Source organism: Oncorhynchus nerka, linkage group LG2, assembly GCF_034236695.1.
Source record: "Oncorhynchus nerka isolate Pitt River linkage group LG2, Oner_Uvic_2.0, whole genome shotgun sequence".
Taxonomy (NCBI): domain Eukaryota; kingdom Metazoa; phylum Chordata; class Actinopteri; order Salmoniformes; family Salmonidae; genus Oncorhynchus; species Oncorhynchus nerka.
In genome coordinates, this window is record NC_088397.1 from 84,471,868 (window position 1) to 84,543,956 (window position 72,089).

General features: G+C 42.5%; 4 protein-coding genes and 2 long non-coding RNA genes across 8 annotated transcripts in view; 4 read left to right on the top strand and 2 right to left on the bottom strand.

Annotated features, from left to right (window-relative positions):
• The window catches only part of LOC115143837 (plexin-B1-like), a 170,072-nt gene extending 160,945 nt beyond the window's left edge, over positions 1-9,127 (bottom strand). For both annotated transcript variants that reach the window (XR_010459700.1, XM_065003961.1), the window contains exon 1: positions 8,672-9,127. The gene's annotated coding sequence lies outside the window, so the exon portion shown is untranslated. The remainder of the gene's footprint in view (positions 1-8,671) is intronic.
• Positions 9,128-22,138: 13,011 nt separating this feature from the next.
• Positions 22,139-28,481, top strand: LOC135561856 (uncharacterized). Its single transcript, XR_010459701.1, has 2 exons — positions 22,139-26,200; positions 26,329-28,481. It is a non-coding gene; the product is annotated as an uncharacterized LOC135561856 (long non-coding RNA).
• A 2,614-nt stretch (positions 28,482-31,095) lies between these two features.
• On the bottom strand, positions 31,096-33,439 carry LOC135561858 (uncharacterized). The gene is made up of 2 exons (XR_010459703.1): positions 33,355-33,439; positions 31,096-32,202 (listed from the first exon to the last, which is right to left on the bottom strand). It is a non-coding gene; the product is annotated as an uncharacterized LOC135561858 (long non-coding RNA).
• On the top strand, positions 33,422-41,005 carry LOC115143853 (ubiquitin-conjugating enzyme E2 variant 1-like). 2 transcript variants are annotated; one of them, XM_029684278.2, is made up of 4 exons: positions 33,422-33,528; positions 35,089-35,237; positions 37,874-37,999; positions 39,592-41,005. In XM_029684278.2, the coding sequence occupies exons 1-4, from the start codon at positions 33,507-33,509 to the stop codon at positions 39,736-39,738; spliced, it is 444 nt and encodes a 147-aa protein (XP_029540138.1). In that variant the 5' UTR covers positions 33,422-33,506; the 3' UTR covers positions 39,739-41,005. The 2 variants fall into 2 exon arrangements, with proteins under 2 accessions (XP_029540138.1, XP_029540145.1); XM_029684285.2 differs by lacking the exon at positions 33,422-33,528 and adding an exon at positions 33,581-33,680.
• A 15,699-nt stretch (positions 41,006-56,704) lies between these two features.
• LOC115146306 (transcriptional repressor scratch 1-like) lies at positions 56,705-61,119 on the top strand. The gene is made up of 2 exons (XM_029688320.2): positions 56,705-57,174; positions 59,335-61,119. The coding sequence occupies exons 1-2, from the start codon at positions 57,024-57,026 to the stop codon at positions 60,168-60,170; spliced, it is 987 nt and encodes a 328-aa protein (XP_029544180.2). The 5' UTR covers positions 56,705-57,023; the 3' UTR covers positions 60,171-61,119.
• Positions 61,120-67,128: 6,009 nt separating this feature from the next.
• Positions 67,129-68,746, top strand: LOC115146316 (transcription factor 15-like). The gene is made up of 2 exons (XM_029688331.2): positions 67,129-67,806; positions 68,422-68,746. The coding sequence occupies exons 1-2, from the start codon at positions 67,309-67,311 to the stop codon at positions 68,485-68,487; spliced, it is 564 nt and encodes a 187-aa protein (XP_029544191.1). The 5' UTR covers positions 67,129-67,308; the 3' UTR covers positions 68,488-68,746.
• Positions 68,747-72,089: the final 3,343 nt, after the last annotated feature.

The window sequence follows — 72,089 nt, forward strand, 5'->3', positions numbered from 1 at the left end:
CATGAGGAAAAAAACTGAGTATCGAAGAAGAACAGCTTTGCACCTTTAGCCTGCTGTGTCCTGAACCAAATTAATTAATCAAGATAGGAATTAAGATTGAGCCTAGATATTGCAGTGTCAGGGTTTTGGGCGTGTAAAGCATATCTAGGGGAGAATATTTATTATGCTCCAACTCAGGGGTCTCTACTAGCTACATGTGTATCTTCAAGGGACTCAAATGAAGTTTGACAAACCAAGGCATTGTAGAGGACATTGACGGTGCTCGGTATAAGCCATGTGAAGCTAAAAACAGAACTAAACTCAGCAAAAAAAGAAATGTCCTCTCACTATCAAATGTGTTTATTTTCAGCAAACTTAACATGTAATTTTTTTTTTTGTATGAACATAGATTCAAGAACTGAGACATAAACTGAACAAGTTCCACAGACATGTGACTAACATAAATGGAACAGTGTATCCCTGAACAAAGGGGGGTCAATATCAAAAGTAACAGTCAATGCAGCTGGTGGCCACACCAGATACGAAGTACTGCAGTGCATCTCCTCCTCATATACTGCAACAGATTTGCTAGTTCTTGTTGTGAGATGTTACCCCACTCTTCCACCAAGGCACCTGCAAGTTCCCGGACATTTCTGGGGGGAATGTTCCTAGCCCTCCGATCCAACAGGTCCTAGACGTGCTCAATGGGATTGAGATCCGGGCTCGTCGCTGGCCATGGCACAACACTGACATTCCTGTCTTGCAGGAAATCACACACAGAACGAGCAGTATAGCTGGTGGCATTGTTTTGCTGGAGGGTCATGTCAGAATGAGCCTGCAGGAAGGGTACCACATGAGGGAGGAGGATGTCTTCCCTGTAACGCACAGCTTTGAGATTGCCTGCAATGACAACAAGCTCAGTCCGATGATGCTGTGACACACCGCCCCAGACCATGACGGACCCTCCACCTCGAAATCGATCCCGCTTCAGAGTACAAGCTCCGGTGTAACGCTCATTCCTTCGACGATAAACGTGAATTCGCCCATCACCCCTGGTGAGACAAAACCGCAACGTCAATGAAGAGCACTTTCTGTCAGTCCTGTCTGGTCCAGCGACGGTGGGTTTGTGTCCATACCCAACGTTATTGCCGGTGATGTCTGGTAAGGACCTGCCTTATAACTGGCCTACAAGTCCTCAGTTCAGCCTCTCTCAGCCTATTGCGGACAGTGTGAGCACTGATGGAGGGATTGTGCGTTCCTGGTGTAACTCGGGCAGTTGTTGTTGCCATCCTGTACCTGTCCCGCAGGTGTGATGTTCAGATGTACAGATCCTGTGCAGGTGTTGTTACACGTGGTCTACCACTGCGAGGACGATCAGCTGTCCGTCCTGTCTCCCTCTAGCTCTGTCTTAGGCGTCTCATAGTATGAACATTGCAATTTATTGCCCTGGCCACATCTTTCTTTTGGTGTTTTTCAAAGTCAGAAAGGTCTCTTTAGTGTCCTAAGTTTTCATAATGGTGACCTTAATTGCCTACCGTCTAAGCTGTTAGGTGTCTTAATGACCGTTCCATGGGTGCATGTTCATTAATTGTTTATGGTTCACCGAACAAGCACAGGAAACAGTGTTTAAACCCTTTACAATTAAGATTTGTGAAGTTATTTGGATTTTTACAAATGATCTTTGAAATACAGGGTCCTGAAAAGGGGACATTTCTTATTGCTGAGTTTATAAAGCTGTAGACTGATATAAGGCTGAATTAACCTGTTAGCACTGGAACTACAACTGGATTTATTTATTTTCCCTATGATTTAGTACAGTAGAAGGCCCGTTGTCTCTCTGTCATTCCCAGAAAAGTATTTGTTACCAGAAAAATAGATGCCATGTAGCAAGGTACAAAGATCTCAAATGGTTGAAATGGAGTAGAGGCTGGCACTGTGTAATCTGATTCTGAAACCCACCCCACCCCCTCTTTTAGGGGGATTTTGCTTTGTGCAACCAGCATATTGTCCTTAATCTTGTTGTATTCGTTGGCTTGCAAAGACCTGACCATTCTGATAAGGTTAATGAGTTAATGCCCACTGACATAATTAAATAGAGTATTTTATCTGCACATGGACGTGGAGGGGCAAGACCACTTTAAAGCAAAAACAACCGTCACGTATATTGCAAGGCCGGCTGTCCTTTTCAAGTTGTATTTCCATCTACATTGGATAGATTTGCGCCAGTCTAATGGATAAAAATTTACCAAAAATCAGTCAGTGAAAGGCTGTCAGCTGTAGGTGGTTTCAACATTTAGAATCGGGAAAGAATCTGTTGGAATAAAATAAAAATCTTATTTAAGTGTTTTTAGTATGACACCTTCAGACTTTCAATGGTGGTTAAAAGCCATAGGATTACCTTGGGTAGAATCAGCAGGTTGTTGTGAACTCAGTTTGTTGATTAGCAAAAAACTAAGGCCCTATTAAATCACCCTTTAAACAAGTTTTTCCAGGATTTAGTCAAAAACACCATTCACTTTTTGACAGCAAGCCATCCCCAAAATGTTTAGATTGAGTAACATAAAACCTCAAAAAGGCACACTCCTTCAAACATACTTTGTCTTTGCAGGGAAAAACAATGATCAACATTGGTCTATTCCAGTAACTCAAAGCCCTTTCGGCTGTTCAGGTCTGTGAGTTTGTGCCTCTATCATCACACGATATGGCACTTTGTGATGACAGCTCTGTCCTGACCGAGTGCACTCTGCCGCAAGACACCGTTTAATCAACGCCGTTACTGATGATCTACTGCCATCTCCACCCGGTCGCAGTTTATCAAATCTCTCTGACGCAGCCCGTCCTTGACATCTCCCCACCTATTAATTACCAGACCGGCAGCATAAACGGCACGACGATTGCTAAACAAGACAAATCACGAACGCGTCTATCCCCTCGTCAGACAGCGTCTGCCCGCCTACTCGCCCTTGCTGTGGACGACCTGACAGACGGAAGGACATATTGACTTTAGGACTGACTGAAATACTTGCTGAAGGACTGACTAAACGAGGGGCTGACTAAACGAGGGGCTGACTGACAGACTGAAGGACTGAGAATCTGAAGGACAGATTGAAGGATGTCTGACAGACTGAAGGCTACTTTGAGGACATTTGGTGGCAGTAGGACTGATGAAAAGGTGTTGACAGGACACATTCGTTCTAGCCCGTACAGCTGCCAGCCATGGAGAACAAGTGGCCGACACCCATCCCCCTTCAGTCTTTGACCCCTTAACAGTCACAGGGTGTCTGCGATGACACTAGCACCATTTACTGGCAGATTGTTGTGATCTGGTCCTCATTACTGGTATCCTCTTTCAAACTTTTGTAGAAGTCTTAAGCATTGATTCCCATTTAAAGATGTTATCCAATGATTTTGTAACTGTACCTGTAGAAAAACGATATCCCAAGTCTAAAACCAATACAGTACACCCACAAAAAATTTTTTTTTTTTTTTTAGCAAAGTAATGTTTTTTAGACAAGTGCAAACCTCAAGGATTAGGAGTTCGTCTGATTGGAATGCGTGACGTCATCAGCCCCCCACCAGGTTTGAGGAACTATAGAACAAGAGGAAATCCCCCCCCCCACTAGTGTCATACCTGCACCACCTGAGAACATATTTTATTTGTCATATGCGCCAAATACAACAGGTGTAGGTAGACCTTACAGTGAAATGCTTACTTACAAGCCCTTAACCAACAATGCAGTTTTAAGAAAATACCTTAAAAATGTTATTGCCTTTTGTAATGTAAATCTGGTGAAAAGGAGTCTGGGAGGGCTTTAACTCAACTGGAGGCAATTAGTGTTGTCGGTCATGCATATTGCACCTCTGTGGTTTAAGCTCATGAAATAATCCATCACCACCCATATTGAAGCTACACTGTGATCAAAACATTAGGAACACCTGCTCTTTCCATGACATACTGACCAGGTGAATGCTATGATCCCTTAATAAATGTCACCACCTGTTAAATCCATTTAAAATCTGTGTAGATTAAAGGGGAGGAGACAGAATAAAGGCTTTTTAAACCTCGAGACAGTTGAAACATGTATTGTGTGCGTTTGCCATTCAGAGGGTGAATGGGCAAGACAAAAGATTTGAGTGCCCTTGAACGGGGTATGGGAGTAGGTGCCAGGCGCACCAGTTTTGAGTGAGTCAAGAATTGCAATGCTGCCGGGTTTTTAATTTTACCTTTATTTAACTAGGCATGTCAGTTAAGAATAAATTGATTTAAAATGAGGGCCTACCGGAGAACAGTGGGTTAACTGCCTTGTTCAGGGGTAGAATGACAGATTTTTACCTTGTCACCTCGGTTATTCGATCCAACAACCTTTCGGTTCCTGGCCCAATGCTCTAACCACTAGGCTACCTGCCAACCACACGCTTGACAGTTGCAAACCTGCAAAATCGGCAATGTATCAAATACTTGTTCTCCCCACTGTATATGATGAACAGAGTAGCAGTAGTGTAAAAGAGGGGTTGGTGGGTGGTGGGTGGGACACAATGCAGATAGCCCGGTTAACCAATGTGCAGGTGCACTGGTTGGTCGGCCCAATTGAGGTAGTAATGTATAGTTAAAGTGACTATGCATATATGATAAACAGAGAGTAGCTGCAGCGTAAAGAGAGGGGTTGGGGGGAGGCACACAATGCAAATAGTCCAGCTAGCCATTTGATTACCTGTTTAGGAGTCTTATGGCTTGGGGGTAAAAACCTTTTTGTCCTAGACTTGGCACTCCAGTACCCCTTACCATGCGGTAGTAGAGAGAACAGTCTATGACTGGGGTGGCTGGGGTCTTTGACAATGTTTAGGGCCTTCCTCTGACCACCTGGTGTAGAGGTCCTGGATGGCAGGCAGCTTAGTACCAGTGATGTACTGGGCCGTACGCACTACCCTCTGTAGTGCCTTGCGGTCAGAGGCCGAGCAATTGCCGTACCAGGCAGTGATGCAACTAGTCAGGATGCTATCGATGATGCAGCTGTAGAACCTTTTGAGGATCTCAGGACCCGTGCCAAATCCTTTTAGTTTCCTAAGGGGGAATAGACTTTGTCGTGCCCTCTTCACAACTGTCTTGGTGTGTTTGGACCATTGTAGTTTGTTGTTGATGTGGACCCCAAGGAACTTGAAGCTCTCAACCTGCTCCACTACAGCACCGTCGATGAGAATGAGGGTGTGCTCAGTCCTCCTTTTCCTGTAGTCCACAATCATCTCCTTAGTCTTGGTTACGTTGAGGGAAAGGTTGTTATTCTGGCACCACCCGGCAGGTCTCCGACTTCCTCCCTATAGGCTGTCTCATCATTGTCGGTGATCAGGCCTACCACTGTTGGGTCTTCTGCAAACTTAATGATGGTGTTGGAGTCGTGCCTGGCCATGCAGTCGTGAGGATCAGCATGGCAGATGTGTTGCTACCTACCCTCACTACCTGGGGGCGGCCCGTCAGGAAGTCCAGGATCCAGTTGCAGAGGGAGGTGTTTAGTCCCAGGATCCTTAGCTTAGTGATGAGCAGACTAAACTAAAATCAAGAAAATAACTAGTTCCTTTAAGTTGTGATAGAGTTGCATTTGTAAAAGAATCTAGTTATTACAGTGCATTTGGAAAGTATTCAGACCCCTTGATTTTTTTCCACATTTAGTTACATTACAGCCTTATTCTAAAATGTATTCAATTGTCCCCCTCATCTACACACAATAGCTCATAATTACAAAGAAGAAAAAAAACTGTTTTAGACATTTTAGCAAATCTATAAAAATTAAATAAACAGAACTTTTTTTTACAAAAGTATTCAGAACCTTTGCCATGAGACTCAGAATTGAGCTCAGGTGCATCCTGTTTCCATTGATCATCCCACACAGCACACCTGTCTATATAAAAGGTCCCACAGTTGACAGTGCATATCAGAGCAAAAACCAAGCCCTGGGGTCAAAGGAATTGTCAGTAGGGCTCCGAGACAGGGTTGTGTTAAGTCACAGATCTGGGGAAGGACACCAAGAAATGTCTGCAGCATTGAAGGTTCCCCAAGAAAACAGTTGCCTCAATCATTCTTAAAATGGAAGAAGTTTGGAACCACCAAGACTCTTCCTACAGCTGGCCGCCCGGCCAGACTGCGCAATCAGGGGAGAAGGGCATTGGTCAGGGAGCCCAATGGTAACTCTGACAGAGCTCCAGAGTTCCTCTGTAGAGATGGGAGAAGAAGGACAACCATCTCTGCAGCACTCCATCAATCAGGCCTTTATGGTAGAGTGGCCAGGCGGAAGCCACTCCTCAGTAAAGACACAGGACAGCCCGTTTTGAGTTTGCCAAGAGGCACCTAAAGGACTCTCAGACCATGAGAAACAAGATTCTCTGGTCTGATGACCAGAGCCTGAATGCCAAGCATCACAATCTGGAAGAAACCTGGCACCCTCCCTCCCATGAAGCATGCTGGTGGCAGCATCATGCTGTTGGGGTGTTTTTCAGCGGCCGGGACTGGCAGACTAGTCAGGATCGAAGGAAAGATGAATGAAGCAAAGTACAGAAAGATCCTTGATGAAAATCTGCTCCAGAGCGCTCAGGACCTCAGACTGGGATGAAGGTTCACCTTCCAACAGGACAACGACCCTAAGCACACAGCCAAGACAACTCAGAAGTGGCTGTGGGACAAGTCTCTGAATGTCCTTGAGTGGCCCAACCACTCTCTGGAGAGACCTGAAAATAGATGTGCAGAGACGCTCCCCATCCAACCTGACAGAGCTTGAGAGGATCTGCAGAGAAGAATGTGAGAAACTCCCCAAATACAGGTGTGCCAAGCTTGTAGCATCGTACCAAAGAAGACTCAAGGCTGTAATCGCTGCCAAATGTGCATCAACAAAGTACTGAGTAAAGGGTCTGAATACGTATGTAAATGTGATTTCAGTTTATACATTTACAGTTTTTGCTTTGTCCATTATGGACTATTGTGTGTAGATTGCTGAGGGGGGGGGGGGGGGGAAGAACCACTTTAGAATAAGTCGAACGTAACAAATGTGAAAATATTCAAGGGGTCTGAATACTTTCCGAATGCACTGTCCATGCCGGGTCGACCAAGAAGTTCAATGGGCAATCAATATCAAGATAGGACATTCCATGTGGTTTATGGGTTTATGGCGCTGTCATAACTTAATCTGTCACTTCAGTTATGAGGGCAGCTATGAGCTTAAAAGAACAGATGGCCATCATTTGAGGAATGGTACCTGAGGGATGCAAGAGATCAGGCATTCACTCACGGACTGCTCTTCGGTCTACATTTGCCATGGATGTTGTTGGATAAATGAATATCAAAACACACACACATTTAGAAAGAAAAATGAAGTGGTAGAAAACATCATGGCCTGGACTTGAACCTTCTAATAACTGTCCCAGCCTAATTCTATACACAACACTTAAAATAATCACTGCTTACATTTAGACTAAATACCAAGGTCGAGCCTTTCACATGCCTTTCTCCTTGTCATTTTGTGACACTTATTACTTAACAAGCATCGCTATCCCACCTAAAGTACCGTCTAACAGGTTAAATACTTAGCCTTAACAAGACAGCCAATAGTAGTAAATCTACTGAATTCCATCAAAGCATGTTATTTATCCCGCATTTGTTTGAGTGGATTGCCTGTGTGTGGAGGGAGGGGGTGCGTGACTGTAGCTGTGACATCTTCCATAGAATTGCTTCTGTCAAGCCACATGCTGGGACACAAACGGTGTAACAGATCAAACACCTGTGAACATGTTTACTTAGGGATCAGTGTGTCAACCAGCTGAATATGCAGGTTGACGATTCTTGACATCTCTTGAAGAGGAATTCTTTATCACCATTACGCCCTCCCTCCATTTTTCAATCTGCCTCCAAAATCAAAGTTTGATACACTGGTTACATTGCCAGTAAGTTCTTCAACATAGCCATTAAAGTTGTAATTACTATCTGAAAAAAAAAACAGACATCCGATAATATGAAGTATGTTCTATACAGAAATGCCACCGGAGAAGTATTGTGAAGACTGCAGCGTAGAGCAACGACGCCTGCCGGACACTGACCAAACGGGCTGTAGAAACAGAACAAGCAGTCCTTCTCCAATGAGCCACCGCCTGCTGGGGTTCAATGAACTAAACAGCAGCGAAGTTGCTTTACAACCTTCCATTGGCTTTGACTCTACCTCAAATACTGTGATACTTATACACAGGATACTATGGATTTATTTTCGAGAATTACAACAATATATCACAAGGCAATAAGTAGTTGTTACAACATTTGTTACAAAACTAAGAATATTTTGCTAGTGACATTGTAGCCGCCAACTAAAATTAGCGTGGTCACAATTTGACGCCAGATAGCCTAATGCAAAAGACAACTGGGTTGTAATAACCTAGTGATAGTACATAGCGTTACCACATAGGTTTATTTACGCACTCAACTTTTACACGAATACTCATTTTACATAGCAACGTTGTATTCCATATACCGATACACCAAGTATTGGTGTCTGCTTTCAACGTTAGTGCGGTTGGTCACATTCACCCTGCTAGGTAACCCCTATGTGCAGTAACTATGGAACGTGTCTGGGAAACAGGGTTTTGCCAGGCTCAAAAGTAGGTTCACACTTGGCCTGGAGCCATGGAAGTAACACAAGCTCAAAACTCCTTCACTCACCTTCAATTCTTATAAAAGAGGTTTCATTCCACGACCTGCAATTTCGTGCAAGTATTCAGTGCCCTTCCCTGGGGTGTCTTATCCAATTTGTCCGCAACTTGTGCTTTTAAATCCAGGAAAATCACAACGGTTGCAGGTTTAAGGAGAACACAAATTCCACTGTCGTTCAGATTGAGTTTGGTTGGTATTAGACTGTTTCACGAGACGCTCTTCAAACAACTCAGTTTTAGTAAAAGACCTGCGATGTTCATGTACATTTCCCGGTATAAACCCAACTCATGCGCGCTCGTATTGATTTGATGTTATTCTCAAATTGCACTGTGCGCTTTCTACGATTTCCACATGTACCCGGCGAATAGTGTCGAGAATGGATAGATAACCTCACGACAGCATAGATACGCCAGCCCCCGATATGCGTAATGTTTTAAAGGGGCTTGGCTACACTGAAATATCCCGGTGACTGTCTGACCCCTCCTGATCAACAAACTTGGTTCTCTTAAAGGGGCAAAATTTTAGATTTCCAATAAAATGGCACTGTTGTGAGAGTAGTAATGTTGTGAGTGCCTGTGCTGCTTTATGAAGAGGGATCAACAAGCTATATCAGGGCGGCAGGGAGTCTAGTGGTTAGAGCGTTGGGCCAGTAACCGAAAGTGTTGCTATATCGAATCCCGAAGTTGCCAAGGTAAAAGTCTGTTCTGCCCCTGAACAAGGAAGCTAACCCACTGTTCCTAAACCGTGATTGAAAATAAGAATTTGTTTTTAACTGACTTGCCTAGTTAAATAAATAAAACATATCAGAGAGGTTAGGCCTACATATTTCAATACAGATTTATCCACCAAAATCTGGAGTTTATTAAATGTAGTTATTAACTTAACTTTACAAAAATGTAAATGCAACATGTAACAATTTAAAATATTTTACTGAGTTCATATAAGGAAATCAGTCAATTTAAATATATCCGCCCTAATGTATGGATTTCACATTACTGGGCAGGGCCGCAGCCATGGGTGGGCCTGGGAGTGCATAGTTCTCTAAAGCAATGTTGGAGGTGGCTTATGGTAGAGAAATTAACATTATATTCTCTGGCAATATTCTGGTGGACATTCCTGCACCTCAGTATTGATCTTTCTGTTTAATCAGCTTGCCAGGTGGATGGATTATCTTGGCAAAAGAGAAATACTCACTAACAAGGATGTAAACACATTTGAGCACAAAATTGTTTAGAAATAAGCTTTTTGTGCGTATGGAACATTTCTGGGATATTTTATTTCAGCTCATGAAACATGGGACAAACACTTTACATGTTACATTTATAATTTTGTTCAGTATAGATAAAATACACTCTTATCCAGATGGCGAATTGCCACTAAGGATTTACTCAACTGTTTTACCAAAAAGGCTCTGATGGGGGGGGCCAAGGCCAGGTCACTGATACCTTTCAGCTGGCATTTGGGCTACATAACAATTCCACCTTCCACTGTTAACACCTCACAAAGCAACTGTGTTGAGGATGCAGAGGTTGTTGATTATGCTCTTTACAATTGTCAGCCCTAGCTATGGAAACACAGTTCCCAAAATATAACACCAGAGCTTACATTAACATAATCACTGGAGAATCATTGGTGCTGTATTGGGAAAACCCCTAAAGTGTGAGTGCATTAATATAAGGATGCTGAAAAAACACATTAAACTGACCTTTTTTGTGAAACACTTGCACAGCGCTACTGTAAAAGGACTGTAAGAATACAGTAAACTAAAGTTTGTATTAACATGTCAGTGTGACTCTATGTTACAATACTGTGTTTTTTGGTCAGTCTGAAGTGATGTCATTTGCTCCATCTTGTTTGAATACAGAAAGGTCTAAACTTACAGACCCACACCATACATATCAATGGAGACCACACAGAGAACATAAAAACATCATCCTGGAGGGGTTTTCTCTGTCTCTCTATCCCCCTCTCCTGGAGAAAATGACTTTTTGTGTCCCCTCACACTTCCCCTTTAATGAAGGTTAAACATACATACACTGTCGTGTGATCTCAGCTAGGATTCAAAGGCCCTCTTCTCCGCCTCAATTCCCACACATTTACATTACATTTAAGTCATTTAGCACACCCCACGCCACTCCCCAAAAGCCACTATTTAACTACACGCAAACAAGAGGATATAAATAGGCTAATGAGGCAAAAAAGAGGGAGGGATTGAGAAATGAAACAACAACTTGATGAAAATAGATTAAAAATAACAAATAAACACAAAGGGGAGAGAGAGAAAGTGTGAGTGAGTGAGAGAGAGAAAGTGTGAGTGAGAGAGAGAGAGAAAGTGTGAGTGAGTGAGAGAAAGTGGAACTGAGGAGTATTTTCTTAATCCCCACTAGTCTGTCTGTCTGTCTGTCTGTCTGTCTGTCTGTCTGTCTGTCTGTCTGTCTGTCTGTCTGTCTGTCTGTCTGTCTGTCTGTGTGTAAGCACAGGCTAGTATTCATGGCAGGGGGACAGAGTGAGGTGTGGTGAAAGGGGAAAACTGGGTATGTGAATGAACATGCCTGTCTGTCAGGGGCTACACTCTGCATTCATGCCCCCTGAAACACTGAGCCATTCATCCAGCTCTCAGACTACCCCTCTGAATACCAACTCTGCCTTTCTGCAGAGTGGGAGGAGCTGGGTAAACCCAGACCGGGGTGAGAGGAGGGGACAGACTCAGTGGGGGGATGGAGGGGGTCAGGGGGCAACACCCCCCCAACTTTCCTCCTCCTCGTTATGTTGATTCACAAAGTTGTTCAGGAGAAAGTCTTCAGTCACTGGGTTGTTTCACACTTGTGTGACCCGCAGGAATACATAGTTCTGAAAGCCCAACACCATTCTGGCTCAGGGCGTTATCACCCCCTGTGATACTTGGCTCTGTCATAACCTCACATGGTCTCTCCTATCATTGCTATGCAGACGACACACAATTAATCTTCTCCTTTCCCCCTTCTGATGACCAGGTGGCGAATCGCATCTCTGCATGTCTGGCAGACATATCAGTGTGGATGACGGATCACCACCTCAAGCTGAACCTCGGCAAGACGGAGCTGCTCTTCCTCCCGGGGAAGGACTGCCCGTTCCATGATCTCGCCATCACGGTTGACAACTCCATTGTGTCCTCCTCCCAGAGCGCTATGAACCTTGGCGTGATCCTGGACAACACCCTGTCGTTCTCAACTAACATCAAGGCGGTGGCCCGTTCCTGTAGGTTCATGCTCTACAACATCCGTAGAGTACGACCCTGTCTCACACAGGAAGCGGCGCAGGTCCTAATCCAGGCACTTGTCATCTCCCGTCTGGATTACTGCAACTCGCTGTTGGCTGGGCTCCCTGCCTGTGCCATTAAACCCCTACAACTCATCCAGAACGCCGCAGCCCGTCTGGTGTTCAACCTTCCCAAGTTCTCTCACGTCACCCCGCTCCTCCGCTCTCTCCACTGGCTTCCAGTTGAAGCTCGCATCCGCTACAAGACCATGGTGCTTGCCTACGGAGCTGTGAGGGGAACGGCACCTCAGTACCTCCAGGCTCTGATCAGGCCCTACACCCAAACAAGGGCACTGCGTTCATCCACCTCTGGCCTGCTCGCCTCCCTACCACTGAGGAAGTACAGTTCCCGCTCAGCCCAGTCAAAACTGTTCGCTGCTCTGGCCCCCCAATGGTGGAACAAACTCCCTCACGACGCCAGGACAGCGGAGTCAATCACCACCTTCCGGAGACACCTGAAACCCCACCTCTTTAAGGAATACCTAGGATAGGATAAAGTAATCCCTCTCACCCCCCCTTAAAAGATTTAGATGCACTACTGTTCCACTGGATGTCATAAGGTGAATGCACCAATTTGTAAGTCGCTCTGGATAAGAGCGTCTGCTAAATGACTTAAATGTAAATGTAAATGTGATGTAACAGATTCATGCCATCAAATTGTGAGGATTTTAAAGATCATTAATATGACGTTCATACAGAGGTGTATCTGTCTATGCTCCAAAGTCAAAACTCGATTGTCAGCTACTTTCTTTCTGCATTAAAAACTGCTGTTTTTCTGCATTGAAAGCTGCTATATTTCTACATTAAAAGCTCCTGGACGTCTGCATTAAAAGCTGCTGTATTTCTACATTAAAAGCTCCTGGTATTTCTGCATTAAAAGCTGCTGTTTTTCTACATTAAAAGCTGCTGTATTTCTACATTAAAAGCTCCTGGACGTCTGCATTAAAAGCTGCTGTTTTTCTACATTAAAAGCTGCTGTATTTCTGCATTAAAAGCTGCTATATTTCTACATTAAAAGTTCCTATATTTCTACAGTACATTAAATGCTGCTGTATTTCTACATTAAAAGCTCATGTTTTTCTACATTAAAATCAATGAATCAATCAAATGTGTTTATATAGCCCTTCGTACATCAGCTGATGTCGCAAAGTGCTATACAGGAACCCAGCCTAAAACCCCAAACAGCAAGTAATGCAGATGTAGAAACACGGTGGCTAGGAAAAACTCCCTAGAAAGGCCAGAACTTAGGAAGAAACCTAGAGAGGAACCAGGCTCTAAGGGGTGTCCAGTCCTCTTCTGGCTGTGCCAGGTGGAGATTATGACAGAACAGGGCCAAGATGTTCAAACGTTCATAGATTACCAGCAGGGTCAGATAAGAATAATCACAGTGGTTGTAGAGGGTGCAACAGATCAGCACCTCAGGAGTAAATGTCAATTGGCTTTTCATAGCGGATCATTCAGAGTTTAGAGACAGCAGGCGCGGTAGAGAGAGAGTCCAAAACAGCAGGTCCGGACAAGGTGTTTTGGTGTTTCTGTACTTCTGCATTAAAAGCTCCTGTTCTGTTTTTCTACATTAAAAGCTGCTGTATTTCTACATTAAAAGCTTCTGTTTTTCTGTACATTAAGATTGGACTTGTTCATGTAAAGCATCTGAATTGGCCAGACAGTCGTGTGTGTGCATGCGTGTGTAAATAAAACTACAGCTTATTTTGTATCCACTGTACATGAAACACTGAGTGTGTCCTGGCATGGCTTGTGTCTTTGTACATCTGGCAACCCAGAGGTTGTTTTGGACGGTTAATACCATCCAGACGAATGTGTCATAAACTAATCCCCCTCATCCTAATCTCCATAAATGTAGGCTAGAAAGCCAGAATATTTGATGAACTATCCATTATCCTTTCATTGAGGGGGAATTGACCTCGTGCCCCTAGATAAAACACGTTTTCATTATATTTTATCAAAGAATGCAAAGAAAGGATTGAAATGTATAGGTAAATGGGCTAAATCTCCCATAGAAGTTACACAAAGAAGCGAACCAACATAGTAGGACACATTACATGATATGGTACAATTTCCTCTTCCTGCAAATTCAAGTGGAGAGGAGATTCAACAACACCTGGAAGACAATGGAATTTAAAAAAAATATTATTTATTGCTAAAAGTAGAAAGGTAATAGCAATAAATATGTTTTTTACTTAATTCTGTAGTCCTCCAAGTGTTGCTGAATCTCCTCTCCACTTCAGTTTACTCCTCTATTCATGCACCTTGGTTGGGGAGTGAAGTCGTGGCAATGATCCCTTCCTTTTGGGCCATGCAAATTGAAAAATAATCCATTTGTTTTTACACTGCAAAAAATGTTCTGAGACCGTCATAATAAAAGTGACACCTGTTGAGAACACATGTTTGAGAAAGAAATATCATATTTTAAAGCTATAGCCATAACACAATGTGGGTTGTTCATGGAGTAAGGAATCAAATCAAATCAAAGTTTATTTGTCACATGCGCCGAATACAACAGACCTTACAGTGAAATGCTTACTTACAGGCTCTAACCAATAGTGCAAAAAGTTATTAGGTGAACAATAGGTAAGTCAAGAAATAAAACAACAGTAAAAAGACAGACTATATACAGTAGCAAGGCTATAAAAGTAGCGAGGCTACATACAGACACCGGTTAGTCAGGCTGATTGAGGTAGTATGTACATGTAGATATGATTGAAGTGACTATGCATATATGATGAACAGAGAGTAGCAGTAGTGTAAAAGAGGGGTTGGTGGGTGGCGGGACACAATGCAGATAGATAGCCCGGTTAGCCAATGTGTGGGAGCACTGGTTGGTCGGCCCAATTGAGGAAGTATGTACATGAATGTATAGTAAAAGTGACTATGCATATATGATAAACAGAGAGCAGCAGCAGCGTAAAAAGAGGGGTTGGATGCAAATAGTCTGGGTAGCCATTTGATTACCTGTTCAGGAGTCTTATGGCTTGGGGGTAAAAACTGTTGAGAAGCATTTTTGTCCTAGACTTGGCACTCCAGTACCACTTGCCATGCGGTAGTAGAGAGAACAGTCTATGACTGGGGTGGCTGGGGTCTTTGACCATTTTTAGGGCCTTCCTCTGACACCGCCTGGTGTAGAGGTCCTGGATAGCAGGCAGCTTAGCCCCAGTGATGTATTGGGCCATACGCACTACCCTCTGTAGTACCTTGCGGTCAGAGGCCGAGCAATTGCCGTACCAGGCAGTGATGCAACTAGTCAGGATGCTATCGATGATGCAGCTGTAGAACCTTTTGAGGATCTCAGGACCCATGCCAAATCTTTTTCGTTTCCTGAGGGGAAATAGGCTTTGTCGTGCCCTCTTCACGACTGTCTTGGTGTGCTTGGACCATTCTAGTTTGTTGGTGATGTGGACACCAAGGAACTTGAAGCTCTCAACCTGCTCCACTAAAGCACCGTCGATGAGAATGTGGGCGTGCTCGGTCCTCCTTTTCCTGTAGTCCACAATCATCTCCTTAGTCTTGGTTACGTTGAGGGATAGGTTGTTATTCTGGCACCACCCGGCCAGGTCTCTGACCTCCTCCCTATAGGATGTCTCGTCGTTGTCGGTGATCAGGCCTACCACTGTTGTGTCGTCTGCAAACTTAATAATGGTGTTGGAGTCGTGCCTGGCCATGCAGTCGTGGGTGAACAGGGAGTAAAGGAGGGGACTAAGCACGCACTCCTGGGGAGCTCTAGTGTTGAGGATCAGCGAGGCAGATGTGTTGCTACCTACCCTTACCACCTGGGGATGGCCCGTCAGGAAGTCCAGGATCCAGTTGCAGAGGGAGGTGTTTAATCCCAGGGTCCTTAGCTTAGTGATGAGCTTTGAGGGCACTATGGTGTTGAACGCTGAGCTGTAGTCAATGAATAGGGTTCTCACATAAGTGTTCCTTTTGTCCAGGTGGGAAAGGGCAGTGTGGAGTGCAACAGAGATTGCATCATCTGTGGGTCTGTTTGGGCGGTATGCAAATTGGAGTGGGTCTAGGGTTTCTGGGATAATGGTGTTGATGTGAGCCATACCCCTGTTGGATTGAGTTGGAAGATGTAGCATTCTCCTAGCCATTTGTGAGGACATCATACCCCTTACAAGATGTCAGGTGGATGGTTGACCACATCTGTGATCTGGTTGACCTCATCTGGAGGTGGACAAGGACACACTGTTTCTGTGTTGTTGTCTGGTGAAGACGCATTAAATGTATTTGGAAATCAAATCCATTCATGATGTGGACACATTTGAGAGATGATCTCTGGAAAAAAGCATAGGCACAGGACACATTTTGATACCAGGTGTGGACGCAAAGCTTGTGATCGGATTACTGTATGGATCATTTATTGATGTCGTCCAGGTTTGGCCGGGGTGGGTTGTTATTGTAAATAAGAATTTGGTCTTAACTGACTTCCCTAGTTAAATAAACGTTAAATAAAAATATAATAATAAAAAATAAAAAAATTGGAATTTGAAAAGTGATTTCTAATCTAATACCATCTACAGCCCTGAATCTGAGGACTATCCATCTCCACTAGTTGTAGTTCCCTTTTCCTGTGGTTAATTAGTCCTCGGAGCAGGCTATTGGCCCAGCTTAGGCCCAACTATTACATCTGGCCAGTGCCATTCATTCTCAAGGTCATAGAGGAGAGAAAAACAATCGACTCGGTCACGTGGCACTTCAGACTGATTATTGGATTGTGCTCTGTTTGCTATCCGATCATACATCGCTTGTCATATTGGGTGTTTACTGTGTTTCATAAATTGATCATATTTGAGAGGAAATGGTGGTAAAGATGATCCTGTTGTAATGTAAGGAGGCTCAGATTGGTTTGTCCTTCAATGCTGTGCAAAGAGCTGACCTGAATGGCTATTTTGTTGGAATTTGGACGGTCATTTCTTGGGTTCGGCTAGGATAGTATCGTCACACTGTTTGTTCTACTAATGAACTAATTAACCCTGTGGTACCTGCAGTGCCAGTCGACAAGGTCGAGTAGGACGTGTGTGTGTGTGTGTGTGGGGGAGACTAACAGATTCATGTTGAAATTAATATTTCTGATGTACTGTAGTGTCCGATGTGATGGTAGTCAATGATGCTGTATGTTAAGCTGTGCACTGTGCAGGGACTAATTGATCAACAGTCAGACAGATAGATAGATCGATAGATAGATAGATAGATAACATCAGAAGATGTTTTTATCAAAGAGACGTAAAGTAATTTGTGCATACATTTCACATATGGGTTGTAGCAGGAACCAAACACACTAACCTGGCATTACACACGCCATGCTCTACCCACTGAGCTACAAAGCACCTGTAACCTTCAACCTAACCCCTAGCCTAGCTAACGTTAGCCAGTTAGCTCAAATTCGTAATATATCATACATTTAGAAAATTTGTAACATATAATACTGTAACAAATTCATAACATATTGTACGTTTTGTAAATTCATAACATATAATACAAATTATATTTCGTAACATATCATACATCGACAAATGAATACATACCATACGAAACGTAACATATCATACTAAAGTAATTGTCTCAGATTTACGTACAGAATAATATGACATGCTCTGACACCAGGATGCACTATTTGACCACTTTTACTACCTCCGGCCTATTATTACCAGTACAGTAGGGTGAGGGGTGAAAACATGTTTCGGTCTTATGACAAGACCTTAGGTAAGGTGATCACTGATACACTTGACAAAGTTCATACATTGGTTTAACAAATATATTGTATATCATCTGACAGTGCGTCATGTCACAATCTGAATGGTACTGCCAGTGATAGGACGGCAGAGCCAGGAGCGCTGCTTGTTTGAGAAGAGGTAGAAGAAAATTAGCTTTTTAGAGGGGTCCTTACGGGAAATTAATTCAATACCTTCATTGTAATTTGTCATATCCTCAAGGATGTTGCACACTTACACATTTCATCTATGCCTTTACGAGTAGATGCATACAAAAAGGAAATATCAACCACCAAAGTTTTGTTTTGCACAGTAACACAGCCAAACCACCCAAGATCACTGGCAGCTTCATCATTGACACTCTGATAATGAGGTGGGGGCTTAAAGGAGGAGGTGACATGACATACGGTGAACCAATAGCCGCTCTTTGTATCTGTCCATATAAGGTAATAACGAAAGACCCTTGGTTATAAAACTCAAGTGTCTCTTTCACCACAGTTAACATCTGTAAATATGGAGAACATGCGTATTGTCCTGATTGTCCTACATTGTAAGTACCTGCCTATCTACTGAGTTCTAAATCAATTATATTTATTTGCATCAACTCATAAGTCTATCAAGACCAATCTAGGTAACTTTAAGTGAAGTGCTGTTGTGGGAACACTTCACCTAACAGCAAACAATAATGATCAAATGCTTTGTTACTTGTAACCAGCATGCATGAGCCCTTACGACTTCTAAGGCTTATCTTATGTGGAATGCATTTCTATGTTGCAATTATCCAATGCTGTTATGTAGTCAGGATCATGACAAGATAATATTACATTACAGATACTTATAATAAATCGTACAAGGTTATGTGACCATAGTAGGCCTGTCTGCATTAATAAGTCAATTGTTACGAAATGTGTTACTGTGTGTGACTAACCTAAAACAATGATAGGAAAGTCAGTAGGCTCTATAGTCATGTCTACACTACAGGTCAAAAGTGTTAAAACACCAAGAGATTACCAGGAGTGTGCAAAGTTGTCATCAAGGCAAATGGTGGCTATTTGAAGAATGTTGTTGTTTAACACTTTTTTGATTACCACATGATTCCACATCTGTTATTTCATAGTTTTGATGTCTTCACTATTATTCTACATTGTAGAAAATATAACAAATAAAGAAAAAACGTTGAATGAGTTGTTGTTATAAAACATTTGACCGGAAGTATATATATATATATATATATATATATATCTATACACTACTTCGAACATATTTATTACAGATTGGTAATAGCAAAAATAGATAAATAATGATACTAAATGGAAGACAAACCCAAGTCTATTTCACTGGTCATCTGTTGTTGAATGTGTTATTGTAGAAAAGGTGTGAAACCACATACTGAAATATACTTTGCAACCAGCCAGGGGAGTATCACAAGTAACAGGAAGTCTGCTCACATACTACTATCAAATGTTTCTCTAAAGATTTTACACTTTGTCTGAATTTTGTCTTAATGTAAAACTTTATTATTAAAGATTGTATTTACTTGCCATTATTGTCATTATTACAGGTCTAGAACATGGTCCCAGCAATGATAAAGTAAAGCCCCGCCTTATCTCAGCTCACGGGTCACCATAGCAGCACCCACCCATGGCACGCGCTCCAGCAGGTATCTCTCACTTGTCATCCCCAAAGCCAATTCTTCCTTTGGCTGCCTTTCCTTCCAGTTCTCTGCTGCCAATGACTGGAACGAACTTCAAAAATCACTGACCTGGAGACTCATATCTCCCTTACTAGCTTAAAGCACCAGCTGTCAGAGCAGCTCACATATCACTGCACCTGTATATAGCCCATCTGTAAATAGCCCATCCAACTACCTCATCCCCATACTGTATTTATTTATTTATCTTGCTCCTTTGCATCCCAGTATCTCTACTTGCACATTTATCTTCTGCACATCTACCATTCCAGTGTTTAATTGCTATATTGTAATTACTTTGCCACCATGGCCTATTTATTGCCTTACCTCCCTTATCTCACCTCATTTGCACATGCTGTATATAGATTTTTCTACTGTATTATTGACTGTATGTTTGTTTACTCCATGTGTAACTCTGTGTTGTTGTATGTGTCGAACTGCTTGCTTTATCTTGGCCAGGTTGCAGTTGCAAATGTGAACTTGTTCTCAACTAGCCTACCTAGTTAAATAAAGGTGAAATAAAAATAAAATAATGCTGTATCAAATCCATCACCTTTGAATGCACATGATCTGATGCAGTGCAATTAAGAGGAGAAATAAGTCAGTTTAATCAAAGGTTTCAGTGAAGATTTTAAGACACGGCTTTCCAAAACTAGTGTCTCTCAATTTTCTCTCTTTTTCCATTGTAACATCTTCAGGAATAATGTTCTGATGTTGTCTCAGTGCTGCCCTCAAAATGGTATGCAGCTTGCTGTTGGTCAGAGGGACACAGGAGGACACCAGAACCTTACTTGTGCTACAACAGTGAGCTTCAGACCAGGGGAGGTATGTACTATGTCAAGTATCTCAGAGTAATGCTGTATTCATAACCAAGTGGAAAGGTAGTAATTACTAGTTGGGAAGTCATAACTACCAGTTGGATGCATTCACGTGGTTTGAATTAATTGACAATGCAGATTGGTCAATGACCAAAGAGCTGCGTAATCCAAAAATGTTGTGCTTTGTTGTTGTATTTAACTGCCCAAAACTGCTGTTTTAGAGGTCATTTCGTTAGTAGGTGACGTCAAAGCTCAGGGATGATAGATGAGTTTCCCACTAGTAATTACCAGTCAGAGGGGTGTTCAAGTGGATTCTTCCAAGTCGTATGTGGTAAATACCCACTTGGTTATGAACGCAGCTTAAGAGTGTTTAACCACTGTTGGAAGGAGTGGAGGACCAAGATGCAGCGTGGTATATGTTCATCTTTATTATTTGAACTGAACACTGATTAACAACACACACAAAAAACAACGAAGAGCACGAACTAAACAGTTCTGTCTGGTGCAGAAAGACACAAAACAGAAAACAACTACCCACACCACACAGGTTGGAAAAGGCTACCTAATCAGAGGCAACGATAGACAGCTGCCTCTGATTGAGAACCACACCCGGCCAAACACACAGAAATAGAAAACATAGAACCCACAACATAGAATGCCCAACCCAACTCACGCCCTGACCAAACCAAAATAGAGACATTAAAGGATCTCTAAGGCCTCCTGGGTGACAATCAAATGAAATCAGCCAAGACCTCAGAAAACAACTGCAGACCTCCACAAGTCTGGTTCATCCTTGGGACCAATTTCCAAATGCCTGAAGGTACCACGTTCATCTGTACAAACAATAGTATGCAAGTATAAACACCATGGGATCACGCAGCCGTCATTCCGCTCAGGAAGGAGACGTGTTCTGTCTCCTAGAGATGAACATACTTTGGTGCGAAAAGTGAAAATCAATCCCAGAATAATAGCAAAGGACCTTGTGAAGTTGTTGGAGGAAACAGGTACAAAAGTATCTATATCCACAGTAAAACGAGTCCTATATCGACGTAACCTGAAAGGCCGCACAGCAAGGAAGAAGCTCCAAAACCGCCAAAGAAAGCCAGACTAGGGTTCACAACTGCACATGGGGTGTAGAGGGGTGCATAATGGGCGGCAGAGAAGTCAGGCGCAGGAGAGCAGAACTTGGTAATAACCGGAGATTTATTAAGCAAAACCATCGGCATCCAGAACAACAAGAGTAAATGGTCACAATAACCCGTTGTGCGCTCCAAGGGAACGTGCACAAGCACTACAATACATTTACATTTACATTTAAGTCATTTAGCAGACGCTCTTATCCAGAGCGACTTACAAATTGGTGCTTTCACCTTATGACATCCAGTGGAACAGCCACTTTACAATAGTGCATCTAGGTCTTTTAAGGGGGGTGAGAAGGATTACTTTATCCTATCCTAGGTATTCCTTAAAGTGGTGGGGTTCAGGTGTCTCCGGAAGGTGGTGATTGACTCCGCTGTCCTGGCGTCGTGAGGGAGTTTGTTCCACCATTGGGGGGCCAGAGCAGCGAACAGTTTTGACTGGGCTGAGCGGGAACTGTACTTCCTCAGTGGTAGGGAGGCGAGCAGGCCAGAGGTGGATGAACGCAGTGCCCTTGTTTGGGTGTAGGGCCTGATCAGAGCCTGGAGGTACTGAGGTGCCGTTCCCCTCACAGCTCCGTAGGCAAGCACCATGGTCTTGTAGCGGATGCGAGCTTCAACTGGAAGCCAGTGGAGAGAGCGGAGGAGCGGGGTGACGTGAGAGAACTTGGGAAGGTTGAACACCAGACGGGCTGCGGCGTTCTGGATGAGTTGTAGGGGTTTAATGGCACAGGCAGGGAGCCCAGCCAACAGCGAGTTGCAGTAATCCAGACGGGAGATGACAAGTGCCTGGATTAGGACCTGCGCCGCTTCCTGTGTGAGGCAGGGTCGTACTCTGCGGATGTTGTAGAGCATGAACCTACAGGAACGGGCCACCGCCTTGATGTTATTTGAGAACGACAGGGTGTTGTCCAGGATCACGCCAAGGTTCTTAGCGCTCTGGGACGAGGACACAATGGAGTTGTCAACCGTGATGGCGAGATCATGGAACGGGCAGTCCTTCCCCGGGAGGAAGAGCAGCTCCGTCTTGCCGAGGTTCAGCTTGAGGTGATGATCCGTCATCCACACTGATATGTCTGCCAGACATGCAGAGATGCGATTCGCCACCTGGTCGTCAGAAGGGGGAAAGGAGAAGATTAATTGTGTGTAGTCAATTCGTCGTCAACAATAAACAATCCCACACAAAGACATGGGGGGGAACAGAGGGTTAAATACACAACAAGTAAATGAGGGAATTGAAACCAGGTGTGAGGTAAAACGACAAAACAAATGGAAAATGAAAAGTGGTTCGACGATGGCTAGAAGACCGGCGACGCCGAGCGCCGCCCGAACAAGGAGAGGACCTGACTTCGGCGGAAGTCGTGACATGGGGACAATGATCATACTTTTTGGAGAAATGTCCTGTGGTCTGATAGAACAAAAATAGAATTGTTTGGCCATAATGACCATCGTCATGTTTGGAGGAAAAAGGGGGAGGTTTGCAAGCCGAAGAACAACATCCCAACCGTGAAGCACGGGGGTGGCAGCATCATGTTGTGGGTGTCCTTTGCTGCAGGAGGGACTGGTGCACTTCACAAAATAGATTGCATCATCTCAAGACATCGGTAAGGAAGTTGAAGCTTGGTTGCAAATGGGTCTTCCAAATGGACAATGAACCCAAGCATACTTCCAGTTTTGGCAAAATGGCTTAAGGACAACATAGTCAAGGTATTGGAGTGGCCATCACAAAGCCCTGACTTCATTCCTATAGAACATTTGTGGACAGAACTGAAAAAGCAAGGAGGCCTACAAACGTGACTCAGTTACACCAGCTCTGTCAGGAGGAATGGGCCAAGAGGGAGGGGTAATGTCACGTCCGCTCCTGCTTTTCCCTTTCCCTGGCACTTGAGGGCGCCAGATTACCCTGCATCACACGCTCCTGCCATCCCTCGTCACTCGCATCAGCGTTATTGGACTCACCTGGACTCACTTATCACATGTTAATTTCCTCCCCTATATTTGTCTGCTCCCTTGCTCTGTTCCCTGCTGATGCAGGGAAATGATACTAGATTACTTTAGAAAAAAAAATTGGTGTTGACTGATCAGATCAAATGATGACATAAAGAGCCGTTGTGTTGAAACTCCGTGCGATGTTTAACAGTGAGAATCGCAGAATGACTAAATGACTGAGAGTTTGACTGTGTGATATTAGATTGCTTCTTGTGTAAATATTTTCTGTCTGGATTTTAATGATTTGTATAAATGATTTGCATTGTATTGTTTTTGTCTTTTGAATTTGTTTCTGGCGCTATTCCTGTCTCGTCTCTGTCCATTATAATGAAATGTTTTACTCCCCATACCTGCTTCGTCTCTCCAGCGTCATTCCGCGTGACAAAAAGCTGAAGCAAATCATTCTCTCTACTATTATTCTGACATTTCACATTCTTAAAATAGTGGTGATCCTAACTGACCTAAAACAGGGAATTTTTACTAGGATTAAATGTCAGGAATTGTGAAAAGCTGAGTTTAAATGTATTTGGCTAAAGTGTATGTGAACTTCCCACTTCAACTGTATGTCTTACACTGTACTGGTTGTCTATGGCATTCAGCAAGGCACAGTGTTTGTACCTCTATACTTCTGCATATCATTAGTCAGAGCATACTTGGATTTTACTATAATGTCATAAAACTGTTGTATTTTACAATCCAGTTAACCTTCTCTGATGATGCATTTGATAATTAATTTTATATAATTGTATATACACTAAAATATAAACACAAATATAAACACAACATCAAGTCAACTCAAACTTTATTTGTCACATGCACCGAATACAACATGAAATACTTACTATGGTCAGGGGTACTGCCCTGACCATAGAGAGCTGTTTATTCTCTGTTGGTTGGGGAGTGATAGTGACTAGGGTGGATCATCTAGGTGATTCATGGTTTATGTTGGCCTGGTATGGTTCCCAATCAGAGACAGCTGTTTATCGTTGTCTCTGATTGGGGATCATATTTAGGCAGCCATTTCCTCATTGTGCTTGTGGGATCATGTCTACAGATAGTTGCCTGTGTGCACACCAGTAGCATCACGTTTCATTTTTGCTTGTTTGCTTGTTTGCTTGTTTGCTTGTTTGCTTGCTTGCTTTTGTTTGTTTGTTTGGTTTGTTTGGTGAGTTTCTATTAATTAAAATATGTGGAACTCTACGCAAGCTGCGCCTTGGTCCAATCATTATGACGATTGTGACAATCAATAAAATGCAGTTGTGTTTGTTGTCCGTCGCTTCTGCCTGCCCAAACCATAACCCCCCCCCTGCCACCATGGGGCACTGTTCACAACGTTAACATCTTCAAACCTATGGCCCACACGATGCCATACACAACCTGAGGTTGTGAGGCCTGTTGGATGTACGGCCAAATTCTCTAAAACAACGTTGGAGGCAGCTTAAGGTAGAGAAATTCACATTAAATTCTCTGGCAACAACTCTGGTGGACATTCCTGCAGTCAGCATGCCAATTGCACGCTCCCTCAAAACTTGAGACATCTGTGGCATTTTGTTGCGTGACAGAACAGCATATTTTAGAATTATTATTGTCCCCAGCACAAGGTGCACCTGTGTAATGATCATGCTGTTCTTGGCAACGGGGGAAATGTTCACTAACCGGGATATAAACTAATTTTTGAAAGCCTTGTGTGTCACGCCCTGATCTGTTTCACCTGTCTTTGTGATTGTCTCCACCTTCCTCCAGGTGTCGCCCATCTTCCCCATTATCCACTGTGTATTTATACCTGTGTTCTCTGTTTGTCTGTTGCCAGTTAATTTTGTTCCTCAAACCTACCAGCATTTTTCCTCTTGCTCCTCTATTGTCTATATTCCTGTTTTCCCGGTTTTGTCCTTTTTGCCTGCCTGCCGTCCTGTACCTTCGCCCTCTTCTCTGGATTACCGACCTCTGCCTGCCCTGACCCTGAGCCTGCCTGCCGTCCTGTACCTTCGCCCTCTTCTCTGGATTACCGACCTCTGCCTGCCCTGACCCTGAGCCTGCCTGCCGTCCTGTACCTTCGCCCTCTTCTCTGGATTACCGACCTCTGCCTGCCCTGACCCTGAGCCTGCCTGCCGTCCTGTACCTTCGCCCTCTTCTCTGGATTACCGACCTCTGCCTGCCCTGACCTTAAACCTGCCTGCCGTCCGGTACTTTTGCCCCACTAGTCTGGATTACTGACCTCTGTCTGACCTGACCCTGCCTGCCATCCTGTACCTTTGCCTGCCTGTGTTCTAATTAATAAACTTTTGTTACATCGACATTGCCTGCACCTGGGTCTTACCTTCAAATGTGATATTGTGTGCACATGGAACATTTCTGGAATCTATTCAGCTCATGAAACATGGGACCAACACTTTGCAAGTTGCTTTTATATTTTTGTACAGTGTAAATATATATATAAAAAACTGGGAACAGATTCATTTACAGATTGGTAATAGCAAAAATGTATACATAATGATACTAAATGGATGACAAACCCAAGTCTATGTTAATGTTCATCTGTTGTTGAATGTGTTGCTGTAGAAAAGGTGTGAACCCACAAACCAAATACTAAAACTATCAAATGTTTCTCAAAGGTTTTATAGTCATTATTACAGGTCTAGAACATGGTCTCAGCAATGATGTCAGTTTAAGGTTTCAGTGAAGATTTTAAGACATGGATTTCCAAAACTTGTGTTTCTCAATTTTCTCTCTTATTCCATTGTAACATCTTCAGGATTAATGGTTTAAATTCAGCTGATGTTATCTCAGTGGTGCCCTCAAAATGGTACGCAGCTTGCTGTTGGTCAGAGGTGCTACAACACCAAGGTTCAGCTCAGGGTCCGTTGCTGTCCCAGTCTTATATTGTAAGTACTGTAGCTAACAAATTCTTCACAATTCTTAATGTTTCTTGTCATGATTTTGTTACTTAGAAATGTTCCTAAAGTGTCTTTGACACATCTTGAGATCTAATTCGATGTTCTTTTCTCATTAGGCTTAATGATAATATCTGCTTATCTGAAGACCTCCAATTCAACGACTGTCACAGTTAGTCCTGGGGGCACCGTTTTTCTGGACTACAATGTAAAACACCATGAAGAAACCATTTGGTACAGACAGCGATGCGACAAGGTGCCCTTCCACATAATGTCTACTACCACAAAGACTGGAGGAGGGAATATTCAACATAAAGGTTCTGGAGGTTTTTCTACTAAACATATCCAAAGCAACAAGTCCATCAGTCTGATCATCAACAACATCACTGAATCTGTTTTAGGACTCTACTATTGTACTTCTAATGGAAAGGTTTAGTCTGGCTGCATCCTTAGCTATACTGGTGATGGTATGTACTAAATAGCGTAATTGAACTTTCTTGCTATTTCTCTGAATAGATTGATGAGTAAAGTCTATCAATGGAAATGTATATTTCCTTGAAACAGATCAGACCAGTGGGTCAAAGACATCGTCTCATTCTCAGTCTACTGATGCTCTGTCTTCAGCAACTCCGTCCTCTGATCAGTGCTGGATGCTGGTGGCCATCTTGTCTCCTTTCTGTGTCATCTTTGCTATGGCTGCTCTGCTCTCCTCTGTCGGTGCCTGGTGAATCTATAAAAGAAAAGGTCAAGCTTTTTTACTAAAAGGGATTTGTTATTGGCATGCAAGTGTTGTTCTGTGTTTATTTGGAAATATTGGAGGGTTTACCACTGTTTATTCATGATTGATTGATAGTTCAGAATATTTGATATGATCAAATTAAATATGTATTTGCATATTTACCAATTAAATACATTTTGTAATTCTCTTCAACTACTTTGCTCCATGTTTATGCAAAAGATCTCTGATGAAATAACATCTAATTAGCATAATAAATACATCCTCATACAAATCCATCAGTTTAAGATAGAGATATTTTTGCATTAGACGCGTCTCAATCCGCCTATGTCGCAATTCCGCATCTGCAGTGAAAGGTGACAGAGCTAGAGCGGTGTTTGTCAGACCATGAGACATCCCGAAAATCGGTGTTCTCACAAAATCGTATGCAGCCTCTGAATGGTTTGGCCTCTCACGAACACAACGTTATTAACCGTTTTGCTTTACGACCCCCACAAGCGTCTTGGGGCTCATCTGAAGTCGGTACAGCCAATTTGCCAACTTCTGTCTGTAGTGTCCAAACAGTTTGGGCCACACACTAATATGACCCCTCTGTGGAAAGGTGAGATTCTCATGACCATGTACATGTTCTGCTCTAGGACACCTACATGGCTCACAGGACTTGTCTGAAGGTCCCCCGGCACCAGTTTAAAAAATGAATGGAAGTATATTTGGAGACTGGTTTAGTGCCAAAAATAAGGGGTTAAATACATTTTTTAAAATGTATTTCCTTTCTTTCAGATACAGGACAGACACCTCAGAACAAACTTGCTTTAGATTTTTTGTAGTAAATATGTTATTCGATGCATTTGCATGGGCTGATAACAGTATGGAAAAAAATTCGGAATATTTTTTTTCCTTTTTTGGGGGGGATACTTCAAGGGGTCTTAAAATTCATAATCAAATAGCAAAATTATCCTTCCTATGACCTTATTAAAACAATTCTATTTAGCTTAGTGGAAATCCCCCCCCCCCCTGCGCTATTTGATGCTCTGTGAGAGAGGTTGGCATGCTAATGCTATTTTGGTTGAGGTTGGGATTTCAGGTCCTATAATATTTTGAATATCTTTTTATTTATGACAACAGTGGTTTATCTTCAATGTGTTATATTCTCTTCCGGTGTAATTTCCTACTTGACACAGTTTTTTTCCCTTACAGACAGAGGATGAAGGACTGACCTACAGTACATTACACTTCTCTAACAAAGGTCAAAGAGGCAAAGGTAGGTATCCGATGCAGCACATTTTAAGGGTAGAGCGATGTTTGGTCTGACTCAGAAGGTGCCAACAGTTTTACCACAAGAAGTAAATATAAAAGTACTATTCTAATATTAAAATAAGCAAACGAGGCAGATCTGTTGATAATAAACTAATATTGAGGTGTCATGGGGGCTCGTTCCTTAAATGTGTTGCAACATACTGTTGTTGGGAAAATGGTGGAATGGTAAGTCACATGTGTTAGTTACAGTGCTTGGCAATAAAACCCTGTTTGAATTCATTCTGCTTCCAGTGTTGTACTTGCTATCCACACCACCATGCTATTACCTAATGTACTACTACTACTAAATATTAGACCACTTTAAATTAGACTACTTTTGAGGACCAAAAACATCTTACAAACTTTGGAGTTCATTATCGCTGAGAAATGTACATAATTAAGAAAAATATGACTATACAGTGTCTATTGTAACTGATTCTTCTTACATGTTATCCTTGCAGACTATATCTGTATTTCTGTGCATGGGTTTACCATGAATGTGAGAAACCACATTTCCAACCACTGAGAATCACATAGGCTGGTGTCAACAGGTTGCTGGCTTCTCACATCTCTCAAACATAGGTCTTCTCATAAAGACGCTGTTTTCTTCACCATTATGAAGTACAGGATGTTGTTTCCAACCACAACAGCTTTTGTTAGACCAAGAGGTTGACATAGCAAGCCACACAAGGCCAGAATACATGTACAACAACACAAATGTATATGAATATATACAGTACCAGTCAAAAGTTTCATTCAATGGTTGTTTTTTTGTTTCTACCATTTTCTACATTGTAGAATAGTGAATACATCAAAACTTTGAAATAACATACGGAATCATGTAGTAAACCAAAAAGTGTTTAAAAAAATCTAAATATGTTATATTTGAGATTATTCAAAATGTCCAACCTTTGCCTTGATGACAGCTTTGCACACACTTTGCATTCTGTTAACCATGTTCACCTGTAAAAAATAAAGAAAAACCCTTGAATGAGTAGGTGTGTCCAAACTTTTGACTGGTACTATATAAATAAAAGAGAGGTACTAAATTACTGTTGGAGGAGTACTCTCATTAAAAAAAACAACAATAAGTGTAATTTTAGATACATGTGTATAGTCTGGAAAGACCACTTCACATGTTGGGTGTACATAATGTACTGCAGCCACTTTGAGAAAGGGGGACACGCTGAACAACTAATTTAAACAGTAAAGGTGTGTGAGAAAAAGGTCTGAAACAAATGCATGCAGTTGTTACGGCATTCATCGGAAGAAGAGGAGTCGTCAGACCAAAATGCAGCGGGGTACGTGTTCATCTTTAATATACTGAACTGAACACTAAGATACAAAATAACAATGGGAATAGCCTAAACAGTTCTGCAAGGTGCAACCAACACTAAACAGAAAATAACCACCCACAACTAACAGTGGGAAAACAGGCTACCTAAGTATGGTTCTCAATCAGAGACAACGAAAGACAGCTGTCCCTGATTGAGAACCATACCCGGCCAAAACCTAGAAATATCAAACCTAGACATACAATTTACGGTAAGGGCGTGACAGTAGTGCATCACTATTATCCATTTACCAGGACTGGAGGAGTTGGAGATATGTTACAACAACCTCCCTGACATATTACTTAAGATTAAATTACATTAAATGATAGCTTTGAAGCCGGAGAATGTGGAGGCTTGTGTGAGAGCGATCTGTGTCCTGCACAACTACATCAAGAGGAAATTCCAGGGCAAGGGGAGCAAGGGGTCGCAAAGGTCAACCCTGGTGGAGGAGAGGCGTCCAAGAGAAGGCATGCAGGAGGTCACCCAGGCAGGGGGCAACAACACCACCAGGGTGGCAAAATTAGTGAGGGAGACACTGACGGAGTACCTCATCTCTGAAAACGGGTGCCGTTCCATGGCAGAACGATGTCTGATCCTACTCTCCTTCGTAATGTCACTCAGAAATCAAACTGCTTTTTCAAGAGCCACCCACCACTTACCAAAAAGAACAAAGTAAATTCCATTACATCACATTGTGTGTCTTATTTCTCACCTATATTGCATTCCCCTATCAGTAAAAAGTGAAGCTTATCCAACTTCATTAAAAAACAGGTTATCACATGGATGTTTGGAAACAAAAGTGACAAAAGTGTACATAAGAGGGATAAAATAATATAAAAAAAGAATACACTACTACTGAGCCAATTACAAGGGCCACCAAAGTCATACAGACGTATCCGTTGAATTATTTATATTCATAAGGAAGTAGTCTGTGCATAACAACAGTTGACATGGAGAGATGTAAGCTGTCAGATGTGAATCGTTTCCCCAGTGACATTTAATAGTTCATGTTGAATTGTAGGCCTGTTATAATAACATTGTTAGAACATAAGATGAAAAAAGTTGTGATAAATAAATAAGCTAGATATGTTAGGCTACACTATTATAGCCGTAGTTGAGTATATAGCCATAATTATAGTTCAAATTGGAGATGGAAGCCTATTGGAGGAAACTGAAATAAGACAAACTTTTCAAAAAGTCACAGAAGTCACATTGGGGAACGAATCAGTACAGAGTTCTCTGGTGTGTACATCAACCAATGTTAATTTCATATACAAACTAAAACCTACAAAAACACCCTGTCTGTCAGTAGAAGATGTTTTCATTTTATCCACCATTGAAGTTAAGCTCACTGATACTAACGCACCACAAACCACAGGAACACTAATAGTAGAGAAATAGATCTGTTCCCTTTTCATAAGACCACATCATTCAGTGAAGACAAATATTAAAAGTGTAGGAACAAAAGAGGGCACTGTAACACAAACATTTGTGGCCAAAAAATAGTTGGGCTTCACAGCTAGGGCTTGATTCATTTAATACAGGGATGGGTAACTGGGGTCCATCAAATTAAAGGTTTTGGTCACATACACATATTTAGCAGATGTTATTGTGGGTGTAGTGACATGCTTGTAGACTAATTTCACAAAAAAATGTATTAATATATGTATATGTACAGTGCCTTCAGAAAGTATTCAGTCCCCTTGACTTTTTCAACATTTTGTTACGTTACAGCCTTATCCTAAAATGTATTAAATAAATACAAATCCTTAGCAATCTACACACAATATTCCAGAATTTCAAAGTGAAAACCTTTTTTTTTTTGCAAATTCATAAAATAATTTGAACAGAAATACATTATTTACATAAGTATTAAGACCTTTTGCTATGGGACTTGAAATTGAGCTCAGGTGCATCGTGTTTCCATTGATCATCCTTGAGATGTTTCTACAACTTGATTGGAGTCCACCTGTGGTAAATTCAATTGATTGGACATGATTTGGAAATGTATTATTTCTGTTTTTTATTATTTAATAAATTAGCAAAAATGTCTAAAAACGTCTTTATGCTTTGTCATTATGGGGTATTGTGTGTAGATAGATGAGAGGGAAAATAACAATTTAATAAATTTTATTATAAGGCTGTAACCTAACAAAATGTGGAAAAAGTCAAGGGGTCTGAAATACAGTGCATTCAGAAATTATTCAGACACCTTGACTTTTTTGGTCAATCTACACGCAATACCCCATAATGACAAAGCAAAAACAGGTTTTTAGAAATCTTTGCTAATTTATTACAAATAAAAAACGGAAAAATCACATTTACATAAGTATTCAGGCCCTTTGCTCAGTACTTTGTTGAAGCACCTTTGGCAGCGATTACAGCCTCGAGTCTTCATGGGTATGGGCACACCTGTATTTGGTGAGTTTCTCCCATTCTTCTCTGCAGATCCTCGCAAGCTCTGTCAGGTTAGATAGGGAGCGTCGCTGCACATCTATTTTCAAGTCTCTCCAGAGATGTTTGATCGGGTTCAGGTCCGGGCTCTGGCTGGGACACTCAAGGACATTGAGAGACTTGTCCTGAAGTCACTACTGTGTTGTCTTGGCTGTGTGCTTAGGGTCGATGTCCTGTTGGAAAGTGAAAAAGGTCCTGTTTGTGGAAAAAGTCAAAGTGTCTGAATACTTTCCAAAGGCACTGTATCTGTGACCAACAGATGCTTATCTGTATTACCAGTCATGTGAAATCCATAGATGAAGGCCTAATACATATATTTAAATGTTATTATTTCCTTATATGAACTGTAACTCAGTAAAATCGTTGCATGTTGCGTTTATATTGAGAACAAGTGAAGTTTTCCATAAACTTTTAATTAATAATTTAGGATTTTATCACTTGACATATCAATCCTATAGTGGGAAGGATCCTATAAATCAAAACTGAATGCCTGTAACACTCCGAATAAATGAATAATGTGCATTTGAAGATTTGTCTCTGGTCATGCAACTACAATACAGGCTGGATGTCTAAACAAAGTCAATTCTGAATATCAATAGATTTTTAGATTAATTCTCATCAATGACAACGGTCTAGAACTGATTTACCACTCAACTGTCTAGTATCCGGGTTAATGATTATATAATTGACTAAGTGTCTCTTTCCTTGTAAAATGTTGACAGCTGAAAAGAAAACATTGTATTGCTATGATGCTCAAACTTAACTAAATCGCTACATTCACCGACACAGGATAAACTTTAACCCTCATGCTGGCCCTGACCAAACAGGTAAGTTGCCTCTCACTTTAGCTGCATTTCTCCACATGGCCAGACAAACAAAACTTGGGGGAAACACTACCCAACAGGCGGGGGCGAAGGACACCGTCTACCAGCCGTCCCCGCGGACTAGCTAGGTTGCTAGTTAGCTAGCACACGGTGTCACCCCCTCCTGCTCTGTACCGGATAAATCCGTGGCTGACATATGGGGGCGAGGACACTGTGTACTAGCTAGTTTGAGTTAACGACATCGTGTGCTAGCTAGCTTATTAGCTAACATACGGTTGCGCCCCCGTCTGCTGTGAGTCCTCCTTGCTAGCTAGCTGGAGCGACAGTGCTCAAGAAGCGGGGCAAAGGAACACTGTCTACCGTGTATGTCTAGCATGCTACCATTATCGCCCCAGACCCTTCGTCTGTGGTTTATCTAACGCCACCTACTGTACTGGAGGCCCCCCCATGCCTGTACTAAATGTATATTTGACCAAATGAAGTATAAAGAGGGGTTCCTACAAATGCAGGAATGCCCCGAATGCGGGCCGCAATTGCACCCTTCTCGAAAATCTTGTTTATCTTGACCTTCGGCTCCAAAAACTGCTCAAACAGACCAGTCGATTTGCACTGACGTGCTCGAACGTGCGCGTCCTCGCTATTTAGTGACAAAGATGGCGGCCGCCGCCGGATCAGGTAATCTAATTTCCCGTTCACACATATGTGATATTCATTTGAGGAGCTTGTATTTCACGTTTAATTTAATAGCTATATTACATTCCGTTATGAAACATTAATCTCAAAGACATTCCACAATTTCCCGAGACATGTTTACTAGATGAATGTGGGTGAGTTCGGTTAGCCAGTATTGCTAGCTACTAACTAGCTAACGTTAGCGCAGTTTGCTCTTCTCCGACTATTTGTAACTCTCGACCAACTCACTTGGTGTATTTAACATATTAATTGATTCTGCCATAATTTGTATATAAAATATTGTATTTGTGGTTTAGCCATCGTCTGTGTATTCGTCTAACTTACTAGCTAGCTTATTCAACTGCAGCGTCATGTTTCTGCGCAGCTAACATTACTAGTAACGTTAGCTGGTACCAGTGGCAGCTGAACCGGAGACAACTTACAAATCGAGCTTGGCGGAACTAGTATACATGTTTCGAATAACTGAAATAGCTAACTATAGCTGGCATCTGTCAAAATGCATTTCTCCAACTGTTTGTTAGCGGTTAGTTAAGTCAACGGTGTGGGTATAATTTGTGGAACGTTCCAACAGGAATCTGTTCCAAAAACGTAATAAAGTACAAAGTTGCCAACAAACAACGCATACAAAGTAACTTAGCACGATCAATTCACCTAGCTAACTAGCTGCCGCATAGGCATCAACTCTAAACTTAGGCCATACCCGGTATCTTATTCGGCCGCTATACAACTTTGGATGCGTTGTTTGTTGGCAACCTTGTTATTTACTTAGTTATTGGAACAGATTCATGTTGGAACGTAACACAAATTATACCCACCCAGTAAAATGAAAAGTAACGAGAACTAGCTAGTTATCTATTATAGATAAGAGTAGTTTTACATTGTTAACTAGGTAGCCCCGCACCTCTGATTCAGAGGGGTTGGGTGAAATGCGGAAGATGCATTCAGTTGCACAACTGACTAGGTATCCCCCTTCCCTTTTCGATACCTAACTAGCAAGTGCACTTTGGCCATCAGCTACACACCCACAACTTGAGAAAGTGATGGCTATGGCAATTGCATGTGTCAGATTCAGAGGTGCGTGAATAATATACGACAGCTAGTTACTTGGTTCCTACTAATAGTATTTGATTAGCTAACATACAATTAGCAGGGGAGGGTTGTGTTAAATGAATCACTATCAAAATTCATAGAATTAGGCCTAGCTACATGTTTGCCTAACATTTTGATGAAAGGAATGGAACAATCTAACGGAGTACTGCAGTTTTGCTCCACACTGCAGTTTTGCTCCACACATTATAGATCCTAAGTGACTTAAAACCTCTCAAGCATCATCCGGTTTTTACCTTTCATGTCTTACTGTATTACAATGAACAGTATTTTCAACCTTGCTCCACACTTTGCATTTTTTATGAACAATTCAACTTGAGTCAACTTGGCACCCTGCTCTGTGTGCAGAGCAGTGAATTTTCAGTTTACGTTGTAGTAACTACTAGATATGTGTGGTTGAAAAATGTCTGCTTTGAACCTTGTATGTTTTAAAAGTCATCAAAGTTCCCCGTAACTTCCGGCTACTGGAGGAGCTGGAAGAGGGCCAGAAGGGTGTTGGAGACGGGACAGTGAGCTGGGGACTGGAGGACGACGAGGACATAATGCTGACCCGCTGGACAGGCATGATCATAGGGCCTCCCAGGGTAATGGAAAACCAATGACGCACACACACAAACGCCATAAGGCCTCTCAGGGTGACAGACCAAACACCGTCACGCCACAGAAATCCTTACTTTCCCAGTCCTGGTTTCCTCAATTCTTTTGAAGTGCATTGTATTTCCTTCTCTAAATTATAAGCATTGAGGAAGTGAGGAAACAAGGACGTCGCAAATGGATTTGACAGCTAATGCCATTTTTTCTGACACAGCAACGTCGCTTTTCACATCTATAGCCACAGTTGACGATCAATATGGAGTCACCTCTATTTTAACCCCAATTGAGGAATGGAAACATGGAACATTTTGATTTTAGAGGATGGGCTGCTGCTCAATCATAGCCAAGAACACTGCTTCAGCTAAACCATGCACACCGCAGGTCAGCTCTAAACCATGCACACCGCAGGTCAGCTCTAAACCATGCACACCGCAGGTCAGCTCTAAACCATGCACACCGCAGGTCAGCTCTAAACCATGCACACCGCAGGTCAGCTCTAAACCATGCACACCGCAGGTCAGCTCTAAACCATGCTCAAGTAGCAGGTGAAATCGCTAGCTAGTTAGTTAGCAGTTTGCACTAATAGCAGCCATCATTGTGTGATGTCACCCGCCCTGAGACCTAAAGTAGTGTTGCCCTCACCCAACCTAAACCATGATTTTGTCAGCTTATGAAGTACATGTGTTTTTGTTGTTGATGCTTGTGAGCATGAACAAAGAGGATAAACATAGCATAAATCACCTTTCTCCCAGTGGAGGAACCAATCATTTACAGTGCCTTCTGGAAAGTATTCAGACCCCTTGACTTTTTCCACATTTTGTTACGTTTACATCCTTATTCTAAAATAGATTGAAAAATAATAATCCTAAATCCGCCCACAATACCCCATAATGACAAAGCAAAAATAAGTATTCAGATCCTGAGCTATGTGACTCGATATTGAGCACAGGTGAATCCTGTTTCTGTTGATCATCCTTGATTGTAGTCCACCTGTGGTGAATTGATTGGACATTTGGAATCACGGCAGTCTATATAAGGTCCCACAGTTGACAGTGCATGTCTGAGCAAAAACCAAGCCATGAGGTCGAAATAATTGTTCGTAGAATTCCAAGATAGGATTGTCGATGCACAGATCTGGTGGAGGGTATCAAAACATTTCTGCAGCATTGAAGGTCCCCCAAGAACACAGTGGCCTCATTCATTCTTAATTGGAAGAAGTTTGGAACCACCAAGACTCTTCTTAGAGCTGTCCGCCCAGCCAAACTGAGCAATTTGGGGAAAAGGGCCTTGGTCGGGACAGAGTTCCTCTGTGGGGATGGGAGAACCTTCCAGAAGGACAACAATCTCTGCAGCACTCTACCAATCAGGCCTTTATGGTAGAGTGGCCAGACAGAAGCCACTCCTCAGTAAAAGGGACCTGTTAGCCAGCTTGGAGTTTGCAAAAAAGGCACCTAAAGGACGCCGACCATGAGAAACAAGATTCTCTGGTATGATGAAACCAAGATTGAACTCTTTGGCCTGAATGCCAAGTGTCACGTCTGGAGGAAACCTGGCACCCCCTCTACGGTGAAGCATGGTGGTGGCAGCATCATGCTGTGGGGCTGTTTTTCAGGGACTGGGAGACTAGTAAGGATCGAGGGAAAGATGAGTGGAGTAAAGTACAGAGAGATCCTTGATGAAAATTTGCTCCAGAGCGCTCAGGACCTCATACTGGGGAGAAGGTTCACCTTCCAACAAGACAATGACCCTAAGCACACAGCCAAGACAATGCCGGGTTGGCTTCGGGACAAGTCTCTGAATGTCCTTGAGTGGCCCAGCCAGAGCCCAGACTTGAACCCGATCTAACATCTCTGGAGAGACCTGACAGTAGCTGTGCAGCAACTCTCCCCATCCAACCTGACAGAGCCCGAATACAGGTGTGCCAGGCTTGTAGTGCCATACCCAAGAATACTTGATGCTATAATCGCTGCCAAAGGCACTTTAACAGAGTACTGAGTAAAGGGTCTGAATACTTGTGTAAATGTTATATTTCCGTTTTTATTTTTATAAATTAGCTGAAAATTCTAAACCTGTTTTTACTTTGTCAGGGGAGGGTTGTGTTGATTGATGATGGAAAAAAGCTATTTAATACATTTTAGAATAAAGCTGTAACGTAACAATGTGAAAAGTCAAGTAGTCTGAATGCTTTCCGAAGGCGCTGTGTGTATCTCACTCACACACACCATTGGGAGGAACATACCGTGAGCGCGACAGCAATATAATTGAAATAGAAAAATTCAAATTCTATTGGGACAGCCACAGGCGTTCTGCAAACAAAGGAAGAAACATCCATGAGTCCAAGAACCACACGCTTTCTGTCCCAGATGCACCTCCGTTTTGCAGGCTCCTTTTAATTAACAACATAGGCCAATACTAAACTGGAGCCAGCAGGGCAATCATAGGCCTTCAACAAGCTTACTTACTGTCATGGTTCACCGCTCATGATGATAACCAAGACAGCTACCCACTACCACGTGACAAACTTTGATTTGATTTGACAGCTACCCCCTATCATGCAGGCTTTATATTGAACCAAAACCTGTTTCAGGAATTAAATCTTGCCTTCTTTCTGATGTCTTTCTTCCAGACAATCTACGAGAACAGGATGTACAGTCTAAAGGTAGAATGTGGACCCAGATATCCTGAGTCTCCCCCTTTTGTCCGATTTGTGACCAAGATCAATCTGAATGGCGTGCACAACTCAAACGGTGTGGTAAGTCTCAGGTCATAGATGTCCTGTTCGGGTTGGAAACCTTTTTTGTATTTTGGAGTATGTGGCCTGAAGGCCTACAGCTTGCAAAGCACAGCGGATTCATTACCTACAGACGCAGGACTGGTTTTCCAGACCCAGATGGAGTCCTAGACTAAAAAGCACTTGAAACTCTACTGAACATGGGTTTTAGTCCAGGAATCTGTGTTTGTTTGAGGGTACTTTTGTCCTTGTCTGAGCTGAAGGCACCAATGAGCATTAAAAAAAGATAATAAATTAGCTAAGGTTTGAAACCCAATTTTCTTCTACGGAGGCCATAGCGGTCTTAGAATACTCATACTAACCATACTATTTGCGATGTAAATTGAGTGTAAAGTAAGCTTATTGGTCATAATATGGGTATAGTTAGTATACCCTTAACTACATTCGCCAAAGTATACAAGCAGTGGACACTTTCTGTGCTCTTAGGGCCCATAATGCAATTCTTCAGAAAATGGGCGTGGCTTCACAACGGTCTCAGATTTCAAGAAATGCTGGAAAATATTCAGCCGAAGTCCGAGAGCGGATACAAATTCATTGCTTTAACTAATTATGACAAATGTTAAGAAAATGTTGAGCAATGTAATAAAGTACTTTTCAAATGAGTTTCCTTACACGTTATGTTGACTGAGAATTTGTTTGCTACTCCATCCTTGCGACCCGCATATCATTACAGCAGTATGTGCCAGTAAGTTAGCTAGCTACCTAACGTTAGTTGGCTACTAATACATAGAACTTGCCAGTATATGAACTATATGCTATCTAACTACCCAATGTTTATTGACTTGATTATTCCCGTCATTATTAGTTTAGTGGTATAGTCGTGCGTTCTCAATGGACATTCAGGTGCGTTCATACATTCGCTCTGGCTTTCTACTCTGATTTCAGAGCACTCTCGTCCGTGTGTGCCAGTGCACAGAATGACTGATGGATTTACGAACACTCAACACCAGTTGAATATGGCCAGTGTCAGTAAACGTTGGCAAAAAGGCGTAATTAAATTGTTGCCAGCAACAGTTTGTCACCAAAGCTCTAGATAACATGAAAACAGCCTAACCAGCTCTGCTTGATTGAGTAAAATGGTCAGAGTGAGGTATTTTCTCACTTATGTCTGGAAGTAGCTAGCAAGTTAGCTTGGGTGCTTGACTGACGTGAGGTCAGAACGCTCGGATAAACCTTACTCCTCGGCCAAAGCGTTTAGTGACGCTGCCTGGCAGAGTGCGCTCTGAACACTCCGAGAGCGAAACACTCAGAATTACGAACTCTGGCACTACGGATTGAATTTAATAACACACCTGAAGTCGTAGAATTTCTAGCTAGTAATTTAGCCTAGCAAGAGGTTGCGTAGCAACAGCATCAACTTCCAGTAGACAGGCGAAGCGCTAGTACGCTTAACTGAAATTATACCGTTCGTTTACACTATTCTAAAATTAGCTGTGTGTGTATATATCTCACACTCATTAAGTTTGTAGTATGTTAGTATGAGTATTTGAGCACAGCTTATGTATTTTCCAAGTTGTGTGCGAGTCTCTTACATGGCTGTAACCTCCCCTCAGGTGGACACGCGGGCGGTGGCGGCACTGGCTAAGTGGCAGAACTCGTACAGCATCCGTGTGGTGCTGCAGGAGCTCCGGAGGCTCATGATGTGTAAAGAGAACATGAAGCTCCCCCAGCCGCCCGAAGGCCAGGTCTTCAGCAACTGAGCCCCCTTGCCCTGACAAGCCCTGCTATCCCTACTCTCCATCGACACACACACGTAAACCTACACATACAGTACATGCACTCGCACTGATTCAATGCTTCCTCACATCTGCACACTCGCACGAACCCCCCACACACACACAGCGTTACGTACCCCTTATTTTTCTGAGACTCTTGAATACTCTGTTCTCACGTAAGCTCTCTTTTGCCAGGCCCCTCTCACCTTCTGTCCTAAATGCCATACCCACTTTCTCTCGCTCTCTCTCTCTCTCATTAGACAGAGATGGTTGCACAGGTGAACTCCACCCCCCCATCATCTACCCAACTGTGCAGACCAGACATTACGATACAAATTAATGTACATCTTACTAATCTTTTTTTTCTTATTATTATTTGTGTTCTACATCCAGATTGTAAAATAACATAAATTATCTTATTGAGTGTACCTATCTTATGTGTGTGCTGGATTCTTCAACCCAAGGGTGGTGGCATTTACTCTGTACTGTAGTGTGTAGCAGGGGTGGAAATCAAGATGACTCGCTGCACCGCAAAAGAAAAGTAGATCCCGTGGCCCCACTGAAATGTGGACAGTAAAGTTGTAACTGTTCTGCTCTTAATGTCGCTGCAAGACTGCCCTGTTAAACTATGCAGTGACTTAGGATACACTGCATAGTCTTGCCAGGGTCTGTTTCTGAAATCAAACAAGTGAACCCCCCACTCTTATGTTTTATTTTTTGAACCACTCTTGGTGAAACGGCAAGGGAGGAAATTAAAACATTTATTGGTGTTTTTCAGGCTAGCATTGGTCTAACCAGCTTCTCAATCCCGATGATGTGAATTTCTGGGCCTTGGCACATGTACGGTACATGGGATTAGGCATTCAACACTGTGTATCAACTGGGCACTCTCGGTTCATCGCCCACTCCTATTTTAAACCTCTGGCCTCTCTGCCATGTGGATTGTTACGCTTTGTGATTGAATGGGGAGGAAGTACATTTTGAGGGGAGTGGTTAAATTACATTGGGTTTCAAATACTTATCTTATGTGCTTGGCACCTTTTTCAGGTTCACATTACTAGGTGAAGAATGAGTTAGTTTTTTGTTTCATCTTTAGGGCTGACCTATGTATGTTCGTTGAGGTTATCTCATACAGTGGGCCCACTGAATGCAATGTATGGCTTTAGATGTTTATTTTTTAACCGGTGTGATTCTAGTCTGGGTGATGGTGACCTGTGCATGGTTTTATTTGAATTAAACATAATTACTTTTGCATGTGTTTGTCTCCTTGTGATTCTCAGTCCATTTCGGCATGGGCGGCATTCCGTCGCACAGTGGAATGATAACATTGTATTTGAAATATCTAAAATGTGTATGTGTTATCACATGTCTTAGAATGTGTATTTTTATTGTACAGGAACAATTTTAAGACGCTAAAGAGGTATCATTCTGATTTTTTTTTTTGTATAGTTAATTTAATATATTTACCCTAATCTTAAATTTGCATCTGCATATTCTAAATATTTTTTCATTAGCAGTTACATTTTATAGAGATAATTAAGGTGTAAACTACCAAACTTGAGGGTTCTGTTTTTCACAATCAAATTATATACAATGCATTCGGGAAAGTATTCAGACCCCTTCCATTTTTCCACATTTTATGTTATAGCCTTATTCCACAATGGATTAAATAAAAATCTAAAATCCTCATCAATCTACACACTACCCTATAATGACAATGCAAAAACAGGTTTTAGGAAATTTTCACAAATTTACAAAACTTATTTACATAAGGTATTCTTTTCCATGGGAGGTGCATCCTGTTTCAATTGTTGATCCTTGATGTTTCTAAACTCAGCAAAAAAAGGAATGTCCCTTTTTCAGGACCCTGTCTTTCAAAGATAGATCGTAAAAATCCAAATAACTTCACAGAACTTCATTGTAAAGTGTCTAAATAATGTTTCCCGTGCTTGTTCAATGAACCATAAACTAATGAACATGCACCTGTGGAACCGTTAAGACACTAACAGCTTACAGACGGTAGGCAATTAAGGTCACAGTTATGAAAGCAGGACACTAAAGAGGCCTCTACTGACTGAAAAACACCAGAAGAAAGATGCCCAGGGTCCCTGCTCATCTGTGTGAACGTGCCTTAGGCATGCTGCAAGGAGGCATGATGACTGCAGATGTGGCCAGGGCGATAAATTGCTATGTCCGTACTGTGAGACGCCGAAGACAGAGCTACAGGGAGACGGGACAGACAGCTGATCGTCCTCGCAGTGGCAGACCACGTGAACAACACCTGCACAGGATCTGTACATCTGAACGTCACACCTGCGGGACAGGTACAGGATGGCCTATGGGCACAAGCCCACCGTCGCTTGACCAGACAGGACTGTCAAAAAGTGCCAACAAGGCAGTTAACCCACCGTTCCTAGGCCGTCATTGAAAATAAGAATGTGTTCTTAACTGACTTGCCTAGTTCAATAAAGATTAAATAAAGGTGTAAAAAAATATATTTTTAAATCAATAAAATTTAAAAATTCATCCAAATCGGTGTCCAAAAATACAGATTTCCGATTGTTATGAAAACGTGAAATCGGCCCTAATTAATCGGCCATTCGATTAATCGGTCGACCTCTACTCTGGAGCAGGATCGATTTCGAGGTGGAGGGTCCGTCATGGCTGAGGTGGTGTGTCACAGCAACATCAGCTTGTTGTCATTGCAGGCAATCTCAACGCATGTGGTACCCTTCCTGCAGGCTCATCCTGACATGACTCTCCAGCATGACAACGCCACCAGCCATACTGCTCGTTCTGTGCATGATTTCCTGCAAGACAGGAATGTCAGTGTTCTGCCATGGCCAGCAAAGAGCCCGGATCGCAATCCCATTGAGCACGTCTAGGACCTGTTGGATCGGAGGGTGAGGGCTAGGGCCATTCCCCCCCCAGAAATGTCTGGGAACTTGCAGGTGCCTTGGTGCAAGAGTGGGGTAACATCTCACAGCAAGAACTGGCAAATCTGGTCTAGTCCATGAGGAGGAGATGCACTGCAGTACTTAATGCAGCTGGTGGCCACACCAGATACTGACTGTTACTTTTGATTTAGACCCCCCCCCCCCTTTTTCTTCAGGGACACATTATTCCATTTCTGTTAGTCACATGTCTGTGGAACTTGTTCAGTTTATGTCTCAGTTGTTGAATCTTATGTTCATACAAATATTTACACATGTTAAGTTTGCTGAAAATAAACGCAGTTGACAGTGAGAGTTTCTTTTTTTTTTTTTTGCTGAGTTTACAACTTGGAGTCCACCTGTGGTAAATTCAATTGATTGGACATGATTTGGAAAGGCACACACCTGTCTATATAAGATCCCACAGTTGACAGTGCATGTCAGAACGAAAAACCAAGCCATGAGGTCAAAGGAATTGTTCTTCGACCTCATGAGACAGGGCACAGGATTGTGTCGAGGCAGAAGGGTACCAAAACAATTTATGCAGCATTTTCTGCAGCATGGAAGGTCCTCAAGAACACGGTGTCCTCCATCATTCTTAAATGGAAGAAGTTTGTAACTACCAATATTCTTCCTAGAGCTGACCGCCCTCACAAACTGAGCAATTGGGGTAGAAGTGCCTTGGTCAGGGAGGTGACCAAGAACCCGATGGTCACTTTGACAGAGCTACATAGTTCCTCTGTGTAGATGGGAGAAACCTCCCGAAGGACATCCATCTCTGCTGCACTCCACCAATCAGGTCTTTATGGTAGAGAGGCCAGACGGAAGCCACTCAGTAAAAGGCACATGACAGCCTGCTTGGAGTTCGCCAAAAGGTACCTAAAGACTCTCAGACCATGAGAAACAAGATTCTCTGGTCTGATTAAACCAAGATTGAACTCTTTGGCCTGAATGCCAAGCATCATGTCTGGAGGAAACCTGGCACCATTCCCACAGTGGATCATGTTGGTGGCAGCATCATGCTGTGGGGCTGTTTTTCAGAGGCAGGGACCGGGAGACTAGTCAGGATCGAGGGAAAGATGAATGGAGCAAAGTACAGAGAGATCCTAGATTGAAACCTGCTCCAGAGCACTCAGGACCTCAGACTGTCTTCCAACAGGACAACGACCCGAAGCACACAGCCAAGACAACGCAGGAGTGGCTTCGGAACAAGTCTCTGAATGTTCTTGAGTGGCCCAGCCACAGCCCGGACTTGAAACCGATCGAAAATCTCTGAAGAGACCTGAAAATAGCTGTGCAGCGATGCTCCCCATCCAACCTGACAGAGCTTGAGAGGATCTGCAGAGAAGAATGGTAGAAACTTCCCAAACACAGGTGTGCCAAGCTTGTATCGTCATACCCAAGAAGACTTGAGGCTGTAATCGCTGTCAAAAGTGCTTCAACAAAGTACTGAGCAAAGGGTCTGCATACTTAATTTCATTTTTTTTATAAACTTGTTTTTGCTTTGCCATCATGTAGTATTGAGTGTAGATTAATTAGGGAGAAACCCAATTTAATACATTTTTGAATAAGGCTGTAATGTAATAAAATGTTGAAAAAGTCAAGTGGTCTGAATACTTTCTGAATGCACTGTAAAATACATTTAACAACTATATAAAAATGCTATATTAGCTTACATCTTCATTGGGTTTTTGTAACCATTTATAATTGAGCCATAAGGCCCGAGGAGGTGTGGTATATGGCCAATACACCACTACAAAGGGTTGTTCCTTTTTCTCTCTCTCTCCTTTATTAAACAGGTTTTTCTCATTGAGATAACATCTCTTTTCCAAGAGAGACCTGGTCCAATAGCAGCAGGGGGAACAACGTTTCAGACAAAACAACTTACACTAACACAACATTAAACAAAACTATTAACACACATACAGTGCAACAAAAACATTTTACGTTAAAAACACGAAAGTCTTGACTAAAAACAGCTGTCCTAAAGATAATTGCACTCTTCTATGATATATACATCGATCAAGTGTTTAAACTCCACCGACGAAACTAGATCATCAAATTTTCAAATGTTCAGGAGAGAATTCCAGGACCCCGGAGCTAAGTAACAAAAACTAATTCTACCATGATCTGTTCAAATTTTTGGTGCTGTTAGAAGCAAATGAGAATGGGACCTTAATTGATATTTATTTATTGACCTGGCTAAAAAAGAACAGAGATAAAATTGCATTTTTACCCAATATGGCCTTATAAATCAGTGTATACCAGTGTTTAAGCCTACGCAAGGTCAATGACGACCAGCCAACAGCGCTGTAGAGATCACAATAATGTGTTAGACGTTTTTGATTTGTAATGAACCTGAGGGCTGCATGATACACTGAATCAAGTGCTCTCAGGGTAGTGGTTGAGACCTGCATATATATAACATCACTAAAATCTAATACCGACAGTAATGTACATCGTACCAGCTCCTTCCTGGCATCAAAGGAAAAACAAGCCTTATGCCGGTAATAAAAACCTATTCTCAGCTTGAGCTTCCTTATCAAGTTCTCTACATGCACAGTGAAGCTCAGCTTGTCATCAACCCACACACCCAAATATTTGTACACTTTAACTTGCTCTATAGTGTGTCCAGCCAATTCAGCAATGACATTATTAGTAACATGCCTGGCATTTGAAAATACCATGCATTTAGTTTTACCCGAATTAGGAACCAGCTTTAAATCATACAGATTCTGTTGTATGATGTTAAATGCTCTTTGGGCATTTTCAAAAGCTAAAGATAAACTACTACGACTTGAATAAAGAACAGTATCATCTGCATAAAAATGAACATCCGCTGTTTCAATAAGATCCCCAATGAAAGAACAACAGTGGACCCAAATTAGAACCTTGCGGAACACCTGAGCACACCTCTATGGACTCAGATTTACAACCATCCGCCATTACACATTATTTGCGATTTGATAGGTAATTTATAAACCAATCTAGAGCATGACCAGTAATCGCACAACATTTTAACCTTTGCACTAACACAGCATGGTCCACAGTGTGAAAAGCCTTCGACAAATCAATAAAGACAGACACACAATGTAACTTCTTATCAACAGCACAGTGGATGTCATTTAAAACCTTCAATGTTGCTGAAACAGTGCTGTGGCCAGACCTAAAACCTTATGCGCAACGTGGAGTTCCATGACAGCCCTTAGCCATGGTATATTGGCCATATATCACAAACCCCAGAGGTGCCTTATTGGTATTATAAACGGGTTACCCAATGTAATTAGAGCAGTAAAAATAAATGTTTTGTTATACCCATGGTATACAGTCTGATATACCACAGCTGTCAGCCAATTAGCATTCAGGGCTTGAATCACCCAGTTTATAATTAAACACAGCAAATGTGGCCCAATATGTAATCCCTATGCTAATTTTACAAAAAAGATTGCAGACATCTGCAAACTGAAATCTCAGGATGTCCAACAAGTTCCCCTGGGTCTTTCTATGTCAAATGTGACACTAGGCTTTGACGGAAAGACTTCTGTAGTGTCATGCAGATTTTCATGATACTGGAAGGATGGACCTCCTGATTTGACACTGGTCTTTCTCATTTGTCAAAGCCAGAGAGGGTGAAGTAGCCACCCACCCAGAGAGAAGATTTGGGGAAGACCAATTGGGGGAGAAAAGTCCTTTATGAAGTAAGTGGTCATCCGCTGAGTAGGAAACATGTCTGCTCAGAAAATGGGGATTGTTCTCGTCCATCTTGGTACAGTGACTTGCAAGGTGCAGCATCTCTATGGGAAGCAGACCACTGGTCCTCATTCAACAGCTGTTCCCCTTTGGCCGCCGGGCTCAGCCACCGCTCCTCTCCTGCGAGGCCAACGTAGAGATGGAACAAAGAGTTACGTGACCTGGGCGGTTTTTAGGGGAAAGCAGCACAAATTCATCACAATGAGAGACACAGCTGGGGGTGCCCCAGTCTCCTATAGGCTACGTCACACAATATGGAGAACTCTGTGAACTCAAAGGAGTGCCAAAATTAGAGTACACCTCATTATATCAGGGCCTGTATTTATAAAGTTCTTCATAGTAGAAGTGCTGAATAGGATCAGGTCCCTCTTGTCCATGAAGTCTCATTCTTTATGATCTAAAAGGCTAAACTGATTCTAGATCAGCAGTCCTATTCTGCAATGGTTTATGAATATGGCCCCAGCAATATATAGGTTTTCAATCAGGATTTTGGGGGGGTATTGTGGTTTAGGCAATAATTCACATCAACAGCAAATACTTAGAATCACACGATTTAAGATCAGCTAGGCTTATGTGATTTTCCATCAGAACATCTCATAGTAAAAATTCTAAGGAAAGTAGACTGTTCTTTTTCATTGAACCATTGGGTAACCCTTTACTTAAAGCCTGAATGAATAATGCATTATGATGCAGGTATTATGCATTGTTAGACCTGTTATGAGCATGTATGACCCCTGTATAATGTATTATAATGTCTTATCTTATAATGATCCTCTTGGTTAACCCAGAACTAAAATGTCACGTCAGCTGCATGATTAAGTTCGGGAGCCACTTGGGTGGGGCTCCCGAGTGGCGCAGCAGTCTAAGGCACTGCATGTCAGTGGTTGAGGGCTAATTGCTCAATCACCATATTAGGATAGGAATTCTCAATAATCGGAACCCATCTCTTGCTGCTGGATCAAATGGGTCCAACTGGCAAGCAGGACACAGGTGTCTGTAGGATGCCGTTAGGAACTACTGGTAACCTCATGGGTACACTCACAAATACAAAGGAAAGCACAGCCGAGAGCTGCCCAGTGACACGAGCCTACCAGACGAGTTAAACTACATATATGCTCTCTTCGAGGCAAATAACACTGAAACATGCATGAAAGCACCAGCTGTCTGTAAGGCTGTGTGATCACGCTCTCCACAGCCGATGTGAGTAAGGCCACTGGGCCAGAAGGATTACCAGGACGTGTACTGTGAGCATGCACTGACCAACTGGTAAGTGTCTTCACTGACATTTCAACCTCTCCCTGTCCGAGGCTGTAATTCCAACATGTTTTAAGCAGACCACCATAGTGCCTGTGCGCAAGACCATTAAGGTAACCTGCCTAAAGACTACCGACTCGTAGCACTCACGCCTGTTGCTATGAAATGCTTCGAAAGGCTGGTCATGGCTCACATCAACACCATTATCCCAGAAACCGTAGACCCACTCCAATTTGCATACCGCCCCAACAGATCCACAGATGATGCATACTCTATTGCACTCCACACTGCCCTTTCCCACCTGGACAAAAGGAATACCTATGTGAGAAGGCTATTCATTGAGTACAGCTCAGCGTTCAACACCATAGTGCCCTCAAAGCTCATCAATAAGCTAAGGACCCTGGGACAAAACACCTTCCTCTGCAACTGCATCCCGGACTTCCTGACGGGCCACCCCCATCTGGTGGGGCGCGTGGGGCGGCAGCGTAGCCTAGTGGTTAGAGCGTTGGACTAGTAACCGGAAGGTTGCAAGTTCAAATCCCCGAGCTAACAAGGTACAAATCTGTCATTCTGCCCCTGAACAAGGTAGTTAACCCACTGTTCCTAGGCCGTCATTGAAAGTAAGAATTTGTTCTTAACTGACTTGCCTGGTTAAATAAAGGTAAAACTTTTTTTTTTAAAGGGTAGATAGCAACACATCCGTCACGCAGATCCTCAACACGGGGGCCCCTCGGGGGTTTGTGCTCAGTGTCCTCCTGTACTCCCTGTTACCTCATGACTGCATGGCCAGGCTTGACTCCAACACCATCATTAAGTTTGCCAATGACACAACAGTGGTAGGCCTGATCACCGACAACGATGAGACAGCCTATAGGGAGGAGGTCAGAGACCTGGCCATGTGATGTCAGGACAACAACCTCTCCCTCAACGTGATCAAGATAAAGGAGATGATTGTGGACTACAGGAAAAAGAGGACAGAGCACGCCCCAATTCTCATCGACGGGGCTGCAGTGGAGCAGGTTGAGAGCTTCAAGTTCCTTGGTGTCCACATCACCAACAAACTAACATGGTCCAAGCACACCAAGATAGTCGTGAAGAGGGCACGACAAAAACTATTCCCCCTCAGGAGACTAAAAAGATTTGGCATGGATCCTCAGATCCTCAAAGGGTTCAACAGCTGCACCATCAAGAGCATCCTGACTAGTTGCTTCACCACCTGGTATGGCAACTGCTTGGCCTCCGACAGCAAGGCACTACAGAGGGCAGTGGGAACGTCCAAGCTTCCTGCCATCCAGGAACTCTATACCAGGCGGTGTCAGAGGAAGGCCCTAAAAATGGTCAAAGACTCCGGCCACCCTAGTCATAGACTGTTCTCTCTGCTACCGCACGGCAAGCGGAGCGCCAAGTCTAGGTCCAAGAAGCTTCTAAACAGCTTCTACCCCCAAGCCATAAGTCTCCTGAACACCTAATCAAATGGCTACCCAGACTGTTGTTATCATCTATGCATAGTCACTTTAATAACTCTACCTACATGTACATATTGTCTCAACTAACCGGTGCCCCCGCACATTGACTGTACTGGTACCCCCCTGTATATAGTCTCGATATTGTTATTTTTCTTATTCATATTTTTTTTAAACTGCATGGTTGGTTAGGGGCTCGTAAGTAAGCCTTTCACTGTAACACCTGTTGTATTCAGCGCATGTGACTAATACAATTTGATTTGATTATTGTGATGCAATAATTCCCATGGCGATGTAGAATGTTCATTCAAATGATGTTAACTGATGTAGCTTATGCTAGGCAGGGCTAACCTGTTTTGGAATATGAATAAGAATATCAAATAGAATATGACTCCAATATACTGTACATACAGTGAGCTCCAACACATTTTTGTTGTTGTTTAGGCTCTGTACTCCAGCTCTTTGGATTTGGAAATGCTACAATGCGACTATGAGGTTAAAGTGCAGACTGTCAGATCTAATTTGAGGGTATTTTCATCCATATTGGGTGAACCGTTTAGAAATTACAGCATGGTTTGCACATAGTCCCACCATTTGTAGGGGACCAAAAGTATTTGGACAAATTCACTTATATGTGTGTTAAAGTAGTAAAAAAGTATTTGGTCCCATATACATAGCACTCAATGACTACGTCAAGCTTGTGACTCCACACATTTGTTGCATGCATTTGCTGACTGCTTCTTCCCTAAATAGTTCTTGCATAGTTTGGAGCTGTGCATTGGGTCATTGTCCTGCTGTAGGAGGAAATTGGCTCCAATTAAGCGTTGTCCACAGGGTAGGGCACGGCGTTGCAAAATGGAGTGATAGCCTCCTTCTTCAAGATCCCCTTTACCCTGTACAAATCTCCAATTTTACCACCACCAAAGCACCCCCAGACCATCACATTGCCTCCACCATGCTTAACAGATGGCGTCAAGTACTCCTCCAGGATCTTTTCATTTTTTCTGCATCTCACGAATGTTCCTCTTTGTGATCCGAACACCTCAAACTTAGATTCGTCTGTCCATAACACTTTTTTCCCAATCTTCCTCTGTCCAGGGTCTATGTTCTTTTGACCGTCTTAATCTTTTCTTTTTATTGGCCAGTCTGAGATATGGCTTTTTCTTTTTGCAACTCTGCAAAAGCATCCTGGAGTCGCCTCTTCACAGTTGATGTTGGTGTTTTGCAGGTACTATTTAATGAAGCTGCCAGTTGAGGACTTGTGAGGAATCTGTTTCTCAAACTGACACTCTAATGCACTTGTCCTCTTGCTCAGTTGTGCACCGGGGCCTCCCACTCCTCGTTCAATTCTGGTTAGGGCCAGTTTGCGCTGTTCTGTGAAGGGAGAAGTACACAGCGTTGTACGAGATCTTCAGTTTCTTGGCAATTTCTCACATGGAGTAGATTTCATTTCCCAGAACAAGAATAGACTGATGAGTTTCAGAAGATAGTTCTTTGTTTCTGGCCATTTTGAGCCTGTAATCGAACCCACAAATGCTGATGCTCCAGATACTCAACTAGTCTAAAGAAGGCTAGTTGTATTGCTTCTTTAATCAGAACAACAGATTTCAGCTGTGCTAACATAATTGCAAAACGGTTTTCTAATGATCCTTTTAAAATTATAAAATTGGACTAGCTAACACAACGTCATTGGAACACAGGAGTGATCGTTTGCTGATAATGGGCCTCTGTACGCCTATGTAGATATTCCATTTAAAAAGTCAGCCGTTACCAGCTACAATAGTCATTTACAACATTAACAATGTCTACACTGATATCTAATCAATTTGATGTTATTTTAATGGACAATTCTTTTTGCTTTTCTTTCAAAAACAAGGACATTTTTAAGTGACCTCAAACATTTGAACGGTAGTGTATATCTGATATTTATTCATTTAATGTCGTAAACTTGTGTTCGTTAGACCAACTGCCTGATCATCAAATGACATATCTGTAGTCACACACATCTTCATGATTGACTCCATTCTCTGATTGCACTACATTTGTTGCGTTCAGATGTCAAACACAGACAGAGAGAAGACCAGTTGTGGGAGGAGTCACATGATCCACTGACACACATAGTCCCACACCATTCTCCAGCATGACCCGATGTGTATGGGGCTGCACCGAGCAGTTTTGAGAGGCCCATCTGCTCACACACACACACACACACACACACTCTCGCTCAAAGAGAGTGAGACCCACAACTAGAGTGCCAATTAGCTAAATGAGACAGGTTGTTTGCTTTGTGTTTCATTTCGAAGGACGGCGCACATACAGTACATGTATCATTTTGGGTTTGCTTTGAGATTTGTCCCGTTGATTGAAACGGCTATTGATTAAGTTGATCACACTCTGTCATATGTCCTTTTGGACATTCTCATTAAATAAAAAAACGTGTTGATTTTGTTTAGATTCTTGGACATTGGAGAAAAGTGGAAGGTGAGTTTTCCCTCCCTTGATAATAATTACAAATAAACAGAGGGAAACTGAGGGCTAGTTCAGCCTACTTCGGGGCTGCAGAGGAGCTGTTGACAAGGTTGTCAGTCTTCTATCTAGCATATCTCATTTATAATTAAAAAAATACTTACCAAAGGCACCCATTCTAAGAAAATAAAGTTATATGTTATATGTTAGTAATCCTGACTTCCCGTCAGGTTTGACTGGAGCCAACTGCTTTGTCAGTGCCGTCGTGCCACACGTGTCGAACCCAGATATTTCCCCCCTTTATTCTGCAAAAACAAACTACAACGGCTGATAAACCAATGCAACTGATAAGGTAAATGGAGAGTCATTTCGGCAAGGTCACTTGGGCCACTGTACATCTCCATCTCACGGCGCCAGGCTTCGGCCCCAATAGCCTGGTCCCAAGGGGAGCAGCTGAGTTGCTGGCTGTCGCATGGCTTTAAGGTGACGGAATGTAGCCCTCTACCAATATCCCACCCCTAACACCCCCTCACACTACTGCACGCCCCATTACGAAATCCTGAGCAGATGGCCCCGGGACAAAGAGTGTGAGAATTCCCTCCCCCCTGAACACACCCACACCACTTCCCCCTTAGACCCCCTCCCCTCTAACACACAGCTCGTGGTCGCAGCACTACAGCTGGCCCCTATCACACCCATTGTAACCTCTCCTCGAACACCCCCCCAACACACAGACACACACACACTTTCCTGCACGTGCCACGTGCCCCTCAATTAGGCAGAATTGATGATGCGTTCTCCCAACATTCCTTTTTCAGCTCATATACAGATACAGTGATTATTCTAGTGGTACTTCATTTTATGAAAAATTGCTTTTTTAATGCGGACCATAGCCAAATGGTATGTTGTTTCCTTTCAGATAAGGGTCCCCATTGGGGTCCTCTGCAGGTAATTCTCCCTTAATACTACTACTAATAATTAATAATACTCCCTTTGACAGTGCAATTGAATCGCGAGCGCTGAAGGGCTATCTGACAAAGAGCCATTTAGTGTAAGTGCTCTCAAGGCCACCGGATGACACTTGTATAGACAATGTCACCCCAAGTGGCACCATCAGTTGATTGCATATTGAATAGGGACAAGGGAAGTGATATATGCTATATATGATATATGGTTAGAAATATGCAGTATTATTGGCAAGCATGAAGTCCCAAGGCCAAGTGTCCTCCTACGAAAGTTAATTCACTCTAGATGTGTCCCAAATGAGACCCTACTCTCCACATAGTGCACTTCTTTTGACCAGAGCCCTATGGGTCCAGGTAAAAAAAAGTAGTGCACTATATAGGGAATAGGGTGACATTTGAGGCGCAAGCCCCTTTATCAATATCAGGAGCCAAGGACAACGGGATGCTATTGGGACATTTAGCCAATAAAATCGGGTTATTTCAGTAATGCGATAGAGATAAATGGTGCGACATAATCTTTTTTTTATGGCTTATCAGTGTAGTGGACACATGTTCTTTTTCTGAGACACAATAGAATGCACCAAACAGGCACTCGTCAGCATTTTAAACATTGTGTAATGTCATTGATCTACTGTCTGGAGCTGACCTTTACATGTTGTTTCTATATTTATTTTGTATTTTTATGCGGGGGGTTGTTTGAGCGAAAATGGCCACAGTCCACGTTTTAGCGCTATAAAAAAAATAATCACGTTCTTGTGTCCTGTGTTCCTGGTTTGTAATGTATCATTATTGGTCAATAAGAACACAATCACAAGTACTATTGAAATGAATGTCTCATGCAGTACAGTACATTTCTCCTATTGTCTGCACTAGCATCCATCCAGATCAGGCATCATGTCACAGCTTTCTCCTCCTAATGCACCTTATTCTCTCTTCTTCTGCCTTCTGTAGGTCTCAGTTCCCAGGAGACCTGGTCCTCCTCACACCACCACAACGGATGGACGTCGTGGACAAAGACCGTTGGGAGGGAGGGAGTGACACGTTTGATTGATGACCACCGAAATGGAGAGGAGAGAGACGGACAGAATCCTTTTATCAGGATTGAGGCCCGACTAGATTAAAATGTAGTTGTACAACCCCCGTTGTGCCCCCCAACAGCTTTCCACCCTACTCTATCTCTCCCCCCTTATCACAACACCTAATGGGTTGATGTTTTTCTCGTATCTCTTTCCGTGACCTCTCATCAGACCTTCTTGTTAAGGTCTTTCTGTGGGATAGGGATGGTGAGGATCGAGTTGATTGTACATGCCTTTTCAAGTCACCTCAAAATTCAAGTGGAGTTTTTGTCATGTGTTTGTCCTATGCAGAATCCCTGTGGTCCATGTAGCATTGTTTTCCCAAGCAGCAATACAGCTGAAGTCAAGAAAATGTTTATGTGCATTATGGGTACTGTATGTATAAGACTACACAAAAAGTATTTTTTTTAAAGAATAATTCTTCATTTTGAACTCGGTACATACTCAGAAATAAGTGAGTGAAGATGAAAACAAGTTAATTCCTTTCTTTTCTCAGATTCACTCACTGGTTACTGCCGATTAATGGACAAGACAATCAGGCTCATTCATTTGCTTGCAGCTGTCTCATTGTCAGGTGCTGAAGAAAGCAACTTTAGCGAAGCGCTGAAAAGACGTTCTTTGTGAAAAGGACCTGCATTTGTTTTGCAGAGGGCCCTCCACCAATGACTGGATGCGATTAGCACAAATTATCTCAATTATCTCTACTAAAACAGACAACAATAGCCCCTCCCTACTAACACACTGTATGGCCCATTTGTTATGCGGTTAGCTAGTCACATAGTGCATAGTCGCACACAAAATTAATCAATGTTGTGTATGGAGTAAAAACACACGTTGTACTTTATGTGTATGTAGCTTTACAGATTTGCAGGATTGCACATTTTCTACCATTACCTTGTTCCTTGTATGAGTAAAACACTTGTTTCCCCCAAAAGAAATGAAACACAAAAGGAATGAAATTAGGCATATCGCTTTTCTTGTTGTTGGAGAGGGTTTTCCTTCTGTTCGTGCCTTAGCAAAAATACATCCAAAGACTTTTCAAGGCCTACAATTTAGTCCAACTGTACCTTTAGAATCTATAAACCCACCTGTGTGTGTGTGAGTGTGTGTATCCTCACTGTCCAGGCCTTGGTAAAGCCGAGTACCAGCCGCCAGACCAAAAGTCACATCCGGTTGACATTGGGGTCAAGATATTCTTAAGTGGACATAAAACTGCCAGAAACCTACAATCAGGGATGAGAGTGAACAATAGCAGCTGTGGTCTCAGCACTGATTGCAGTATCTCTGAAATGTCAACAATGTAAATGTAAAATGTGGAAGTGGTTTATGCTGGAGAGATACACATCGCAATGTAATGCCCTCCGTTCATTACATCCAATTCAATATGTACGGCTGATGGCTACATTCACATTTTACAGCCTCTGCCACATATATATGTACATGTAACTACCAAAATAAAGGAAGCTCCAACATAAAGTGCATTAATAAGGCGTTGGGCCACCACGAGCCGCCAGAACAGCTTCAATGCACATTGGAATAGATTCTACAACTGTCTTGAATTTGGTGTTTTGTTGATGGTGGTGGAAAACGCTGTCTCAGGCGCCGCTACAGAATATCCCATAACTGTTCAATTGGGTTGAGATCTGGTGACTGAGACACACAAACCCTTTACACCCTCTATGCTCCCTCTTTCAAAGTCACTGAGATCTCTTCTTCTAGTCATGGTAGCCAAAATAATGGGCTGCCCAGCATTTTTTATACATGACACTAAGCATGATGGGATGTTTTAATTTCTTAATTAACTTAGGAACCACACCTGTGTGGAAGCACCTGTTTTCGATTTACTTCAATATACTACCTCATTTAAATGTTTCCTTTATTTTGGCAGTTGCCTATATATTACCTTTTGTTAAAATCCATATCCCCATTTACAGGAGGTTGGTGGCACCTTAATTGGGGAGGACGGGCTTGTGGTATTCAAATCAAAATCAAATCAAATGTATTTATATAGCCCTTCGTACATCAGTTGATATCTCAAAGTGCTGTACAGAAACTCAGCCTAAAACCCCAAACAGCAAGCAATGCAGGTGTTGAAGCATGTTGGCTAGGAAAAACTCCCTCGAAAGGCCAAAACCTAGGAAGAAACCTAGAGAGGAACCAGGCTATGAGGGGTGGCCAGTCCTCTTCTGGCTGTGCCGGGTGGAGATTATAACAGAACATGGCCAAGATGTTCAAATGTTCATAAATGACCAGCATGGTCAAATAATAGGTCTGGAACAGGTAGCACGTCCGGTGAACAGGTCAGGATTCCATAGCCGCAGGCAGAACAGTTGAAACTGGAGCAGCAGCACGGCCAGGTGGACTGGGGACAGCAAGGAGTCATCATGCCAGGTAGTCCAGTATTGGCTGGAGCAGAATAAGTGGAATGGTATCAAACACATGGTTTATATGTGTTTGATGCCATTCATTTGCTCAGTTACAGCCATTACCATGAGCTGTCCTCCCCTCAGCAGCCTCCACTGCTACTTACAAATACTTATAAAAGAAGATTATCATTATGAAATCAAATTCCATTCATCAGCATTTAGCTGTTAAATATTCTAATATCTGCAGAAGGGGGTAAGACAATAGGAGACAAGATGTTGTGTGTAGTGTCACCCACGTGTTTCAGCCATGCTATTGTCTGCTCTCTCTCTCTCTCTGTGTGAGCGGAGTGATGAAGGGGTAAAAGAGTGGGGGTGGGAGGGGAGGAGGGGGAGATGGCTGCAATGTGCATGTGCACTCGTGTGTGTGTGTGTGTGTGTGTGTGTGTGTGTGTGTGTGTGTGTGTGTGTGTGTGTGTGTGTGTGTGTGTGTGTGTGTGTATGCGTGCTGGCATGCACAGACGGCTTGTGGTAATTTGATGTGTGTCCCCGGGGATGTTTGATGGATTAATGCTAAGCAGGCTCCCTTTTCCAAAGGCACCACCTGATCTTAGGGGACTCGTGTTCCATATAAAAGCCTGTGCGAGTGCTGAGCTCAGCTAGTCTAGCCATCTCCTCTTCTCTCACCCTCTATCTCTCTACACTTCTACACTTTATTTCTTTCTCTGTGTTCTTTCTCCTATCCTTTGTCTTTCACTTTTCCCTTTCTCTTCTGTCCTTTCTGTTTCTCTTCCTTCTGGCATTCAGACTGAGGCTTTTCAGGCTATTCAGGCCTGGGAGTTTTAGCAGTGAGGGAAATCTCAGAGCATCTTTTAGCATCGTCCACCACCATTTTGGTTTTCTTTGACTTGAGGCCTTTTCTAAAGGGTGCAGGTCTTTGACTTTTTTCCTGTGCAGTTTTGTTCTTCATATGTGGCATTAGGAACAGCCCGTCAAGAAAATGCCACGTTCCTTTTTGGTGAAGCAACTGAAGGTCCACGATTTCTCCTCCTCCAATCATCCTCATCAGCATCACAACGATGGATCGTACACACTCACACGTGCCATCACTGAGTCCACCACCAACTTGGCGGTCCATTTGAGTGAAAATGGTGGGTCAAGATTACTTAAAAATTCTGTCTACACATTGAAAACAAAAAGTGCATTTTCATCATTAATTTGCTTGCTGTATATTTTTTATTATTTTATTTTTATTTAACCTTTATTTAACTAAGCAAGTCAGTTAAGAACAAATTCTTATTTCCAATGACGGCCTACCCCAAACCCTAACGACGCTGGACCAATTCTGCGCCGCCCTATGGGACTCCCAATCACGGCCGCTTGTGATACAGCCTGGAATCAAACCAGGGTCTGTAGTGACACCTCTAGCACTGAGATGCAGTGCCTTAGACCACAGCGCCACTCAGGAGTATATAGATTAGAGTTGTAGGTTTTAGATATTTTTTTTTGTTGCAATACTGTATTTGTTCAGGAATGAAAAAATCACAAAAACATTTGTTTTAAAAATTACATTTATTAAAAAAAATATTCAGTAAACGGATCAACCTCTTGATCCATGTCTTCTGCCATGAAGCCTATGATGTTGTGTTTTCAATTCAATCCTTTTGTTTTCTAACTCTAGTGATGCTAAATAGTATTCAGGTCACACTGGACCAATCAATTTAATACTGAGCAGATCACACAACAGGCTTTAATACTATTGTGTACATGCATAATGGTATACATGGATGTGTACATTAGGCTTGAAATCCCATCCAAGCCTTTGTGAGGTCCAAACCTCTCCATCACCACCAGAAAGCAGATATCCACATGGGACTGGTTTGTCCTTAGCTGTTATTCTTGAGCTTTTCCCCATTATCATCACCAACCCCCCTCCATATCTCCTCATCCTCCTCCATCCCATCTGATCTTACAGGATGCTAGATACCCACAGGGGGTCGAATTGCAGAAATTAAATCCCTCTCTCTCCCCCTTTAAAATCCATTGACAAAATATAATGTTTCTCTGATGAATTGACAAAACTCAATGTTAAATGGTGAAAAAGAGCATACATTAGAACATATGACCTTAAATGGAAAAGGGCAACATGCTTTATGTAACATCATTTGTTTATGATGTCACAAAATGGATTCAAAAAAATGAGAGGGGAGTACAACCAACTTTAGATGTACAGGTTTTGTCAACTCATACTGTGATTTCAGGGCAAAACACTTCCATCGAAAATTTGTGGTGTGTTTTGTTCTTGTTGTTGGTGGAATGTCCTTCATAACCACAGAGCTTTGGCTCGCCGGATAATCTGTTCCCAGATTTAGGATGCCAGCTGTCTGAATCCCTTTGTGTTGCAGGGGGAGCACAATATACTGCTGTCAAGATCAGACTATAACTCCTCCTTTCCATCCCCATCCTCAAATGACACTGCACCTGTCATTCAATCTCTCTATTACCATACTCACAGGCACCTTCAACATGCCACTAATGGAGAATGATCTGCTTGAAATGAATTAGAGCTTTGGGGAATTTCTCTTCTTAGACATTCTGTTTTGGCCCAGATTTATATATGGTGGCATTGGATGGGAAGGTGACAGGTGGATCGGTTGTGGAGAACTAACAAGTGTGTTTAATTTTCTGACTGTTGTGTCAGTGCATAGAACTTGTGTTTCGTATGTGATGGTGTTTTTGATGTAGCTAGCAATGATTGTCCTTAGACGCGTCCCAAATGGCACCCTATTCCCTATGGGCCCTGATCAAAAGTAGTGCATTATATAGGGAATATGGTGCCATTTGGGATACAAACCTTGTTCTGAGCCAGATGAGTTATTGATCGCTGAAAAACGGTGCACTGAAGAGTCATTCATATTTAATTCGCAAATCTTGCTGAACCAAGTACTTGCTTTTGGTTTCTTGTATAGTTTCATATTGATTCGCAACGCATGGAAGATCCAGCTCACTGGACACACACTGGTTGAATCAACGTCGTTTCCATGTAATTTCAATGAAATTATGTTGAACTAACGTTGAACAGACGTTGAATCGACGTCTGTGCCCAGTGAGAGGTTTTTATTCAATGGCTCAACAAAAAAAAAAAAAACAACAACAAGATGCTTTCAACTGGCATCAGAAAGAATCATAAAACCATAATATCCTCGACCCCAAAACCTATTTTGTAATAAATTATTTATAAAAATGTGTATACATTTTTATAAATGTTTGCCCTTATTTATTCAAATTCTTTCTCTTCCAACCCGCTACAGGCTACATCCAGGATTATGTCATCCCCTCAATATGCCAGAGCACAAAGGAGCTGGGTTCGAAGCGGCAGACCGGGCTCTCTGTGGGGCCCCTGTACTCTCCGGGGAGCACGGGGAGCAGTGGGGGGGAGGACTACTCTGACCATGACATGGAGCAGCCCGGCAGCCCCCACTCGAGCGTCACCACCGAGTCGGAGAGCAGCATCTACTACCCAGTGGACGCTTTCCTCATCTCCGACGGCCGCTCTCGAACAAGGGCCAACCACAGGCACCAACACAAGGAAGGTGAGGAGAGAGATAGCAGTACAGAAGAAAGCTCCACAGGAGCCACAGCGGCTAAGGCTGCCAAAGGGAAGTCCGGGAAATCCAAGGGACCGGGCCGCCACACGTGTGGCGAATGTGGCAAGACCTACGCCACCTCATCCAACCTGAGCCGCCACAAGCAGACGCACCGCAGCCTGGACAGTCAGCAGGCCAGGACGTGCCCCACGTGCCACAAGGCCTATGTGTCCATGCCGGCGCTGGCCATGCACATGCTCACCCACGACCTGCGGCACGAGTGCAGCGTGTGTAGCAAGGCGTTCAGCCGGCCGTGGCTGCTGCAGGGTCACATGCGCTCGCACACGGGCGAAAAACCATTTGCCTGTGCCCACTGCGGCAAAGCGTTTGCGGACCGCTCCAACCTGCGTGCCCACATGCAGACGCACTCAGCCTTCAAGCACTATGAGTGCAAGCACTGCGGCAAGAGCTTTGTACTCAAGTCCTACCTGAACAAGCACTACGAGTCGGCCTGCTTCAAGGGCTCTGGAGACGAAGAGGACTGCTGCTCTGAGGACTGATCAGGGATCCGTTTATTTTCTATTTCAGCTTATTTATCCAGGTCGGTTTCACTGAGATAACATCTTCTTACAAGAGAGACCCGGGTTGTGTTCATTAGGGCATATAACAGAAAATATTTTAAAATGCTTCGTAACTGAAAGCGAAAATGAGGGTTTCTTATTGGACAAATCCAGGTAGTCCCTCTCCTTGTTTCAGTCCGATTTCTTCCATTCGGTGCCTAATAAACACATCCCTTGTCAAAGAGAGCACTCCTCAACACTCGTCTTCCTCTTCCTGCCTTTTGGTAGAGAGCAATAATAATGGCATTGAGGGTTGTTCAAGAACATAGAAGATAACTGATGATGAGGACTGAATAACTTATTAAAATGTCAATATTTTTTTTTCAATATTTATTTTATGAATTCTTATTTATTTACTTGCAATAATTTACATTCCAGTATTATTTTATATGCCAATTAGCTCTTAATTCCCCTTAAACATGTCTTCCACAAGAGACATATTTGTTTATTTATTAATTTTTTCATTTATGTATTTATTTATTTATCAAATTATGAATTGATTGGTTATGTTGTGAATTGATTTGATTTATGAATTGAACATATAAAATGCTGTAATATATTTCTGAGACTAAGTAGTGCTATATCTGATCTCATTCACAATAATTGTTGATATATTTGTGTTCTACGTAGGAAATTATTAATATGCCCCTTTGTTTTTGAATCTATGCAAAGGATGTAATTGTAAGCTACAATGTGATAGTCAGACATGTAAAGACATGTAAAGTCCATTTTTTATACCATTATTAAGGATTGGTACCATTAATTATTTGCCCTATGTAGGTCTACAATACAGCTGTTGAATTTGAATTGTACTCAACTTTGTCATGAAAAGCCTTGAAAAAATGCCTTGAACTTTTACCAAGTAATATTAATAATTAAAATATCATATTTTCACTAAGTTGTTCTCTGTGCCGTGTTCCATTTTCAAGGGGTCAACCATCATCAACTTAACACACATGTTCACTCGAGGTAACATTATCTGACACATAAACCATTAAGAAAACAAAAGTATCAACGAATTCAGTATACATTTTGTTTGAATCCTTGCTTCACACAACAATTTTGAGTTAATTCAACTAACAAATAACAGACAACCAACCATCAGTTATTTACTTTAACTGTAGCTCTTCTCTTGACCAGCAGAGGGGGCTACCACTTTTATGAAAAAGGATCCATCAAACAAACAAGGCTTGTACGACCAACCAGTCAGTCCTTAGTATACAGTACATAGGGAAAACCACCATGTAGGGTGTGACAGCAGTGTGTTTCCCCCATGCTTGTGCCTCCAGAGAGACAGTCAGAGAGCCAGTCAGAGTGCCATCCGGATCTAGTTTGGGTCAGAGGCTCTCCACTGGCCCGGCTCGGCCCCCTAACCACACCACGCTGTGGGGCTGAGGACAGGATGTGGACTGGGTCAGATGTCATGAGAACCAGGCCCCTTTCCCCCCTCTGGCCCAGACAGGGGCCCAGAAACTTCCCTTTTCGGCCCCCGGACACTGGGTCCCCCATGGGAAAGTACAGCTATGTGTCTCAGTGCACTCCAGACTACTATTTTTAGACACAATGCGGTCCGGTCCGTACACACAAACACCCATCCCACATACACACGCTATTCTAAACCACAGTCCATGAAAAGGATGTACCTAGCTATTAAAAACAGCCAAACCCCACACACTATACATAAAAAAAACATCAAAACAATTAACAAAAGAATCCGTATCCCCACTCCAGGTCCACTCTCAGCCAATCGCGACTGAGGATACAAGCGGCCCAAATCAAGAGCACGTTACGTCAGAGGGATATAGCGGAAGAGGCCTTTTATAGCCTACCTTTATTAAATCTGATCAAATCTTCAACCTTGGAAGTAGGATCATAAAAGAGGAGCTTTCATGGCCCGCCTTGTAGGTTCTTGTAGATTCTCCAGCCTGATAAACTAGCCGGCCCGTGAACACCATGGAGTTGAGACAAGGGTCCCGAGGTCCCATGCGGTCCAAGAGGAAGCTGTCTAATGTGGGTCAGAGGAACCGCAGGCCCGGCCAGGCGACCATTAAGGCCTGTTAGCAGGCTTCTCCAAAGAATCGTCGCGTGTGAGAAAACTTCCTGTTGTGATCGAGGGGTGGACCTCCAAACTGTCTGGGAGAGATGAGGGTCTCAGAGGAGATGATGATGACATGATAGTTAGTTCATCAAACCTCGGCACCTACTCCGTTTGGATATCCGTCCGTCCCACCAAAAATACCACCCAAATGTCCCCAGGTCAATACTTGACCCAGCAAGTGTAACCTTGAGAGACTGTCACCTATAATAAGACATGTTTGCTGTTTTTTAATCTATCTAGCAATGTAACAAAATGCATTGTTATTATATAGGAAACATATCTAAGTACTATCTCAAACCAGAAAATCTGCTGTTCTGGGAAAATCTGCTGTTCTGCCCCTGAGCAAGGCAGTTAACCCCCACAACAACTGCTCCCCAGGCCCCGATGACCTCGATAAAGGCACCTCTCTGATTCAGAGGGGTTGATATTAGCCACTTTCAATGCAACATACCGAAATAAAACTAACTATGCAAGACTTAGTATGCAAAACCTATGCAAGAGATTTTGCAAAGAGCATCACATTAGGATTCTATTGCATTAACAGGCACCAGCAGACGTGAGTAGATGTGCTTGTTTTGAGATCAATGCGAGAGCTGCATGTAGCCACGTGTACACTTACTGTATGTTCATATTCATTGCTAGTTGTATTGAGTTATTGGCCCTGTTCTCTCTCATTTTTGGTCAACATTGGGAGAGTGATTGCTTCCTACAAGAACACAAAACATGTACATTTCTAGCCATCTTTTAAAAACAGGTCAGGTAAAAGAGCATTTATGTCTTAAAGGGGCAGTGTTGTATTTTGAAATAGCTAAGTGTCTAATAGGCAGAGGGTAACATTTTCATCTGACTCTCTGGGAATAATAATTTATTTTATTTTGTAAAGTGTTTTCTTGCATCAAACACAATACAACATTTTCACTCACCTCCATTTCCAGTCACCTCTGAAGGACAAGTGAATAAACCGGTTAATGTCAAGCCCTGCATGTTTTTTCAAAAGTCGGGTGGAATGTAGGCCTACATTGACCACCACACATTGTCTGCTACTGTAGGCTGAATGATAGAACAACTGTTTCCATGTTAAAATGTTATGGGATGCATTTTCTCCATTGTTTTGGATGGTAGGCCACTCTGGTAGACCTTACATTATGATTTTTTAAATAATGTGGACCAGTCTCAAACACGTACATTTTTCATAATTTGTTCATGAAATCCTCAAATCAAGTGAAACTAGAGTAAATAGATTGTGGTGTAGTCAGACTACTGAAGTATAGGGCCATTTAGTGCTGATTTTAACTGACACTCCCACTCCCACCTGTCCAGATAACTCAGCATGTCGAAAGCTGTGTAAGAAGATCAGTATCTTTGGAAGGGCGGGAGAGAGGGAGGCAGAGAGAAAAAAGAGGGGGAGGGTTAGATTGAAAGCCTCATCTTTAGGTCACATTTAAGGGGTCAAAAAAGTATAGTATTGCTACTTTATAGTCCTACCAAGTTGCATGAACTGAGGGACAAACTGGAAATAATGGTATTGATAGACATTAAAGTAGAATAAAAAGTGTCATGTTCTTATATTTAATACGTTATATAATAACAATTACAACTGATGTGTTTCAGCATTAAATAGTCCCAGTCAGTATTCCCATAATATTAAGGAATTTCCCTCGACCACGCCCACAAATTGGGGGAAAATAATATTTCCCATGTAGGGAACAGAGCCTGCGAGAAAAGCCTTGTGGTTTCAGGCTTTTCGGGGTGGGAGAGTGGGAAAGGTGGGACCCGGTGCCCAAGTAGACTACACGTAGCTATGTTTATGGGAAACATTTCATCACAGGTAAGGTTTGTTTAGTATAGTCCGTTTGTAACTCCACTCACTATTTCTAGCTGACTGTATAGTCCGTTTGTTTGTGTTATTGGTCTTGTCTAGCTTAATGATCCAGTCAGTAGCTAGCTAGCACTCACACACGTGGCTGCTAGTGTAACAGTATAGCTTCCGTCCCTCTCCTTGCCCCTACCTGGGCTCGGACCAGGGACCCTCTGCACACATCAACAGTCACCCTCGAAGCACTACTTCAAGGTCTCAGAGCGAGTGAAGTAACCGATTAAAACGTTTTTAGCGCGCACCACCGCTAACCAGCTAGCCATTTCACATCGGTTACACTGGCACCGTAATGACAAGGGGCATGAGAGAAGCTACAATATTAGGTTTTTCTAAGTAGTGAAAATGCTCTGCAGAAGGCAATGTTGAAAAGTCATCTTTAGACATGTACTTTTCTTAAATGTAGTTTTGTCATTGACTAAAACAAGCAGACAACATGAAAATTGTGTTTGAAAAATGTCATGTTTTTGCTGTGGGCCAATGGAGTAACCTAGTTAACCTTGTTTTCCCCACAGGTGGGAGGGGCAGCGACGTTCTGTTTAATACAGACATCATGATGCACCTCCTCCACAAAAACGGTGTGATGTTTGCAGCAATAACCACTTCTATTGGAGCAGTCTCTCTGAGTGATATAGGCATCTGAAATGTTATTCAGACCTCATATCCTACCACTGCATTTACTTTTCTGTACAAAAACCTCATGCTGGAAGTATTGTCAATATTAAAATCTGTTGTATGCCCACAATATAATAGGAGAGCTGCAGCTGGCAGGGTGATATTTGGTGTAGCTACTCTAGCCTGGTTCTATATCTGTTTGTGTTGTCTTGCCAACCCCTACACTCTTAGAAAAAAGGGTTCCAAAAGGGTTCTTCAGCTGTCCACATTGCAGAATCCTACATCGAACCCAAAATGGTTCTACCTGGAACTAAAACATTTTCTTCAAAGGGTTCTCCTACGAGGACAGTCGAAAAACCCTTTAAGGTTCTAGATATAACCTTTTTATCTAAGAGTGTGTGATGACTTCATGACCACAGGTGTTGGCAAGACAGCACAAACAGATCTGGGACCAGGCTAGAGCTGCTCTGGGTTTCTCTGAGGCATCCATGAGTCAACACGCCTGACTACAGAGAGTATCTAACCCTAGCGGGTCATCATGGCAGCGCTCTGCTGGCTCTATTACAATATTGGGTCTGACTCACGATGTGGTCACCATAACATCACTCAAAACAGTGCAGGAGTTGTCCAAGAGAGAAAACAGTCAGGAGGAGTTGGTGTATTGTCCTAAAGGGGGCTATTTGTCAGGCCTGTTGTGACACTGTTCAGCTGCCTGCCTATACAGACATCACTTAAAAACGTTATCTTGTTTTTCCACTTTCTTTTGTCATGTAATGGTCACAACTCGTGGTTTCTTGCAAATTTCGTTTTTTATTTCTTATTTTTCTGTCCTAAAAAATTACCAATTACTTTTTGCAGTCTATAAATTGCACTTAAATACCACCTTCTCATTGTACACCTACAAACACTACTTTGGAGCACACTGACTGCAAACTAAATATCCCTTAGTTAATCACCTCAACAAGTTTTAAGTGGTATTCCTTGGTGGGGGGGGGGGGCAAAGTATTTACGGTTCCAAACTGTGAGCTGGAGGAAAGTGAGTAAGGGGTCGTGTTGCTGGCCGGCTGAGGAGCAGTAAAAATAACCTTGGCTTGTGGTGTCCCAGTTTATGAGTGGGCACCGGGTCTTCTGCAGGTCACCATTGTTGGTGCAGCTGAGCTAGTGCCAGAGCCAGCAGGGTCTGCCGGTGGTTCGATGTGTCAGAGGTTGTTTGTAAAGCAAGCCAAACAGGCCTTTTGATGGCACACACCAGAGAATCTGGAAGCCATTTGCTTTTCTGCACTCTTTGTGAGCATCCCAAACAGCACCCTATTCCCTTTATAGTGCACTACTTTTTTTATCAGGGTCCATCAAAAGTAGTGCACTATATAGGGAATAGGGTGCCGTTTGGGGCCGCAACCAGAGAAAGTGGAGGGCTTGATCACCTCCAGCATCTGCTGCCTGTTTATTTACCCAGCTCACTTAACCCTTTAAACAAACTAACCAGGGCTCACCGTTGTGCCACTCTTAGATTGGCCTCTGAGGACAGAATCTGTCACAGGGGCTTTAGACTAATACCTATAGAGAGACATAACATATACCTTGTTATAAGACATTGTAATGTTGTGAAGTTATACATAACTTATAAAGCATCATACTTGGATTCTTTAAGTAAAGTGTTATTATTTTTAAGAGGAGATGGAGTTTAGAACCCCCTTGTCAATGATCCTAGGCCTACTTTAGTTTGATTACATGATATTAAACTGTAATATGTATACTTGGGCCTACATAATAAATAATCTGTTGTGGTTTAAGATTGCTTGCATTCTAGCAGTTTTGGTAAGTGCACTTACCTTTCTATATCTTATGTAGGTCCTTGTTGACCAAAACATATCATTTTTATATAAAGGATTTGATTTGAGTGCCACACCTCACATTCGTTCTGCATAATCACACTCATTACATATTTTGAATATCCAACAATGGTAGTAGGCCAATTTAAATTAGTGCAATGTTGGACAAAAAGTTTTTCTCATAATAATAGCTTCTTCTTTTTTTATTGTGTTGCATAATTAAATGGCAAAAGCAGCCTCCAGTGTCAAACAGTGTTTAAGGGGAATTCAATAAATAATTGAAACTCCACCATATCATGTAAATTATGCTTAATTTTCTGAAAATGATACTGAAAAGTTGTTTATAGTCTATAATATAATTTCGGAGGGAAATAGTTTCTTTTGGACAGTTATTGGTCCTTTTGGACAGATTGGTTTGCCTGGACAACCCCTCCCCTTCTGCTGAAGAGCTACAGTAGGCTATAAGAGCTCACGCAAGCACGTTTACACACACTCACTGTTGACCATCCGGGCCACACCATCCTACGGGGATATGTCAAAACATTTTTTTCTTATTCGAGGGGGAATTCTTATGCACGTTCTGGTCTCCACGGCTGTCCATGCCAACAAATTAAACTGTTGGCTTCTCTAGGGAATAGTTTCATTATACTTTAGTTTATCATGGCCTTTACCATGCTTCGGCCGGTGGCAACTTACCCCTTCTCCTCATATCCTCCTGACTTCAACATGATGTCGGACGACGAGGGGAACCGCAGCGAGAGCGACGGCAGCTCGGACCAGAGCTATGGATGCTGTGCCTCTTCAGAGAAGACTTGTCGGCAGATTTCCCGCGTGGTGGGAGTCGGTGGGGTTGTTGTGGTCAAACAGCGCAACACAGCCAACGCCAGGGAGCGAGACCGGACCCAAAGCGTCAACACCGCCTTCACCGCGCTCCGGACACTCATACCCACGGAGCCGGTGGACAGAAAGCTCTCCAAAATTGAAACGCTCCGGTTGGCGTCCAGCTACATCTCGCACTTGGCCAACATTCTTGTCCTTGGGGACGGGTGCGAGGATGGGCAGCCGTGCCTGAGTGCAGTGTATCGCGTGCAAGGAGATGGTGAGGGGAAGCAACCCAGAACAATCTGCACCTTTTGCTTGAGCAACCAGCGGAAAGGGGTAAGCGTGCATGACAGTGCTATGTCAAGTATGAATTTCAAATTTAACTTATTTTACGTAGTAGACAGGCAGTAGCCTATGGTTCTGAAATGGGCGAGTGGCACATTTGACAGCTAGTATTGCATCATGTTATTATCTACTGTTTCTGTGCATTCAATGTCATTTTCAAAAATAGTCATTTCACAATGATAGTATGGCATCAAAACAATACTAGGCCTATTTTGTTAAATACTTTCTTACCATGTCACTTGAAGATTCATCATAATGGGCATCCGTCGGTTAAGGGACATTTGTCAAACAGCTTCTTGAGAGAGAACACACAAATGGAAAATGATCCCTGTTGGGACATCGTGCATTTATTAATATAATTTTCAGTCTGCTTAGATATCCTTTAAAGGAAAAGCCGAGGAAGGGTTTGTTGATATCAATGACATTAGATTTCACTAAACTATTTGTATTATCCACAAGGGAGAATGAGCATGGATTTAAGCCAAAGACAAATATGCATGTTGTATTCATATGTCGGTCGCAGATGGTTCCTGCTTCAGAATTTTCCAGAAATCAATTCTGATGTTAATGAATAACATTGACCGAACATGACATTTATTTTTGCAGGGGAAAGATGGTCGGGGTTGTCTGAAAATGCATGCAACCCGTGCACTACGAATGAGCCGAAGATAGACAACTCTCAAATTCCAAGGATGGTTTAGTTCAAGTCCGCACCTCAGGGAAAAACTCCAGCTATCACACCTACTCCTACACAGACCGACACATAGGCCAGAATGCCTTCGAACTGCGGAAAAAGACTGTCAAAAAAAGAATGTTCCTCTCATAATGCTGGTTTGGTGAAATGTGATTTTGGAGGAACAAATGAGACTATTTGGTTGCCTTTTCAACACCATTTTGTATTTTGCGTTGAAATTAAATATATTTTTACATAGTTGTTGTTGTCCCTAGTCTAATTTCAGCCCCTCATACCAACACATTTGTGGTGATGTTTTCATATGGTTAACCCCGTACACTTGTGGAAATTGGGCCATATTGAAATGTTTCTAACATAAAAACAATAAAAAGCGTATGCATGACCATGGTAGCAATTGAAAGAAAACACTTGAGATTATGGGGAAATGAACACACCAAAGGCTAAGACAACAGTTTACCTGACACAAGACTGAATCCAAACATTACACTGTTGATTTTACATTTACTGTACTTTTCACAGCATTTGGCAAAAACGAAATCTCAAAATACTCTGTATACATTCAGTAACATAAAAATAATATTCATTGACATTTTGGAGTAGGTGCAAGATGAGAAAAAAACGATTACAAGAGTTTGACTGCGATGTCTAACTTGTGTCTCCAATTGGCCACACACCTCACCAAACTGCACAGTTCTTAACTAATTTCAATGTATTTACAGTGGGGCAAAAAAGTATTTAGTCAGCCACCAATTGTGCAAGTTCTCCCACTTAAAAAGATGAGAGAGGCCTGTAATTTTCATCATAGGTACACTTCAACTATGACAGACAAAATGAGAAGAGAAAAATCCAGAAAATCACATTGTAGGATTTTTAATGCATTTATTTGCAAATGATTGGTCAATAACAAAAGTGTATCTCAATACTTTGTTATATACGCTTTGTTGGCAATGACACAGGTCAAATATTTTCTGTATGTCTTCACAAGGTATTCACACACTGTTTCTGGTATTTTGGCCCATTCCTCCATGCAGATCTCCTCTAGAGCAGTGATGTTTTGGGGATGTTGCTGGGCAACACAGACTTTCAACTTCCTCCAAAGATTTTCTATGGGGTTGAGATCTGCAGACTGGCTAGGCCACTCCAGGACCTTGAAATGCTTTATACGAAGCCACTCCTTCGTTGCCCGGGCGGTGTGTTTGGAATCATTGTCATGCTGAAAGACCCAGCCACGTTTCATCTTCAATGCCCTTGCTGATTAAAGGAGGTTTTCACTCAAAATCTCACGATCAGTTGTCCTGGTCCCTTTGCAGAAAAACAGCCCCAAAGCATGATGTTTCCACCCCATGCTTCACAGTAGGTATGGTGTTCTTTGGATGCAACTCAGCATTCTTTGTCCTCCAAACACGACGAGTTGAGTTTACCAAAAAGTTTTATTTTGGTTTCATCTGACCATATGACATTCTCCCAATCTTCTTCTGGATCATCCAAATGCTCTCTAGCAAACTTCAGACGGGCCTGGACATGTACTGGCTTAAGCAGGGGGACACGTCTGGCACTGCAGGATTTGAGTCCCTGGCGGCGTACTGTGTTACTGATGGTAGGCTATGTTACTTTGGTCCCAGCTCTCTGCAGGTCATTCATTAGGTCCCCCCATGTGGTTCTGGGATTTTTGCTCACCGTTCTTATGATCATTTTGACCCCACGGGGTGAGAACTTGCGTGGAGCCCCAGATCGAGGGAGATTATCAGTGGTCTTGTATGTCTTCCATTTCCAAATAATTGCTCCCACAGTTGATTTCTTCAAACCAAGCTGCTTACCTATTGCAGATTCAGTCTTCCCAGCCTGGTGCAGGTCTACAATTTTGTTTCTGGTGTCCTTTGACAGCTCTTTGGTCTTGGCCATAGTGGAGTTTGGAGTGTGACTGTTTGAGGTTGTGGACAGGTGTCTTTTATACTGATAACAAGTTCAAACAGGTGCCATTAATACAGGTAATGAGTGGAGGACAGAGGAGCCTCTTAAAGAAGAAGTTACAGGTCTGTGAGAGCCAGAAATCTCGCTTGTTTGTAGGTGACCAAATACTTATTTTCCACCATAATTTGCAAATAAATTCATAAAAAATCCTACAATGTGATTTTCTGGATTTTTTCTCTCTCATTTTGTCTGTCATGGTTGAAGTGTACCTATGATGAAAATTACAGGCCTCTCATATTTTTAAGTGGGAGAACTTGCACAATTGGTGGCTGACTAAATACTTTTTTGCCCCACTGTATATGACTCAAGGAAAGAGCCTTCAACTATAGGTGATTTTTTTTAAACTCTCCTAGCTTTGATAGGAACACAGCCCGGATCCACACAATTACTGTTTTTCTTTACGCAATCCAAAAACATTCCATTATAAATTGCAAACTGGGTCAGGTGGGAATAATTTGAAAGCGTCTTCTCTTGCCGATATGGTTATAAAGTTGGTTAACAAGTTATAAAATATGATCTTACAGTGTTAGGCTTTCAAACGGCACTTCAGACAAACATATTGTAATTTTGGGGCTTATAGAATGGAGTCATGACATGAGTGCATTCAAGTGTGTGTTCTGCTGCATGCAACACGACAAACATAGGCTCATTCTGTCCAGGACAACCCAGGCAGGGTATAACACATGGCAGTCATCCTTTTAACTGTGGATCAAACATAGCGATCATAAACGTTGATACTGTAAATTACATTATTTTTCAAATATGGAAATGTGATGTGCACATTTGGACTCACGGGTGTGTGGTTTGCTTGTATGACATCAACGCTGTATTTATTATAATCCTCAATGTCTCATCTTTCAGAACACACCGACTTCTCAATTTACAGCATTTCACTCACTCAGAGAACAACAAATGTGCAAAAGTAGCACAATTAGTGGGAGGGATGGGGGGGCGGGGGTCTTCTTGTCGCGCGCTATGCTCAAATTTACAAAGTTTGTTCGTCAAAAACCATACAGAACAGTGAAGCGGAAAACCGTAACTCTGACGTCATGTATAGCATGTTACTGTACAGCGACTGCGTTCCAATTTAGGCATTTAAAAATGACAAGATCTGCCATTTTCAACCCGTTTACGTGATGTCAGGAGTGGAAAGGGCTACCGAAATCTCCACCAACAAGGTGATGTAGTGAATTCTTTGAAGATAAAGTATATATGGGAATTTTAAGTACATACTTGAGCAATGCTAAGGAATCTCTGAAAGGAAGTGTGAGATGGGGCCTTTCCAAAATAGCTGAGCTGGCCGATTCTAAAGTGGCCAACCAAGGGCCCTTTGAGCCTAGTAAGGATAGGACATAGCAAAGTGTGTGAGGAAAACATTATTCACTCCGAATCATCATTCTCTGAATTTGCTGTACAAAGTTAAAGGGGAAAACAGGAAAGGCAACATGAGTAGATCTATTGTCAAGACTAATGATTACTCATGGAAACCATCAAAACGTGTGGCACATTGCTGAACCGATGCCCAATATCAGGAAATAATGGTTAAAGGTAGTGAGCTGAACAATTGGTAGCACTTTAGTTAAAGCCTCAACCAACTCAGGGGCTTCTG

Excerpts from the sequence above, each read along its gene's own strand:
- LOC115143853 (XM_029684278.2), top strand. The coding sequence starts at position 33,507 with ATGGCGGCCGCCGCCGGATCAG. Across the intron at positions 33,529-35,088 it reads GGCGGCCGCCGCCGGATCAG|TCATCAAAGTTCCCCGTAAC; the intron begins GTAATCTAATTT and ends ATGTTTTAAAAG. Across the intron at positions 35,238-37,873 it reads TGATCATAGGGCCTCCCAGG|ACAATCTACGAGAACAGGAT; the intron begins GTAATGGAAAAC and ends TCTTTCTTCCAG.
- LOC115146306 (XM_029688320.2), top strand. The coding sequence starts at position 57,024 with ATGCCACGTTCCTTTTTGGTGAAGCAACTGAAGGTCCACGATTTCTCC. Across the intron at positions 57,175-59,334 it reads GGTCCATTTGAGTGAAAATG|GCTACATCCAGGATTATGTC; the intron begins GTGGGTCAAGAT and ends AACCCGCTACAG.
- LOC115146316 (XM_029688331.2), top strand. The coding sequence starts at position 67,309 with ATGGCCTTTACCATGCTTCGGCCGGTGGCAACTTACCCCTTCTCCTCA. Across the intron at positions 67,807-68,421 it reads TGAGCAACCAGCGGAAAGGG|GGGAAAGATGGTCGGGGTTG; the intron begins GTAAGCGTGCAT and ends TTATTTTTGCAG.